This window comes from Mastigoproctus giganteus, chromosome 8 (assembly GCF_048544385.1).
Source record: "Mastigoproctus giganteus isolate SK-2022 chromosome 8, ASM4854438v1, whole genome shotgun sequence".
Taxonomy (NCBI): Eukaryota; Metazoa; Arthropoda; class Arachnida; order Uropygi; family Thelyphonidae; genus Mastigoproctus; species Mastigoproctus giganteus.
Genome location: NC_143582.1, coordinates 120,006,266 through 120,078,354, shown reverse-complemented (window position 1 = coordinate 120,078,354; position 72,089 = coordinate 120,006,266). Strand labels below are relative to the sequence as shown.

Sequence of the window (72,089 nt, the reverse complement as noted above, 5' to 3'; positions counted from 1 at the left end):
TAAACCAATCATAATACACTAATGGTATTACTTTTTATTTAATTTTGGATTAATTGGACTATATATATATATATATATATATATATATATATATATATTAGTAGTAGTAGTAGTATGCATAATAGGTTAGATTTTAGCTTATAGTTTAATGAATACTTATGTGCATACCCCCCCCCCCCCAGATAAAAATAAGATAAAAGTAATAGAAAATATCACCTAGTAAGAGCTGTATATTAGAGGCTATGGTATATAGCCATACCATAGGACATATACACGCTGTTATGCCTTAGAAAAGCGTTACCGGCGCAGTCCGAGGTAAGGCAAAAACAAATGTACAAATAACTGTAAAAATATATGTAAATACAAAGGTACATGTAAATACAATTTGTTCATCATGGGTTGCTCTACCAAATAGCCAAAGGAAGAGCAGTTACTTGTGCAGGTTTCACCACTGACCCAGCAAATAATAGAAACGCTGAAAAGAAGAGACTTAATGAACATCTAACAGACACCTGGCAAGAAAGATGGCAGACATCAACTAAAGGCGCTGTCACCAAAAGATTCCTCCCTGATGTCAGGGCCTCCTACCCCCTCACACCTGTCTGGTTTTCACCAGGACTCTATGCTACCTACCTCCTCACTGGACATGGCTCCTTCCAGAAAAAACTACATGACTTCAGAATTTCAGACTCACCCCGCTGCCACTGTGGAGAGGATCAGACGTGGGAGCACCTTGCCCACAGCTGTGAAATCTACGAGGACTTCAGGAGGATCCTAATAACGAAACTACGCTTCAACTACCAAAATCAAGAACACCTCACCATACAGAATGAAGAAACTTACCGAGCTCTGACTCAATTTGCAATGGACCTATTTACCAGGCAGAAAGCGCTACCACCACCTTAGTATCCGAATCAATAGGTCATAACAACCATGACTGCCAATTGTTGCTACGCATCATTGAGCCATGGATGCTAACGCCCTGGACCAACTTGCACAAGACTTGACCAGCAGTGCAATCAAAGACAGGGTCCACACATACCTTGACAAATTCCTCATCACTGATTCCTGGACAAACTTCTCTCGACCAGACGTGACACATCTCATCAAGAAGAGGCCTAGCATCGATCCCTGGACTTGACCATCAATCTTGGACTCCCGGTTTTGACCACCCCCACTGTTCGTTATGATGGACTACTGGACCAGCCTTCAGTCTGGATGCGACACAGACTCACCAAATGGAGTCCCAATGACAACACCTGGACTAGACCTTACTGAACATGACCCATCCACCATAGCAGCACTCACACTGCTGGATTTCCAGCAAGTTGTCAGCTCCAACTGACTGGCCGTGCTAGCTGTACCTACCCTGAACTTGCAGGGTATATCTCTCTCTCATTTTTATTTTATTTTATTTTATTTATTTATTTATTTTTATTTATTTATTTTCGGCTTCTTTTTTCTGTTTCCTGCCATCCGTTCTTTTACTCTCCCCCCTATCTTTCTCTTACAGAATGATTTTTTTTTTTTTTTTTTTTTGGGGAGGCGATTTTCGTCCACCCGCCACCCCACTCTTCTCTCTGGTGAGGCACTGGGCATGCCACACTGTCATCAGGGGCCATCTTCCCTATTGGCCCCTTTCTTCTTTTTTCCTACCCTCCAGTCTTCTGCCTTCCTCCCTTACTTTTCTCTTGCACAACGTTTTTTTTTTTTTTTTTTTAGTTTATATATATATATATATAAACACACACACACACACATATATATATATATATATATATATATATATACACACACACACATATATATATATATATATGTGTGTGTGTGTGTGTGTGTGTGTGTGTGTGTGTGTGTACATATATATTTATATATATACACACACACACACATGCCCCACAGGTCTAAATCTAAAAACATCAAAATTACTGCCCGACCTATTTGGCCCTAGAACAAGTTATCAGCGAACAACCCTACGTTCTGTTAAAATTACAACTGAAGCTCAAGAAACAGCGATCATCTCATTCTCAAATCTGGTCCTAGCCACTGAAATCCCAGGAAAGTAGGTGGCAGGACCCGCCAGAGTACTCTAGCTACAGTGGTACACCCGGTCAGCCTCCCCGTGGCATGGTGTGGTAACGTCGGGTCCCACTAGGGGATCGGCGGCTAATAGACCGGAGGAACAAAGGGCACAACACAATATACAGCACATGACCCCCACACACTTCAAATCTCTGGCCCCGATACAATGTACACCCGCGGAGATGGGAGAAATCCCAGGAGCCGTTAGACACTAACATACCTTATACCTTATAATCCCATTGTAGGCATATTCCATAAGGAATTAACAGAAAACCAACCACCCAACAACCAAATAAACTCCCCGCAAACACAGCAGACATTATCATAGGATGTCGGGGCCTGATGCTAATGCACCAACACGACACAGTATAAAGTAAGTGCAACTGCGCAGTAAAATGTTTCACCACCTATATAACAATTAGAAGGCGGGAAATAAACCCCTTTCTAAACTGCAACTTCCTCAGGACAGTAACAGTAGGTAGGAGCATTCACAATATCGGATACTTACCCGTTGGGCTTTGTGTCCCCTATCACAGTTTGCTGTAGAGCAAACGATTATAAAAATTAAACTAAAATAAAAATAAGTAAAAGAGATATTTAAAATGTATATTTGAAAATATTAAATTTAAAATGTAAAATTTGAAATTTGTAAATTTGTAATGTAAATTTGGAAATAAGTTTAAAATGTAAAATTGGAAATTTTAAATTTTAAATGTAAAAACTGAAAGTTAAATTAATATAACAAAAAGGCAAAACTGGTATAGGGACAACAGAAACTGGTAGGTATGAGACATTACATCAGATGGGCTGTCAATCCACTCAAAGCCCCCGAAGAAGTAGGGGATTGACGGCCACGTGATGTAATGTACTATATTATAATATGTGTAAGTAAATGTATTGATGTTTAAAATTAGTATTGAATTAAACATAATATTAGCTGAAGGTAATGAAAATTCATTATCACATATTAATATACTTCATAAAATTAATAGCATAGGCCATGCTGGATTAGTTAGCCTAGTTGGGCTAACTTGATTACCAGATTTGGAAGCACAATAATACTTATATGTCAAAGCGCCATTAAAATGGAAGGGAGAAAAAAAAAAAACCGATCTTCACTGATTCTCTATTGCTTTTCATGTCACAGCCAGTATTATGACAGAAATACAGTATTCGTTTTAATCAAAGAAAATGGGCTTGCAATGAGGGCTAAGTTTGCACGTTGCCTTGTGAAACATGTGGCGTCATCTCTTGATCTGAATAGCAAGCACTTCCTCAAACATATATTTTTTAAAAAATCATTCAATCTTCTGAAAGGTAATTAGGCTTCACAATTAGTTCCAGTATGTTTTAATATTTTGATTGAATTACTGCTCTCTGATTTCTTTACTTTTTTTTTTTCATTTCTTTTCGTTTTCGTTTTACCTGTTGTTTCGAAATGAAACTACCCTCGTGGTAACTGCAGTTGAAACTGTAGCTGCTTTGACACGTACTGTGTTAAACAGGTCTAGATGGTTTCACTCTCGGTCAATAACTTGAATTTAATACAGGCGCTTTCCAAATTTGTGTGAAAGCAACAACAGCTTTTTCCATTAAATAATCAGATGGGGCAATTATTATTTTTTTCCTATGGACATTGAGAAATGCAGCCAATTTGGAAATTCTGTGGCGCTTTGCACACAAAATATAAGTTTAACCGTAGTCAAGTTAGACATTCTCGAGTCAGAATTGCACAATTTTCTTTTCTACCAAAAATTCAAATGTTTCAAAAAAAGGATACCACACCACAGAATACACAAAATTCACAGATAAGACTGACGGTTCATTGCTATAATAGCTTCGGTACAAACTTTAAATAATTTAACACGACATATAAAAAAAGATTTTCTCTCTCTCATGCAGTGCTCCCAAACGTTTACAAGTCTAGATACACGCCAAAAATAATCGGACTCCCATTTAGATTTTTGCAATTATTCGACACCATAACCTTTTTTTTTTTTTTTTTTTTTTTATTCCTTATATATAAGAAACAAAAAGTCACATTACACAGATTTCTTTGTTTTGATATAAACAAGAGTAAGAGAGAGGGAAGATGTGTGGTGTGTGCATAGTATTATTGGTGGTGTGTATAGAATGGTGTGTGCATACATTCAAACATGACAGAATTGAATGAAGTCTTTACCATAGCCGAATGCAAATTATGCAAATTAAACACGGAGCTATGCATTATCTGTGTTACATGCTTTTCTACCTTTTGTGGGTCATGCCTCAAAATCGACCTAAAAAAGATGAATAAGCAACGGAGACGAAATTTTTCTTGTGTTTCATGCAAGGAAATGTGTTTCATGCAAGGAAATACCTGACAACGAGGGATTAAGGGCACTTTCCCAACATGATGTGATACCCTGCACATCGACTGAAACCATATCATCTGCACAGGAAAAAAACACTATCCTACCATACCTTAGCACAAGCACCACACCTGAAACTACTGATGAACAGGTACAAATCGCCGAGGGCGACAATCAATACCCCACAGATGACGATGCTGTCTCCACTTCTCTGTTGCACTACAAGGCAATTGAATGCCACCCTGAAGAAGTTATGCATGACGTAGCTACCTCGGCCACTAAATATTGCCAAACGGCAACAACTTCGATACACGTGGAAAACTACCCCCGGATAAGTAATGATTATGTGATTCTCATAAGCAGTCAGCTGAATACTCTCATTAATGAGATTAAGCAAATTAAAGCACAAAACTCAAGCCTACTTGAAGAAGTACAACTACTAAAGGCAGAAGTAATTAGAAACAAGATCACCGTTGTGAACCAGCCTTCTGTCATAGAACAGAACCATCGAAATGTCAAAGGAGCTACATCAAATGAATACATGATACCAGCTTATCGTGATAGTCATCAAAGTATGAAGAAACCCACTAAACCTCAAACCAGCAGTACTAAAGAAAAACAATCTTTAACTAATAGGAAACACAGCGACCTGCCTACCCCCATCGAATTGAGTCAATTACCTGTATTAGAGCACCCTTGTGAACCTAGGTGTGATATCGATTATATATCTGAAGCAACCGTTTCTCACAATGAAGCGTCTCAAAATGCTCCATGCCTACACTCAAGCTTGAGTGGTGTCACCAATAAAAAACCCACTTATGCACATATTGTCTCCCAGCAGTTATCCGTCAAACGATCGCGACCTAATTCCCCTTCGGAAGTGTCATTAACGATCAATAATCCTACTTCTCACCAAGATAGGTCTGTAAATAGATTGGTAGCCCAGGGATCCGGTCCCACTCAAGAAACATCACCAGCATACCCCAACAAAACCACACCAGTCAACCAATCCAACGTACTGGAGAAAATGTACAATATAACATCTGTCCAAACAAAATCGAAAATCTTCATTTCGAGACTTGGACCGTCCACAACCGATGCAAATATATCTAAATTCTTTGAGGAACAAATAGGGATCAAGGTGGCTGTGAGACCTGTGAAAACAAGATATCCCTCCTATTCTTCATTCACAATTACTTGTGAAAAACAGGATGAACTAAAAGTGCTAGATACCAGCACCTGGCCGCCAGGAACTCTAGTAAAAATGTACAAAGAACGGATATCTTCCGCATCCTACCGCACAAGATCGACAATAATACAGGGATAGCAACCAATGTCAGCCTCATGCCAACCTGTCTCAATAACTCCCCTTAAATGCTTCTACCAAAATGTACGCAGTATCAGCAATAAACTACACCCCCTACAAACCATCATGTTACTAGCTGAATATCAGTTCATCTGCTTGACAGAAACCTGGTTATCTCACGGAAGGCAACTGGATATCATAGGTCAGCCTCTTGATTACCTCAGCCTCCATAATTCCAGGGATAGCAGACGCGGTGGAGGTGTTGCGTTACTGTACTCATCCAGTTTCAAGCAGTCCAGATTTCAGGTGACCAAATCAGATAAATTCGAAGCCCTATGTGCCACATTAAGAAAGGATGCCATACAACTACAAATTTGTCTTGTATATCTACCCCCTGACCACACAGAAGATTCACGAAATGAACTGACAGCATGGATAGCAGCCAACTTAGTCCCCAACATCCCCACCTTCATTATAGGCGATTTCAACATGCCTACGCCTAGACATGATGAGGCCACTGAGGATCTCATATCAGCCATTGGCACGTTTGGCTTATTTCACCAAACCACACCTCCTACCAGGGGAAACCAGATGCTGGATCTATTATTCCACAATCTTCCACACCTAGGTCTGACCACTGAACACCACAGCTTCCCCTCCGATCACTCTCCCATCACGTTTGAATTTAACGTCACTGTAAACTCAAACACTGATGAAACTCTCAGGAACCAGAAGATTACCAAAACAGTATTCTCCATCAAATATTTAAACCCAGAGATGATCATCCTTGCACGTCTCATAGAAATAAACTGGAAGGATCTACAGCAGGAATCAATAGGCACTGCTATATCTAACCTGGCTAACCAGCTGCTTGAAATTGCCTCCCAAGGAGCTTCCAAACAATTAAAACTCTCTGATAGATCCAATACATGGTTCAATGCCGAAGTCCAAGTAGCATTCAAGAGGAAACAAAAAGCATTCAGAATATGGAAAAAGTACCATAACTCAGCTGACTACCAGATGTACAAGAAAGAGCGGGCAACCTTCCTCAAATGTAAACGAAATGCAATCCGGCAGCTGGCACTCAACAGAATAAACCGCTCGAAAAGTATTACATCCAAATGCAACAAAGATTTCCATATCGATGAGAAGATATTTCAGGAATGGGTATCTTCGACTTTCAACGAGTTACCATTAGACCCAAAAACCCCAAACCTAAGTGATTTCATCATGCACTCCAGACAGCCCCTTTCAACTATAACGCTAACAAAACAACAACTTATAAATACCATCAATAGACTTCCTAATAAATCTACAATTGGTCCTGACGGCTTCCCTCTCTTCATGGTTAAAGTGTGTAGTGCCTTCATTGTGGAGCCCCTTCTTGTAATCTTTAACCGCATATTGAAGTCCGGATCAATCCCGACAATGTGGAATCACTACAGGGTACAACCCATACCCAAAAGAAGAAACCCAAAGGAACCTAAGGACTTGAGACCGATCTCAGTGGGTTGCTCTCTATTAAAAGTGTTTGAGAAAGCTATCTTATCAGCACTGATCGCCCAATGCTTCTCTCATAGACCGAAACATCTGCACACCGTGATCCCCAAAAAGATCTACATATACAAACCTACTGGATACCCTATTTAAAATTCAAACTGCTCTCAACAGTAAATCTCAGCTAGACGTCATCTTCCTGGATATTTCATCTGCTTATGATAAGCTCTCAATTCCCGCTCTCATCAACATTCTGGAAAAGTACTTTGGCATTACTGGAAGCCTGCTAAAAACCATCAACCGCATCCTTACAACAAGACAACTCATCATCAGCTATAAATCCTTCCAACAGGAGTGCAGTATAACGAGAGGAGTACCACAGGGAGGTGTCCTATCCTGTGTACTGTTCGCCGCTGCCCTTGAACCCTTCCTCGCAAGGTATACTGATTTCTCATCGTATGCAGATGACCTCAAATTATACATAACGTCTAAAGAAGCTGAACAAACTCACCTGACTAATCAGCGAGTCTCCGTCCTGATCGACAGCCTTGTAGCATATCTACTGCAGATAGGTCTGGAAATAAATGCATCAAAGTCAGCTCAACTTACCTTTACAAAAAAGAGAATAAAAAATGATATCACAGCCTATCACAACGGAGTGCAGATAAGGAAAGTGAAGTCTCACACCGACCTCGGCTTGACGTGGGACGAGGGCCTCACTTTTCAGACCCACTTCTCGACCATGAAAACTAAGACTTTCTCGGCGATGTGGGCAATTCGACAAGAGCTGACGGGGTTACTGAACGTAGATATAGTCGGAGGATACGTCCAGCGGTGCCTACAACCTATCGCATTGTATGCATCACCAATCTGGTCTTCTGCCCCGACGTTGTACATAATAGATTCCTCGCAGTCGAGTACTGGGTAATGCGATGGATGAACAGGGTCACGGGCAATGCTTTCACCATCTCCAGGGCTGTTTTATACACCAACTTAAACATCACTCCCTGGAGAGTTCACATTGCATCCAGGAATATTCTTCTTCTTTCTCAGATGCTTACCGGTGTGATTGACGCCCCCAGTCTTCGAGGACTTATATCTACTCCACGTGCTGGACGCAGTAATGACAGTCCCTACTTACCTTTGGATTCTAAACTATCCAACCTGTGCTGTCTGAAAAACTTCTTCCTAAACAACGCAGTGAACCTTTTCAACTCATTGACAATAGACCCTGTGAAATACTCCGAAAGCAAGCAGTACAGAGTGAAGAGCATCTCAGAAGCGCACTGCTTACTTCAACTATAATCTTGACAATGAGTGAACTTGTAAACAATATTGTAAATATACGCACTTGTGTAAATATTGTAAATAATTGTATTCGTACTTTTTTGTACACTCTTCTTATATTGTAAATACTGTAAATAATTGTATTTTTTGCTTTTTGTACACCCTTCTTATATTGTATATAATTGCAATTCTTGCATTTTGTACACCCTTCTAGCCGGTCGGCTGTGTATAAGGGGTGAAAGCAAACACTTGCTATTTTTTAATAAACGGATTTTAATAATAATAATAATAATAATAATAATAATAATATTAGGGTCAGGCTGTGGTTTCCCACATCTGCGCCATATGTTCGCTGTGAAGGAATACAGTACTAGTGTAAATGCCAGAAAAGTGTTGTGTGTTGTATATGACATATTGCGTTAGGTTCTGTTGTGTGTCCTGGCATTTGGCCGCAGGGCCCCTGGTGGGACTCCACACTGCCCGCACACACCATTAGGAGGAAGCCAGGCTGCCCATTATTTTCTGATTTGTCTCCGCCAGGGTCGCCAGAGCTTCCTGGACGGAGACAAAAAAAAAAAAAAAAAAAAGGTTGAGTCGAGGAAGTACAGAGTGTACGCAAGAAAGGAGGGTATAGCTAGAAATATGGAGGATGAAGGCGAAGACATCCTCCAGGTTATCAATGGAGCAATAAGCGCCATCAGATGAAAGGGGAACCCGGGAAGGACGATAAATAAGACACAGCAAGAGAGCTGCGTGTAAGTTGCCACTGAGGAATCAGGTGGCCCATACGCCAGTTGATCCTATACAGGTTAAGATCGGTTGGCCAGTTAGGTAAGGTTCAGATGTTTGGGTTGTTCCTATTTTGTGTTGGCAATAGGTGCTCCGTTTCGTGAAGAGGGCTTGTGCAAACTTCGTAAACTCATAGTAGTAGTTTTCTTCTGTGATGAACAAGTGTTCATTTCCTTGAGGGTTATCTTGTATACGAGTAAACAGGATGCTGCGGAGGTCCTCATAGTGTTGACAGGTATATACTAGATGGTTCCAGTCTTCTATTTCACCACATGCACAGTAGGGGTTGTCAATGATTCCCATGGATGTTAGTTTATGGTTTATTGATCCATGTTCGGTAATGAGGTAGGTGGTAGAAAGACCAGGAGAGAACCAATTTGGAGATTTGGGAAATACGGCATTCACATAAGGTATAAATTTCTTGGTGATTGGGCCCTTGTCGGTAGCAGTCCATCTGTTCTGTCAAGTCTGAAGTAGTAGGATGGCAATTTGTTTCTTTTCCTTCTGGATTTCATTCAGGTTATTGATGGAGTGTCCAAGGATAGTTGCTGGTATACTCCTGGATAGACAGTAGTGGAGGCCCCTTCAAATAACCTCCAGATCAAGCGGAAGGACGCCCGCAAGAACCTGACTGGCTGAGTTGCTAACTGTGTAGCATGCCCTTGTAATAGTAAGAAGGATGATGCGATGGATGGTTCCCAGTTTACGTTTGTTGTTGTGAAGAGTTGCCCTGCGAAACCAGACCCCAGATCCATACGTTATGAAGGGAAGGAAGATTGATTTGTACAGAATCTTAAGGGTGCGTCGGTTCAATCCCCAATCACGACGAATCACCCGTGCAATGAGAGCAGTGTAGTTTCTCACTTTCGCATGGAGGTGTGCAAGATGCGGAGAGAAAGTGAGCTTAGAGTCAAGTACTATTCCCAGTAGTTTTAACGTAGAGGCTAGCTTGATGGTTTGGCCTTGAAGTTTGATAGTGGGGTTTCTAGTAGGCTGCAGTGATTCCTTCAGGAGAATGGATGTGTCTTGTGGGGTGAGAGTCTTAGTTTGTGTAGGGCTGCCCAGTTCTGAAGGATCAGAAATGCCTGGTTTCCTCTGGATTCCAGAGAAGCTCTGCTGTCAGCCTCAATCGAGATGGTCACATCATCAGCAAAGGCTTGTATAGCTACAGGACCTAGGTCCAGTCCAAGGAGCGTTTGGATTTCGACCGGGGCGTTGCATAGAAGATGTGTGGTACTAAACAAAAATTAACTTTGGCTATCTGAAATACTGTGAGCTTTAAAAGAGAGAGAACGCTCAAAGCTATCCGGCAGCCGAATATGAAGAACGTGATAAAATAGGTATTACAATTTTTTAATGTATTAATCAAAATTTGTATTTTACAGTTGGACAGACAACTTGAAAAGTCTCGACCACTCAAGTTGTCTGTCCAACTGTCTAATAAAGTTTCGAGACTTCAGGAGCTCCACATATTTTTATACTCTCTGTCGTAGATCCAAATTGTATTTTAATGAATCAATTACATCAATAGTAGCTAAAAGGAAATCGTAGTGAAAGCAATGCTGATATGATGCCAAAATTATGAGACACCTTTTGGAACACGATGCGACAACCCAAAAAGTGGAATAGAGTTCGAATGGCATTTTTATCTTTAATAACAGATAGCAGCTAACAGCACACACCTTGTCTTACTCATCTCATATCACGGCCACTTCACATAATTACCAAGCCAGCCATTGTACTTTCAAAACAAATCAATTTTTTGATGAAGTATTAAGAAAACTCCTTAGAAACAAGAAATAAATGAAGAAAAAAAAAAAAAGTACCGTCCCAATGCTTTCAGCGAAGCAAAATAGAAACAGTTGCAAAGGGAAGAATACAATGTTTATTTTAATTTTAATTTAACAGTACCGACATTCTCAAATGTATAATCTATTTATATCTGATATACAATTAAAATAAATCAAGAAAAAAAAGGATGATAATAATAAGACATTTGATTGTGAAGTGATGCGCTGCATTTATACCAATTTACTCTATGCACACAAAACATAAACACATAAGGTTTATGATCTGCATTAAGTTGGAAGAAAGCAAAGAGAACTAAAATTTATTTAAATTTCATAAGAAAAGAAAATTCCAACAACTTGAACAAGGTAAAGAACAAAAGGTCAAAAAAGAACGATTGTAACAAAAAATTCCCGAAGAAGCCATGAAAACTGCGCTTTCATCTGTTACGTAACTGGGTCTTACTGCTCTGAAAAAAAGAATATCAGAAAGAGGTAGCAGATACTGAATGGTGGGATTTCCTTCGTGTGTAAAGAAGAAGAAAGCTATGATTGCGGATTAGATTCAGATAAATATATGGATAAAAAAATTTAAAGGAACAACAAATCTAGTTGAGCATCCATCACAGTTAAGAGCACCAATCGATCCCATATAACTTGTCTTTCAACCGAAATATATTTAATAGAAAAAGAGAGTAACAACAGTGAAGAAGAGAGGTTTGGAAAAAAAGAAAAGAAAATATTATTCGTTTGGGGGCTTATTATTACCCACAAATGTATTATTATTACCCACAACCAGAACCCACAAAGTTCGAATTTTAAATTTAATGAGAGCTCTACACACACAAAAGTTCAAGATCCTTCAAATATTTAAGCGAACAAACAGTTTAAAAAGGTTCACATGGCTTTTTGCTGTGAAAAGATATCTGCAGCTAACTGGACTGTTATTAAGGATAAAATATCATTCCAATGATATTTTTATCTTTAGTCCCTTTTTATCGTTGTTCCCGATGATAACCTCCGTTTATCATATCCGTCGATGATAACCTCTGTTGTACCCGATGATAACCTCCGTTTATCATCGGGTACAACTTTCTCATCAAGAAAAAAAAGGGACTTCTTAGGCAAATTTTGAAATTAAAAAGAAATATATAATCCTAATTGTAACTTGTAGACAAACGCTAAAGATCCTTATATTTTCAGAAATACACCACTAGTGATTAAAACAGTGGATGTGATAAATTTCAGTAACCCAAAATATGCATATACTGTATATATATTTAAATTACAAATAAAATTTTCCTATAAATATTTTACAGTGATATAAAGTCATCGAAACATTGTACTTACTTTCATGAATCATTTATTAATTTAATTTACCTTTTTAAGTAAATTGACAAATCTCAGAAAGATTTACATTTCATTACACATTTACCTTACAATCTCCGACAGTTTTACTTTCTAAACCTCACGAATCATGAGCAGAAATGCTCTATGTAAATAAAGAAGCCACTTCATAACCTAAGTAATCATTATTTTTAGTCTACATATTGCACGGTACAACTCCATTCAAGATTCAATTCGATTCAACTATTTCAGGATAATGCCAATCAAAATGCGATTCAGATATTTCAAGATGATTCGATTCAAAACGCGATTAGTGAAACAATTTTAGATTTTCAGGGTCCTAACTCACTTTCAACTTCGACATAATTGATTCGTATAATAATATTCAACAAAAGACTTTTAGAATTCCATTGAGTACTTATTTTTCTTGAAAGCTCAGAATTTATGAACTTTTGGACATCAGTATATTTCCTAGTTTTATCATTTCAACAATTTCATGAGAAAACATAATAGCTGAAAGACATGTTGGTATACGTTTTTATTATTATTATTATTATTATTATTATTATTGGATAATGCATATAACAAACTTGTACAAAAAAATGAGATTTTATGTGTACTTTTTCTACTACATTAAGAATAAGTTAAATCTTAGAACAAAAGTAACCTTATATTATGCATTAGTGGACTCCCAACTCAATTATTTAGTAAATATATGGGCACGAGCAAATAAAACAGAAATAAGGGCAATAGACAACTTAATGAATAGGATTCTGAAACTTTTAATGGGGACAAACTCTTGGAATGACCTGAATAAGAGAAGGCAATTTTTGTTGAAACGTAAAATATTGTATCCAGTTCAAAAACTAAAGTTAAATCTATTCTTAAAAAATCTTAACACTATTTTTGAAGAGTCGAATCTGCAAAGAAATGTCTCACATAATTTAAGGAACCCAAAAGCAATTACTTTGCCTCACCCTAGGATACTAAATAGATTTGGAGATAGGCACACAATGAATGCAATAAACAACTTGTTGGCTAGCATTGATTTCAGGCTCAGGAGAAGTTATCCCATCTCCAAATTAAAATTCCTAATAAGAAAATTCTTGATACTCAATGACACAGTAGATTAGAATTGATATGCAGATAAACTACCTCTGTTTACAGTGTGGAATATACTATGTGTAGTGACTTCATAGTCTTTTCTGTAAGATAACAAATTTGTACAAAACTTGTAAAGGAAGAACTACAACTTGTTGTCAAGAAATTTACTTTTCTTAACAAGTTCATTTATTGTAAACGAATTCTCTTGATAAATAAAATTGTATTGTATTGTATTGTATTGTATTGTTGCTCTTATATTATTTCTCCCTGATTGGGGATTGCACTCCGTGACGAGTACTGGGTGGTTGTAATGTCTGGTGTTACACGGGGTGGTTGTAATGTCTGGTGTTACTTTTGGTCGAGGAACTCTCTGACTATCCTACAGGTCTTCAGGATTGCGACTTTCTGGAATTCCTTCTAGGTGTTTTCTGGGAGACCTATTGCTGCTAGGCTGCTATGTAGGGTCTTTGGCACCATACCGGTGGTTGACACGATGATCGGGATGGTCGTTACTTCTTGCATATGCCACATCTCCTTGACCTCATGTCTTAGGTTCGTGTACTTCCTAATTTTTTCCTCATGGGTTTTCTGGACATTGCTAGTTTTGGTCAATCAAGTAGGTAGCCTTTTCCATCATGTTCACAAGGGATATGTCCGGTCTGTTGTGCGGGATGGTCTTATCCGTTATTATGGACCGGTCCCAGTACAGCTTGTGAGTTGGGATCTCTAGTACTGCCTGGGGGTCGTACTTGTAGTATGGTACACTTTCTTTGGTCAACTGGTATTTCCTCGCTAGCTTCTGATGGTCTGCCTGGTCGTGTCTATGAGTGTACTCAGTCTGGGTGATCACCTTGCATCCCCCTGTGATGTGTCGGATCGTTTCTGAGGCCAGGTGGCATCGTCGACATGAGTCATCTGACATTTCGGGCTCCTTTGCGATGTATTTTCCGTAGTTTTTAGTGTTGATTACCTGGTCTTGGATGGCCAGCATGAATCCTTCAGTCTCAGGGAAGAGCGTCCCGCTTGTGAGCCATGCATTGGAAGCAATGTTATCGATGTGATCATTATTATTATTATTTTTTTTTTATTTTATTTATTTATTATTTATTATTATTTTTTTTTATGCAACCAGCCCCTTTAGTGCCATGTTAACAGTTTAAAAATAACAAATTCTTGATCGCCATTTTAAATAAACGCGCAGTCTAATTTCTAATTATTTTATTAAACGAAATAACGAATTAATAGTTTCTCCTCTACATGGTTTCTTTTATGGTTCATCCTACAGCTTCTTTAACAAAGTTCCAGGAAAGGATGGAGGCTCTCTTTTCTAGTGAATTAACTGACAGAAGCACCAGCCCAGATGTCATTTTATTCGTGATGTCCTTGGATGATTTCTAGCTTAGTACCTGCATTCATAAGAAAAACGATGAAGGTGTGTTGTTCACTTATGCAATTTCCATTGTTTTCCTTCCACATGTAATGTAAAGGTAGACTGAAATTCAAAGAATTTGAAACAAGACAGTGTTATCATAAGAAAGTCTCACATCCTCTAACTGCGCATCCGGGAAGCTCATTATCTCGCCTTTTTCACTGTCATTTAAGATAAGAAAAATAAGAAACTCAGCTATTCAGATTTTTGATACGTAGAGGAACACATCAACAGTGCGAAGAATACGACATCTAAGGAAGATGAAGAACTTGAACCTTTTTTTCTTCTTAACGGTGCTGACTGTGATCAGTGTTGTGTACGCTCAACCATTCCTCTCACCAGGTAAAAAGTAATTTTCGTATACTCGTATATACTTTATTTAATGCAAGTGTTTTCGTTCTATTCCATTGCAGCGGAATAAATGCTTTCAGCAAAGACCATTCATTCCATAGTTTCTAAAAATGTATTCTGTAAAGCTATACTCTTACAAAGAATGTAATGAGTTCGTGTCTGACATGCAATATTAAGGATACACACTTATGTTATCGTTAGCGGTTTGCGCACTATTAGAGCATATAATAGTTGACAGAATGCCTGCTAGACACAACAACCTTAAACTTCAGCTGAATAATGTCACATATATATCTACTTTTTAAAATTTTAAAAATACACTTTAGTCTAATTATTAAAAAAGCAGTCGAGAAGTTGGAGAATTGACAACCCAGGTAAGCGGGTAGCAGAGCAGATGAATTTATCTCTAGGAAATTTATCTCATCTTTCACGGGATTTTCGAACCTGGCCTTTTCCACCCGGTGTGAGGAGAATAGTGATAATAACAATTGTGCTACCAGAGCTGACACTGTTGCCGCAATAGCCTTAGTTCCTTTGGCGGTTAGCACTCACTCGTTTGACAACCTTCGCAAGATTAGTGTCTAAAAGTTAAACTTTATATCACACCGTTATCAGTAGATGAGCATAAATCACTTCTCAAAGCAGAGTTCTATCCTAACAGTCGGTACTGAAAGCTCTCTATGTATTGACAAATTAAGGTTGCGCTTACTTTTTTTTTTTTTTTAATTACAATTACTGTTACCATTTTTTATAAGGAAATTTTAGCATCCTTGTTATTTAATGTACGCTGAGTACCTAGCCAAACAATTTAGCTTCATTATTTTTATTTTTAGATTTTTATTGCAAATATCTGTTTAGGTATTTTGAGTAATTCCGTGTGGCTTCTTTGTTCAAAATGTTTGGAATACTGAGATGGAGTACATACTTGAGTGGACTGAGGTGTTTTGGTGCCCAAAGCAAGAAAAGCAACTGAAACTGAATTCCTGTTTATTTTAGAAGCAGAAGATTAACTTGAAATGACACTTCACAGTGTTTTCGGAACTGTAATTATAACACCGAACGGAAAATGCCTGCGTTCGAATCCCGTCAATGACACGAGGAACTTTTATGAACTTTTTTCACTCCGTGGTTGAGTTAGTTTCAGGGCAAGGGGATCAAGGTTTTATCTTTAAAGACTCAGGTTTTTTTGTCCAGAAAAAACGGGCAAATCATAAAATCTACCATCTTTTAAAATCATGCAAACATTTTCCACACTTTACCATGTAATTCTTAGAACCCACTAAACTTAATTATCGGTTTTGTTTCAATACTCAGGCCTATACATTTTTATTTGATTTTTTTAAAATTCCATTTTAAGAGTCCTAACTTTTGTTCAAGACTAACACAATTATACTCAAAGAAATATACTTACCACAGTTGGTACAGTATGTGTGTTGTGTACTCTAAGCCCCAGAGCAACAAGTTTGCAAGTCGTCAGTAAATTTTGTATACTTTTGGCTGTTTGCTGGAACAATTAAAAAAAAAAAAAAAAAACGAGTAGCCGAGAGAAAATCCACTCAATTTTCGTCTGAGACCGACTAACTGAGCCACGTTGCGAAAAAAGTCCATAAAATTCGTTGACGGTATTTGAACCCGGGTCTTTTCCAGCTGGTGTGAGTAGGAAGGTTATTACATTCGTGCTACACGCGAAAGCGGCACACTTCGCACCCAACATATTTATTTTTCACTTACATACAGAATATTAAATTTCAGTCCATTTCTCCAGGTGTTCACGAGCCGTTTTATACATATCAAATGTTTAATTTTTCAGTGATATCATTTATTTATCCAGAATTTGTTATCAGTTAAAATAATGCAAGCTTTTAGGGAACACATTTTTGTTCAATGTGTAATTTAAATACTGTATTGGGATTGCCTGATACAGGTAACTGTGACTTCCATCATACAATTTTCGGAACTTTAATTTTTAAAATATGCCAAATAAATTTACATAACACGGAAGTACGCTTCATTGATGGTCATTCAAAATATTTTAATATTTTACAATAAATTTCGGCGACTTTTCTTCCGAAAGCAAAAATGCGTTCGATACTTCGAAAGTTTTTATTGCTTAACTGATCGATTGGTATAATGTTAACCAGAGAGATTTAATTGTTTCAATAACTTATGAATCCTTACATCGCCCAATGAACAAAAGTGCATAAATCCAAGTTCGTCGAACTAGTAATGAAAATAGCATCATCCTTAATCAAGATCAATGACGATTGCAAGACAGAGTGTACGTCCACTGTCAACGTGTTCTACCTTCTGCGCGACTAAGACGGCTTATAGTTAATAAAGAAGAAAGAGAGATACACGTATGGCTGTCACCCTTATTTTCTTACGATCAGCGCCCTTGTTGAACTTATCGACATAAGTGGTTTTCCTGCACTAGAAATGCGAATGCCAAAATTTCATAAAGTCATATTTGGTAGAGTTAGTCTCTGAAACTGAAAATCAAAACCGTGAAAACCAGGGCATTTATTGGCTCCGAAAATACTTTCTGGAAATCGAGACGTCTAGGCAACCTATCTTACAGAGAACTGTAATGAAATTAAAAATTCAAAAGAAAGCTTTCAATTACACAGTTATTGAAGCCGGTTACTACCCTCACTGTATCAAGCTCAGCTCTGTCTCCTTCATATGAATCCAACTTCCTTCACCAAATGACTTTATTTCCGATTGCAACAAGCCCCATATATGGTCCTTTTTTTTTTTTTTTTTTTTTTTTTTTTTGATATCTAGTACGTTAAACACATACGTGTAATTTACATTACGATGTTTGCCTGTTTCCACTGCTTAAAACTGCGTTTTTAAGCGCGTTAGCATACACACTGCAGTGCAAAAGTTTGGAATCACAGCGTATGACAACAGTTTTCGTTAATTTTTCTGAAATTATCTATGACAATGTAAGATTTAATATATATAAATAAAAAAAACACTACAAAGTATTTTAAGATTTTAAGCTTTGAAAAATTTACAGCAAAAAATATTGAAATGATTAATATTGACAACTATACTGGTTTTTCATCAAAATATCCTCCAAGAGATTTTATCACATTCTCGCCTTTATCACATTTTGATTCTACCTGGTTACAGGTGTGCGAAGTATACCCAAATCACAGACCCGGTCACATTTAGGAACCGGGACACGTTCCCTAAAACGATGGTTACCCACTCAATAAATACCCTCTCCTGTTGACTGATCACCTGCCAAGCTCTAGCGGATAGTTCCACTGTCCAGTTAACCACTGTTCCTGAATTGGTCTTAGTGTTATACTTAGGAATAAGATTCGAGTCAATGGCTTCTTCTGCCATGTGTGAGCTATGTTCTTATAATATAGTTCCTTTTGGAGTTCTGAGGGCATGATGCTCTTGTCCAAGAGCAACAATTCAATAGAGGGTTATCTGCGTTTGGGAGACGCTGCCTTTAGTCCTATGAAAGCGATGTCAGGGTTCTGCAGGATTAAAAGAGCCTCTTCCCTAATGTCCGTCTCGATGATGAGACCAGGTGTCCTCGATTTCAATTGTCTTTTATTTTTAATTTCTTCATTTGGTCTTTCAAGTTAATGGTGAGGACCTCCTTGACATACCTCCGTGGATATCGCTTCATTAATATTCTAAATGACATACCTTGGTTATTGTATGTCATTTAGGGTATGGGGAAGCGATCTGTAGAAGAAAAAAAATTTGTTCAAATTTCCGCCACCAGTGGGAACAGCGGCGCTGCACATAGGTAAGAATTGTCATTTATTTCAAGATACGCACGCTGCTTACGCAAATGACATCCTGTTAGATAAAAACAGAAAGGCCAACGCCACCGTCAATAACCATTATGGCTCTCACAAAAAAAGAACGGCTCTTTTAGTAAAACTGTTCTACCAGAATAATAGTAACGCTAATGCAACACTACATGATTATCGGAAACAAAAGTTTGAGTAAAGGACCTCTGATGTCAGTGGGGCTTCGAAAACTAATAAAGAAATGTGAAGCGACCGGGCAGGGAGTTAGGTGTAATTCCAGGCAGGAGACGACCACGCATCGGAACGGAGATAGTGGATGAAGTGGCGGTTGCAATAGTCAGAATGCTGAACATTACCAGTCAGTAGTGCCAGAGGTGTGTCAAGAGACTTGAACCTTCCTTGGTCTACTGTACGTAAAGTGCTTTGAATAATTTTACACTGGTTCCCGTACAAGATTCACGTAGTGCTAGAACTAATGTCTTGTGATCAGCAAGAATTAATGTCTTGTGATCAGCAACAACGAATACGATTTCTGGCTCGTATGGAACTTGACGATACATGGGCTCGAATGATCATGTAGTCTGATGAGGTACATTTCACTCTTCTTGGGGCTATAAATGCACAAAACTGCCGAATAGTCTTGTCCATCTGCTGTACATGAAAGACCACTACAAAGTCCATACGTTACAGTATGGTGTGGATTCACAGCAGAGTTTATATGTTGTTGTTGTTTGTTTGGTTTTTAGGAGCATTAGCAACTAAGGCCATATTGCTCCGGGACATGCGGTGGTCATTCCCTGACCTTTCCGCATCCTCCGTATTTGGTGATGACGGGCTCGAACCCCGGTCTAATTAAGAAGCGTGTGCTACGCACTGCTGCTCCTTCCCACCTGACTACGGAGGCGCCGCAGAGTTTATAATCGGACCATTTTTCTTTGAAGAGTCTACACCTCATGCTCCCCCCCCCCAAGTAAGGTGTACGGTAACTAGTGCAAGGTACTGTGCTCTTCTAAGAGATCACATTATTCCCGCCCTGCAAGAAAGGCAATGCTTGGAGATCCTAGTATTCATGCAAGATGGTGGCCCTCCCCGCGTTGGTCAACAAGTGAAGGAACTGCTCCGTTCAATATTCGGAAATCATTTGTAGAGACTTTCCGCAGTTCTGGCAGCCCGATCACAGATCTCAATCCCTGTGATTACTGGTTATGGGGATACCTGAAAGATAGAGTTTACCGTGACGGCATACAGACAATAGAAAGGGTGCAAGAATGTTTGCTGATGCTATCGAGGCAATGTTAGGTGGGTCGGAAAACTGCTAGATTGGGGGGATACAAGGACTAATAGATTAACAGTAGCCACTGGCAGAGGTGAAAGTGATTCTTGCACTGCTTCTATTGGAATGAGCCGCAGCCTGGAAAATAAGATGCAGGATATTTCAGAGACTGCTGGGAATCATTGGGGTACAAGTAAACACATGGGTTGTGTTAGGGTAGCTAAGAAAAAGAACAGGTGCATGTATACTTGTGTGTACACCAATGCTAGGAGTTTAGTAAATAAATTTGATGAATTTGAGGTATTGCTCAAAACATCAAAGGCAGATATTGTGGGGATTTCAGAGACGTGGTGTCACACAGATATAAGAAATGCAGAACTGGAATTTGGGGAGTACAATGTCTACAGAAAGGATAGACAGGATAGGAAGGGAGGAGGGGTTATGCTATTAGTTAAAAAACACATAAAATCCAAGGAAGTGAAGCCAGTCGACATCGCTGGACAGTGCAGTGTCGAGTCAGTTTGGTGTGACATAAGCATTGGGAGATCAAAATTGAGAGTAGGAGTGTGCTATAGGCCTAATGACTCTGATGAGTATAATAAGAAACTGTTCGGAGAAATAGAGTGGGCCAGTAAATCAGAGAGTCTTATAATGGGGGATTTTAATTTCCCAGATATTGACTGGAATTTGGGGGCTGGTCACTCACACAGTAGCAAGGCTTTTGTGGATTTATTGGATGATTGTTTTCTACATCAGCATGTTCGGGAGGCAACTAGAGGGAGTAATACTCTTGATTTGATTATCAATAGTGATTCTTCATGCATTAAGAATCTGCAGATAAATGAACCACTTGGTGGCAGTGATCACAGTGTGCTGAAGTGGGAGTTACTCAAAGAGGTAACTACCATTAGGGGTAAAGGGAAGGGGTATTGCTTTCGTAAAGGCGACTACAATGGACTGAGACAGTATTTAAATTCTATACAGTGGGATCAACTGATGATATTGCCAACAGCAAATTCAAACTGGGAAGCATTCAAAGAACTTATCGTGGAAGCTACTAGGCTTTACATACCAACTAAGAAATATTGTTCAAGGTTTAGGCCTAAATGGTTGTCAGATGAACTAATGAGGCATATGGCAGAGAAGAAAAATGCATGGGATACATACAAATTAACACGTGACACGGACGCCTATGATAGATACAAGTTGATCTGTAACCAAGTTACAAAGGAGGTTAGGCAGGCGAAGGCAGATTACGAGAGATCCTTGGCAAGGGATGCGAAGAAAAACAGCAAAGAGTTCTTTACTTATGTAAACTCTAGAAGGAAGGGGATGAATCAGATTGGTCCACTTGAGATCGATGGGTCAACTGTTGATGACCCTGCTCGGGTAGCTAACAAACTAAATGAATATTTTGCATCGACATTCACACATGAGGAGTTATTCAGCGAGGGGAATGCCAGAGGTGTATTCAACTCTAGCAGTAAGCTAGAGAATCTTGTAATAACTGAGAGCAAAGTGGAGGAGAAATTGTTGAAGAGAAACACAAGAAAGGCACCTGGGGTGGATGGGATCTATCCAGTTATATTAAAGGAGGCAGCAAAGGAGGTAAGCAAACCCTTAGCCATAATTATGATAGCTTCCTTGGACTCAGGGGAGGTACCCATTGACTGGAGATGTGCAAATGTGACCCCAATTCACAAAGGGGGATCAAAGGCTGACACAAGTAATTATAGACCTGTGAGTTTAACTTCTGTTCCCGGAAAATTAATGGAGGCACTGGTGAAAGAAGCACTGCAGGATCATCTAGACAAGACTTCAGTTATAGCTAGGACACAGCATGGTTTTGTTAAGGGGAAGTCTTGCCTGACCAATTTGATTGGATACTATGATGCAGTCACAAAAGAACTGGATGCAGGGAATAACTTTGATATTATATACTTGGATCTTAGAAAGGCTTTTGATACTGTTGCACATGGAAGACTGCTGCACAAATTGGAGCAGTGTGGCATTGGAGGCAAGTTGCTGCTATGGATAAAGGGGTGGTTGAGGGGGAGAAGACAGAGAGTGGTAATCAATGGACACTGCTCATCGTGGACTAATGTTATTAGTGGAGTCCCTCAGGGTTCAGTATTGGGGCCTTTATTGTTTTCTGTATTTATAAATGATATTGATGATGGTATATCAGGCTTAATGTCCAAGTTTGCAGACGATACGAAGGTTGGCAGGGTTGTCAAGGACACTACTGACACTATGCTGCTGCAACAGGATTTGGAAAGGTTGAGCAGATGGGCTTCGAGGTGGCAAATGAAGTTTAACATTGACAAATGTAAAGTACTACATATGGGAAACAGCAACCCCAGAGCAACGTATCAACTCTGTGGTACTACACTGACATTGGTAGAGAATGAAAGGGACCTGGGGGTGGTGGTGCAGGCAGATATGAAGTTCTCTGAGCAGTGCAGACGAGCTGCAGGAGTAGCTCATGGTGTATTGTCAATGATATATAGGAATTTTTCTAGCAGGGATAAGGAGGTGATTATTCCCTTGTATAAGGCAATGGTCAGGCCACACCTAGAGTACTGTATACAGGCCTGGAGGCCTCATTTCAGGAAGGATGTAGAGCTGCTGGAACGAGTACAGAGAAGGGCAACTAGATTGGTGAATGGGACAAAGGGGTTCTCTTACGAAGAAAGGCTTAAGTTTTGCAAATTACAGTGTCTGGAAACTAGGCACCAGCGGGGTGAACTGATAGAGGTGTACAAAGCCTTGAATGGTTTGAGCATGCTCAATGCTGATGGGATTCTTCCTCTAGCTCAGAAAAATCACCTGAGAGGGCATAAATTCAAATTGAGGAAAGACAGATGTAGGATAGATGTGCGGAAATTTGCCTTTAGCCAGCGGGTGGTTGGTGGGTGGAACAGACTTCCATCCCTTGTCGTGGAAGTTGATAGCCTAAATAAGTTTAAGGCTCAGCTGGACAGGTATTTCGAACGAACAGAGGGGTGAAGTGGAAGTGGTTATTTTTATTTATTTATGTTACTTTTTTTTTTTTTTTTTTTTTTTTTTGGCTGATGCTGCATAAGCTTGCTTTCTTGCATCAAATGCCTCTACTAATGCTAATGCTAATGCTAAATTGTCGATTTGAAAGCAAGCGTTAAACAGCAAGTAGCCAACATCCCCAATGAGATGCTACGCGAAATTGTGTCACGCAGTCCTCCGTGTTCAGAATGTCATCTCAAGTGAAGGAAAGCACAATATCTGTAGATTTCTAAGTTCGGATATTAAAATCTAATCCTAAGTTAAGTATTCCATCTCATGTTTACAGTGCCAATTTCTCCCCTGGTGGCGGAAATTTTAACTAATTTTTTTTTTCATCTACAAATCGCTTCCTCATACCCTAAATGACATACCCACTGATTTTCACAGCGCTATCTGTAACCTATCTGTCTTGGACTTCAGCAACAATAAAATTCTGGTTGAGTCTCAGGCAGCTTTTAATGCTATGAATGTGTTTGCTTCTCGTGCATTTAAAAGAAGAACCGAAATTAGGTCCTAGTTTTACTGTTCCTGCGATTTCTTGGATCCTTTATTGGATTAGGAAAGAAATATCTCTCATTTTTTGATTGGATTCTATATTTGCAACTGATTAGTATCATTAAGTGCTACACTATACTTTCCTGGATTTTATAATAGACTTGTTCTTGATGTGGAACTGTTTTCAGCAGAATAAGTATTTACTGTATAAGGAATTTTGCTCTACTCATCGAGATACTATTTGGCCATTAGCGTTTCATAGTTTTTGGAATTAATATTTCTTTGTGAGTGAATACCACACACAAATTGTATTTAGGCAAGAACTTTTTAAAACATAATTTTGAACCCTGCCTAATGTGATCTCATCTAAGATTTGGACATGCATATTACTTTTGCGTTAACCCCGAAACATTTTATTTATTGGGCCAGGTTATGGCATTACCCTGGCATTACATTGGACGAATCTGTACATAGTGTATATTCTGCTGTGTTCCTGAAGAAGAGGATATTGTACATTTTGCACATAGTGTCTTTCTGTGGAGCTTTTCAGAATTCGTGGAATTTGCTTTCACTGTGTTTTTTGTTAGAAGATCAATTATTTCTTCAACAACTGAAGACGTTCTGCCTACAAGGGGTTAGGCAAACTGTAAATTAAGATGTTTTGCTGATTCTAGTTCCTAGGATGGGATTTTCCATGAGATAGGTCTCCATGGTTAGAGAAGTTAGTCCACTTCTCCACTTCTTCCTACTTTATTCTTGCTTACCTTCTTCTTACTTCTAACTATTGGAGAGTCCCTCTGTTGATTCTCTTCTATTCTATCCATTTACCTCCCCAGATCCCAAACTTCTCCCTCTGTATTCCTCTTTTTCCACTTCACTCTCTTTTTCGGGCACTCTCAGGTGTTATTCCCTGGGCTTGCCCAGCAGGAGATAATTGATCCTGGCCGCCTCCACGTGGCGGGGATGGGGGGGTGAGACGTAGTGACCAGGTGTTACTGCTTCTTACCTGCTAAGAGGCAGGCACCGGCCGATAACATAACAACAGAACACATCATTACACTTACACGTCCAACACACTACATACAATTGGCCGGTTTTGGCATAAACTTCAACACAAGAAGTACAATAGCGGCTTATGGGGGAAACCCTGGGATCCGCCACAACAACACATGAATATCCCTGAATATCCCCTATAACCTATCTGTATCCTAAGGACCACCAGAACAAATCAAACCCGCAGGGATCCGACTTCATAACAGGAAGAACAAAATGAAATCGCAAATGCACATCCAAGCTGACTGGACTAAATAACCTCGGATGGGATCTTAACCAATGAATGGCTACAAAATAAACTGGACTTTGTAAACCCCGGATGGGACAATGTCCCAAAAATGACATTCCACCGACTGAAGAAACTGCAGAGCCTCTCTGCACACTAGCCTTATTGGCGATCTGACCTGGCGCCCTTGCCTGGTCCACTTTTCTTCCCTTTCCCTGGCCGGGGGGGGGAGGTGATGGTCCCTCTGTCTCCTTCCCTCCTTGCCACCCACACTTTCCCTTCTGGTGGGGCATGGGCATGCCCCACCAAATCTTGGAGTCACCCTCCCTATCGACTCCATTCTTCTGTCTATCGCCCCCCAGCCTTCAGTCTCCCTCCCACTCTACCTGCACGCAAGCGAAAGCCCCACACATCCAAACTTAATTACAGCCAAATTTGATTCGCCCACAATATTCGGCCTCACAATTCTAGCACAACCACCACACGATAACCTCTCAATTTTTTTTTTTTACTTAGTTATTTTTATTTTTTATTTATTTATTTTTTTTTTAATTTATTTATTTTATTTTATTTTATTTATTTTATTTTTTTTTTATTTTTATTTTTTTTAGGTCCTAGCCACTGAAATCTCACGAAACTAGGTGGCAGGACCTGCCAGAGTACTTTTTTAAAATATTGGTGTACCTGGTCTGCCTCCACGGGGCAAAGTGTGGGCAACGTCTGGCCTCAGCAGAGGCCTGGCGGCTAAATGGCCAGAAGAACAATGGTACACAACACTAATCATGTACAATATCCATACACTTTTAAATCTCTGGCCTTTACAGCATACTGTATCACACGACAATGTAAACTACGCGGAGATGGGGGAAACCCCTGGTGCCGTTTGACTCCAAACACACTTTACACACTTTACTGTAACCGTTTTGGAGCTAAGGTCTCCTGAATAAGGAAACTTATTTTATAACCACCCGGTATACAGTGTATATATATAGGGTTGTTAAAATTAAAGTATCCCTATGTAGAGGGCTCTGGAGCGAGTTATAAGGCTCGTACTGCAAAGAAATTTGGACAACAGGTACAATAAAGAATGCGTTTGCCATTTATTGGGAAAAACATTAGTTACAAAATTTGTCACTGTATGGCGCTGTGACAATACAAATAATTTGAACAGTGCTACAATTGTTCAATGTGTCCTCCATTTTCGTCAACAACAGTTTCCATTCGAAGAACAGCATTTTCTACAGCAGAACGTAACATGTCAACTGGAATAGCCAGCACATGATGTCTAACGCTGTCCTTCAGATCTGCCAGAGTTTGACATCCTTCCCGATACACCTGGTTCTTCAAAAAACCCCACAACCAGAAGTCGCATGGGGTGAGGTCCGGTGATCGGGGTGGCCAAGATATCTGGAAACAACGGCTGATGACCCGTTGTCTGTAAAGTGTTGCCTTAGCAATCTTTGGACACAACGGTAGATGTGAGGTGGCGTACCATCTTGCATGAATATGGTATCCTGAAGGCACCCCACGTTATTGCAGTTCTGGTATTGCCAAATTTTCCAACATTTCATAATATCGCTGTCCAGTGACGGAACAGGTGTGGGGTCCAGTCGGTGTTACCTGTACAAAAAAAATATGGTCCAATCATGAATATGGCCGTAAATCCACACCAAACTGTCACTTTTGGAGAATGCAACGGGACGTCTTGGATAACTCGAGGGTTTTCTGTTGCCCAAATGCGACAGTTGTGCGTATTCACTTGTCCATTTAAGCAGAAGTGAGCTTCATCACTCCAAAGGATGTTCCATGACCAAGTGATATCCACTGTCATTCGTACCAGAAACTGAAGTTCGTATGTGAAAGGAATATCTGCATGATTGCATCACCATGCTTTAGCTGCTGTAGCATATGCATCTTATAAGGATAGTACCGCAACATCTGACGCGTTACTAGCCTTACAGTGGAATACGGCATGTCCACTTCACGAGAAATAGTTGGCACACTTGCGCTACCACATGGACATTGACTTGATAAATCCACAACAGCCATAGCCATATCTTCAACACGAGAAGAGTCCACTCGTTTTCGAACTCTACCTCGTTGAACATTAAGGTGTCCTGTCGCTTCAAATTTCGCAATCATTTTGCGGACAGCACAAACAGTCATAAGTCCACGCCTCACGCAGGAATTCTCTGATAGCCGCAGCTGCATTGTTGCTGTTCTGATAGTACAGCTTCACTAACAGCGCCTTTTCCTGCAACGTTGTTGGCATTGCTGCTGTAGTGCAGACAAACATCTACTGTATGATTTTGAAGAGACTGCTATGCTTTTATACAGTACAGTAAAGCTGAGTAGTGGGGCTGTGGCAATAACTTATGTTATTTGCATAATCGTAACTAAGATAGTTACGCGCCATACAGTGACAAATTTTGTAACTAATTTTATTTTCCAATAAATGGCGAGGGCATTCTTTATTGTACCTGTTATCCAAATTTCTCTTCAGGACGAGCCTTAGAACTCGCTCCAGAATCCTCTACATAGGGATACTTCAATTTTAACAACCTTGTATATATATATATATATAAAAGGGGGTGAACACTAGAATTTGGAAAGGCCGAAAGAGTTTACGAGAAAGCGGTTGAATTTAGACGTTGATTAGAATTTGGAGGCATTGTCAGAGGCGTACTCGGTCGGTTTAGTTAGAGTGGGGAAGGAGACTGAAGACTGGGGGGAAACAGATAGAAGGATCGGGATGATAGAGGGCAATTCAGGTGATTCAGGCGGTTTGGTCGGGTTTTTGATTATTATCTTGATGTTAGCCGTTTTCCAAGTTGTAGGAAACACGCCGACCTAGAGGCAGCAGTTGGATAGCCTTAGAAGGAGATCTTTCCCTCTGGAGAGTTTGTTGGTGGTAATTCTGTATACCACTCTGCAGGGGTCGGTGTTTTCTATGATTGTGACAAGTGCTTCTTTCTTGTTCTTCCTGATCAGTGCTGTATAATTATTTCTCGCCTCCCTATACTGTTGTCCAACTTCCACCTCCTGTGAAGGCCACGATCTGTGGGCTCTCTAAAACTGTTTACACTTGGGCTGGACCTGTCTTCCAGTCTTTGGAGAGTCCGGTTCCACCAAAGGACTGCACCAGGGACATGGTTTTTCCTCTTCACTGATGCATTGCAGGCGGATTCTATGATTGACGTCGTTTTCTGGTATAGAATATTGGGGTCATCTGCTTCTTGGAGCCCCTCGAGCTGTTGTTCCTTGGAGATGGTAAGTGTGGCTCGAAAGAGTTCCCAGTCAGCTTTCTTGACTGCATATCTATGTAAGACCTGTTTTGTTACCGGGAGTCTGGTCAAGGATCTGGCGAGTTGGATGGTCATGGCCCGGACCGATGTCGTCCACACATCATGGACCCTCCAGCCTGTAATACAATTTGCAATGTTTCTAGTTGCCAGGGAGAGGTCGATGGTTTCTTCCAAGTGTGTATGGCAAAATGTTGGGTTGATTGAGTATGTCTGTTGATGAGTTGCACAGGAACTAATCGAACCTTTATCCATTCCTTGTTCCCAGCCTATCCGGAGTGTGGCTGTACCATGCTGTCAATCTGCAATTGACGTCTTCCCCTGTAATGATTTTCTGATTTGAGAGGGTGTTCAGGACGGTACTAAAGTAAGTGTAAAGTGTTAGCTGTCTGACGGCACCAGTGGTTTTCCCCCATCGCCACGTTGTGTACTCTGTGCAGGCCAGAGATTTAAAAGCGTGTGGGTAGTGAGATTGGACAGCAAGCGTCCACCCCAAAGAAGATGGAAAATGTCTTCTCTGAGGTGGCAGTACAGTGGAATGTCGTAGAATGTCCAATAGAGGAGATAATGTGGGAGCAGGCAGCCCAATCTGTACAGAGATGGGTTATTTTTGTAACTGTGTTATCCGGGTTTCTTACAGCAACTGCAGCACATGGGGTGTTCCCTTCAGCTTGTATTATTTTGTATGCGAGGGGATAACCCTGCACAAGCTTCAAATGAGAATACTGTTCTTGAATGAGGATGGAGTGTGTTGTCCTCATCCGCTTTTATTCTGATGTGATTGGCCACTGCTCGGGCCCTCTGTGCCTTTATTTGTAGGAATTTTACTTCTCTGATGTTAAACGTTTTGGGGCCTAGTACCCAGAATTAATCCTGGTTTGGCGTGTCCTCTTGGCTTTTATATAGATTGGACATTTAATGTCCCTAATTGAGTGTACGGAGTCCATCTTGTCACTTTTGAAGTTTGCTCAGACGGAATCCGCAGCTTATTTTTTTCCGCAGCTGTAGTCGTGGCCCCTTTCCGAGCAGTGACCGCACGTTGGCACAGCCTAGGTACAAGTGTGCGAAGTGTGCCCAAACCTGCAACATTTGTAGAATTTTGGCACAGCCACGTGCTGCCAGAAGCGGTGACTGCCCCCAGATGACAAAAATCGTGTTTTGATGGTTTAGACCTGCCAGGCCGCTGGTGTGAGTTCTACCATACAGTTGTGGTATTTCCCGTCTCTAGATTTGGTGGAATACTTCGGGGTTATGAGGTTTTGTTTGTTTGCCCTGGTCTGGTAGAGAGGTTTGAAGATTTCTTTGGTAGATCTCTTCAGAGAGTTGATCTGGGGATATATTCTTGTCAAGATCGATGATAATAATAGGTAGTCCCTTCATCTTGGGAGGTGCCGCAGTAAGTCCAAAGGTCGGGATTATAGAGTTACTCATAATGCGTTGTGCTTCTTCACTTGTTTCCGTTTCAATTACTACCTCTACATTCCTAGTCTTGTCTTTCGTATGGCTTTTATTCTTGTTGACTTTAGTTCTTCGTTTAAATTTGCCATGACTTGTGGACCAGCTGCTCGCTGGTCCGAATTTCCTCAGGAGTGATCGGTCTAAGTACAACCAGGTTTCGCCGTTGGAGTAAAGTTTTCTTTTTAGCTTGCTGGGTCTTGCCAGTTGAGGTGTGTCTGGTGTCTTTGTCCTCAGTGCATCTGCGTATGACGTGGTGTGCTGTAGCATTTGTTTGCCACCATCTTGTATTAGGGCTTCCAGTTTGGCCTCTGCCTTTTGGTATTAGTATTAGTAATGGCCCCATGGTGCAAGAAAGCCTATGGCTTATGCTGCACCAGCCAAAAAAAAAACAAAAACAAAAATGGGTATTGAGGAGGATTGTCTCTAGCTTTGTCCAAAGTGAGAATATGTCAGCTCGGAGAGCGATAGTAATTCTGCTACTGGGGGTACTCTATTAGGTTCTCCAGTTCAGTACATAATGTCAGGGTCTGCTCCAGAACCATGCCCTTAGGAAGGCTGGGTCCAGGAAGTAGACTCAGTCTGTTTTTGTGGTTCCTCAACAGATCCTGCAGGGGCAGCCATATTTTCCTGTGAGTACTTTGGTTTGCTGGTGCTCCTCATCTCTCTGGCAGATTTCAGCACTGTCAGCGTATTTTTTCTTTTTTGATGCAGGGGCAGGTTTGGTGACATATCGTCACCTATATCGTCTTGTGTGAACACGATTGGGTCGCTAGGAGGTTGACTCTCGGCGGCTTTCTGGTGACATTTTCACTGGTTCCGAATTAGCGGGATTACCTCGGATGATCGAGTCCGCGTCATCTCTTATTAAAGGAGTTAGCCGTTGCTGGCATTTGGTACCAATCTCGAATCTGAGTTGTAATTTGAGGGTTTACAGCACTTCGAAGAAGTTTTGGGTTAAAACCCTGTGGCACAATAGATTAAATTAAAAATTCAAATTATTTTACTAGTCACCTGAAAATATTCTACAGTATATATACATTTGTGTGATGTGTCTGTAAATTGCACCTATTCTGTGGTCGATTTGCCTGTTTTGCTGGACGAAAAAATCCCAGTTTCAGGGGAAAAAATATCTTGCTATCTACGCCTAAGACCGACTAACTCAGCCACGGAGTGAAAAAAAGCCCATTAAAGTTCCTCGCGTCATTGACGGAATTCGAATCCGGGCCTTTCCCACCCGGTTTGGGGAAGACGGTGACGATACCACTGTGCTACCGCGAACACGGCACAATAGATCATTATTTTTTAATTTTTTCATTCATTTATTTATACCACACACAAATTTTATGTACATTCTCAATATATATATATATGCACAATTAATTTATATACAAGATTTCTATACAATTTTATATACATACTCAATTATTTTTATCCTAGGAGTGTACATGCGTGTGTGCAGTGGCAGATCCAGAAAAAAAATGACAGGAGGGGCACCATTTTGTGCACTAGAATGGCGATCACATTAGCATCTGTGTTGCCAACTGTAGTCAGTTGAAAATAGTTGAGCCTTTGAGCCACAATGGAAGAATAGATAAAATCCTATGTTAACAATAAAAAATTAAAAAAAAACTTTTTTGTAGCTAAGGGAATTTAAACGATTGGTGTATATTTTCAGAAAAACGACAGGGGGTCACGTTCCCCGGTGCCCCTACCCTGAATCCGCCACTATGTGTGTGTGCGTGTGCGTGCGTGCGTGCGTGCGTGCGTGCGTGCGTGAGTGTGCGTGCGTGCGTGCGTGAGTGTGCGTGCGTGCGTGCGTGTGCGTGCGTGTGTTGGGGTGGCTCCTAGGCAAATGCCCATCTCCACGTTTGTCCTCTGTGATTGTACAGAAACTCTGTATAGCGAGCCTAAAAAAAGTGTTAGTGTTTGATATTATGAGTAGTGTGTTCTGTTGTTATCATCTGTATGTGCTTTTCTGCACATATCCCGCACCCACCGGAGGTAGTGCAATACCGGTGGGTACCAGTAATCCTGCTCTCAGGTTGCCCATACCTGTAGCCAGCAAAATTAAAAATAAAAAAATAATAATAAAATTTAAAAAAAGGTACAAGAGAGCAGGGAATCGTGTGGAAAGTTAAATTAGGGTAAGAAAGAAAGAAAAGTTTTTAGCATTCTTCTGGGCAAAATTAGTTAATTTTAGCGATCGCCGCGTCTCCCGTGGCTTGAAAATAGGTCGTCGGGCTAGAGGTAGCAGTGAGAAAAACGCTTAGTAGCAGGAGAACAATAGCCCAGTTGGATGAGTAATCGCCTTTAGGCAATCAACGGTCAGCATTGTTTGTGTCTTTGTCTGACAGTAGGCAGTTAGAGAAGTGATTATTATTATGATTACGTGTATTATCAATTTATTTCTCTGTTGAGGAGACACCCCTGGGACAACCATTGGCTAGAAGGGTGCGGGTTACATTGTAAGGTGTGAAGCGGAGCTTCACACCTTACAACTAAACTATACTTAACTATACCCATGAGCAAAAGGTTACAAAAGTCCATGGGACGTTCACTCTGAAAGGCTGAATACAAAATTTTGAAATACATATGTAATTATGATTTTATATTAGAATTTAACATCATAGGTTTATATTTAGAATAATGAGAAGATAAAGTTAAAAGGGATCAAAATTAAACGCAGTTTTGAGCCGAGTGGCTGTGTACTAAAGTTGCACGAGACGATAGGAGTCGGCCAGTACTTGCAACCTGTGAGCGTTGTCGTTACAGAGCTTTCCGGTTCAATTCTTAGTTGATTGAAGAGTTCTATCGTGCTTGCTGGAAAAAAAGCGACTTAGGCTGTCCAGGTTTTTTAAGTTGCTTTGAAGAGGATGTCTTGTTTCAGCATTCCTAGGGCCTTTTCGATGAGAGTGAAACAAACCATCAATACTGAGAGCGTCTAATCTTCCTGTTAGCAGTTGGGCTAATGAAAGTGTTTCTTGTGTTAATTACCTGATTCATTGAATATCGCTGTGTGTACGAAAGTTATACTAAAATTTTTAAATAAATGTAATTAGCACTTTTAAATAAATGTAATGTCTTGATTCCGTTGTCATCTCGATATCTCTTCTCAAGATTTTGGACAGCTGCTGTGATGTATTAATAGGTTGGCAGGTTCCAGTAAACCACTGTTTTAGGCAATAAAACACAGAGAACAAAAATCGTACAACTAACTGGACTGGCCCTCTCAAACAATTACACTGGCAGGATTATTATGTACAGGCCAGTAAACCCGACCTATAGTGTGGTTTTTTTAGACTTTCATTTTCGGCTAGTGAAAAACAAGTTAAGTTAATTTATGCCATTAATTCGTGGCAGATGCAAGCGAAAAACGGTGTCTGTAATATACACTTTCATACTCGATTAGTGAAAAAAAGGTCACGTTAGTTCATGACACTAATTCGGGACGGATTCAATGGGGGTCCGTAATGTTTTAGTGTAAGGTGTTGTGCACGGTCACAGTTTTTTGCTTGAATCCCTCCCGAATTAAATAAATATTCTGTTTATACTCCGGGACGACCAAACGGTCAGAGGAGTTTACAAGATACACAGAATACAAGAAACAGCACCGTATTCAGCAGTCACCGGCTTGAACCCCGGTCACTCGAGGCACGTGTACTTATGCACCCGTACGCCTGACCACTAGCCTACGGCGGCCTTTGTAACATAACCTTTTTTTGACTTAAACGAAAATGAAATCTCTCTCCTGAGGGTTCACACGCTTCTTTTACTTAACTATACCAAAATATATCACTCCGTGGCTAAGTTAGTTGGTCTCAGGCGTAGATAGCAAGGTTTTTCTCCCCAGTAACTGGGGTTTTTTCGTCCAGCAAAACAGGCAAATCAACCATAAAACATACGCAATTTACAGACACAAATACGGGTATTTAATTACGGGCAACCCTAAAATAATAATTTGATTTTTTATACCAAAATATAGTGGCTGAGTTAGTCGGTCTCAGGCGTAGATAGCAAGGTTTTTTCCCTCAGAAACGGGTTTTTTTTCGTCCAGCAAAACAGGCAAATCGACCAGAGAACACACGCAATTTACAGACACGAATACGGGTTAAGGTAATCATTTACGGGTAACCCTAATATAGTAATTTTTTTTATACCAAAATATATCACTCCGTGGCTGAGTTATTGGTCTCAGGCGTAGATAGCAAGGTTTTTCTCCCTAGTAACTGGGGTTTTTTCGTCCAGCAAAACAGGCAAATCAACCATAAAACATACGCAATTTACAGACACAAATACGGGTATTTAATTATGGGCAACCCTAAAATAATAATTTGATTTTTTATACCAAAATATAGTGGCTGAGTTAGTCGGTCTCAGGCGTAGATAGCAAGGTTTTCTCCCTCAGAAACTGGGGTTTTTTTTCGTCCAGCAAAACAGGCAAATCGACCAGAGAACACACGCAATTTACAGACACGAATACGGGTTAATGTAATCATTTACGGGTAATCCTAATATAGTAATTTTTTTTATACCAAAATATATCACTCCGTGGCTGAGTTAGTTGGTCTCAGGCGTAGATAGCAAGGTTTTTCTCCCCAGAAACTGGGGTTTTTTCGTCCAGCAAAACAGGCAAATCAACCATAAAACATACGCAATCTACAAACACAAATACGGGTTAATGTATTTAATTACGGGCAACCCTAAAATAATAATAATAATATACCAAAATATAAATATCCATTCAGTTTACGTTTCTTAAATAACATATGAACAACTAAAAGAGCAGTAACTAATAGCGAATAAAATACATTTCAAACCAAATGCGAGGCCTGACGTAGCTGAGTGGTTAGGGGCGACGTGTTCGGCACGCCTTCCTTTAGTGAACCGCGGTTCAAACCCGTTCCTACTAGATACGATAAATATTTGTTTTGACGATTTATTGTAAGCTCTACTAACTTGGTTGTTGTGCCGGAGTACAAATGAATTTTTTTTTTTTTTTTTTTTATTAATTAATAATCTATAAAATACATTCTAACGCAAAAAGAAAACGGCAAATTATAGCGAATTAAACGCATTCAACGAAAAAAGCGGAAGCTTACTACTCACTTGCGCCTCATAATCTAAGGATTAACCATAAGATTTTTGCCAAATTATTTCTTATTTTCTCTAAATTCACTTCAGTTTTTATTAGCAAAGTAGTCTATGAAACTAAATGAATTAGAATACACTTCAGAAAAGTTTATATCTATGTAAAGGTTAAAGCACAATTTCATTGAAGGGAGTATACTAATTGAACTCAGGTATCTCTTCCGATCATTATCTATACCAACGGTGGGCAAATGCGGCTCTCAGAGCCGCATGCGGCTCTTCGTTGAGTTAAGTGCGGCTCCCATTAAATCTTTTTTTTTTTTTATTATTTCAGAACTTTTTTCACTGAATCTTGTTAAATTAACTAAGTAATATTTTGTTATACGGATTTTATGTTGTGTTTATTTTTTTTTTATGTCTAGATATTTTGCTATTTTTTATTTTGATTATAAATAAATCCGCGCGCATTTACACTGCTGGCGCCATCAGCGGACTTGTGCAACACTATGTGACCAAACCTCCCATAAGAGTTTCAATTCCAGACTTTGGAATTAAATTTATTTAAATTTTTTGATTTTTTGATAACATGACCTCTTTGATAAAATATCAAAAAACGAAAATACGAACAAGAAAATAGAATCTTTCAAGAAGAATTGGGTAGAAAATTTTGCTTTTATTGACAATAATGGAAAGTCGTTGTGTCTTATTTGTAAAGTTACAATTGCAAACTACAAAGTAAGCAATTTACGTCGACATTACGAAGTAAGTCATCCCCGCTTTTCAACTCAATATCCACTCAATTCAAAATTGCGAAAGAGAAACTTAAGTCCTTGCAATCTGGTCTTCATAAGCAACAAGGACTCTTGTCTTCTTTTAGTCGCGAAGATGACAGAGCAAACGAAGCTAGTTTTTTGATAGCTTGGAATATTGCTCGTGCCAAACGTCCATATGGAGAAGGAGAATTTATTAAAAGAAACTTGGAAGAAGTGGTTAAAGTTTTGGATCCAGATAATACAAAACTACAAAAATTGATCGCACAGGTTCCTATCACGCCGTACAACTGAGCGTCGTATTGGTGCAATTAGTAAAAATGTTGAAAATAGTTTGATGTGTGATTTGAAAAATTGTACAGCATTTAGTTTAGCTCTCGACGAGTCTACAGACATTCAGAATGTTCCACAATTGGCCGTTTTTGTCCGCTTTGTATGTATCTGCAGACGTAAATGTGAAGGAAGAAATGTTAGACCTAGTAGCTCTTATCGAAACAACTGGCGGTATCGATGTTAGAAATGCGCTTGATGAAGTAATGAACAGGTTTGAATTGCCTCGTGATAAACTTGTAAGTGTTGCGACCGACGGAGCGCCTGCAATGATAGGGAAAAACCAAGGTCTCATTGGTCTTTTAAACAACGATCCTAAAATTCCACTTTTCTTACCTCTTCACTGCATAATTCACCGCGAGCATCTCATAGCAAAACAATCTTCCACACATTTTCAAATAGGAAAATGTGTGGAAGATTGTTTTGCAGATTGTGAATTTAATTAGAACAAATGCCAAAACACATCGTCAATTTAAGAACTTTTTAGAAGAGTTGCGAATGAATGACGAAACAGATGAATTGCCCAATGATTTATCCCTGTGGTGTGTTGTAAGATGGCTGTCAACTTACAATGTTTTGAGCCGTTTTGTGGAACTCCTAAATCCTATCATAACATTTACAAAAGAAAAAGGAAAAAAAATACTCAGAATTAGAAAATGAAACTTGGCTTTCTGACTTAACGTTCCTTACAGACATTATAGAACATTTGCAAACACTTAATTTGGCTTTACAAGGAAAGAAAAAAATTATTATTGATTTGTCACAAACTGGATTTAGTTTTGAAGCTAAACTTCGGCTTTTTGTGTTGGATCTTAAGAACAAAATATTTAATCATTTTCCACGAGTAAAAGCAAATATAATTAATATCAAAGAAGAAAAGTTAGACGAATACAAAGAAAAATTGGAAGAATTGCAAACAGATTTCAAACATAGGTTTGAAGATTTGAAAAGTTTTGAAATCTGCATTTGCATATTTTGTGAACCCATTTATTTGTGATATTATTGAAGATGGATTTCCAATTTCTGAAATAATATTTGTTGAAAAAGCGGCTGGCGAATTGGAGTTATTAGAGATGAAAGAGGATCAGGCATTGCAAATGCAGCACAAATCTACTTCTATAATTGAATTTTGGAAACTCGTGCCAGAATCAAAATATCCACATTTAAAGAAAGCTGCTTGCCGTCTAATTTCAATTTTTGGTACAACATATTGCTGTGAATCTTTGTATTCCACAATGAAGTTCTTGAAGTCGAAATATCGTTCACAGTTGACCAATCATCATTACACTGAATTGCTGCGAACGGCTTTAACAAAATTTACGCCAAATTTCAAAGATTTAACGAAGACCAAAGATCTTCATTAAATCTTTGAAATAATTATTTTGTATTTTCTTTCTCTTAATTATATTTTCTTATATATGCATACTTTACATAGCACTTAAGACTTGTGTAGAATATGTAATCATATTAATTTAATTAAATTAAATTAAATTTGAATTTTTGTATTTAATACTATGTAACTATGGTGTGGCTCTTTATAATATATGAAAAACCGGAATGCGGCTCTCATTGACCTCATGCGTGCCCACCCCTGATCTATACAATGGTATTAACACCCACATGCAAATAAGGAGACAAATATTCTTAGTCAAAAAATTCATCTGGTTGTGATGCTTTCAGCATTGCATTGTTTTGTCTGTAAACTGATATCATGCAACCATTAAACATTTTCTAGTTACGCTGAATGTAAAAGATTCTCCGGACATAAAGTTATAAACAGGGGCGGCTTGTCGATAGGCACTGCGGAACTGCAGCACCTCCAGCTTTTCAAATCTAAATGTACAATCAACGGAGTTACATGAAGAGCAATGCAATGCAATGAATATTTTTATTAACATGTCCCGCATATAGTATACTCATCCTCTATTTCCAATAATCAAAAAAAAAAAAAAAATTAAATAAATAAAATAAAATAAAAAATAAATAATTTCTTTATTTAATACAAGTATTAAATGGAGCCCGAGCTATCCAGGCCCAATCATAGCCTAAGGCCTTTGATTCATGGGAAAGCAACTATTTTCAATAATCATTTCAATAAACGAATAGAAAAATACGAAATCATTTTCAACTTTGAAGTTTAACCATTGATGGAACTGTGCGCTAGACAGTGCCACATTTTGCTCTCAGTTGGTGAAAAAGCTATTAATCTATTTTCAACAAATAAAAAACCAAAGAATGGATTTTATTTTAAAATAAAATTTCAAGATTACCCAGTCCGTTAATGGTAAGTGTCCAGTATTTTTAACTTGCGTATTATTATTACTATCTATGGATACATGTCTTGTAACCTTGTAATGTAACTTTAAGAATCAGCACCTCCATACATTATAGTCACGAGCTACCACTGGTCATAATGAAGTTCATTTTTAGCAAAATGCATGAAATGCGTTTCGTATCCGTTTTCCACCGTTTTTATAAAATCCTTTAACTAGTTTGTTAATGTCCAGTTTATTGTAGCGTGACGATTACAGAAACACGCACCAACCAAGACCATCTTTTGCGTGAGTACAATGAATAACATGCGAACAGGTGCTCGTTCACTTGAAATTGGCGTGCAACGCGTCAATTGATGTACCGAAGTAACGCGCTGCTCTAAATATGAACAGAGTCAACTTTAACATCAGGGAATAAGAATTTATTAAATATGGTTGCCGAAATAGCTACAAAGTTTTAGTTTCTAGATTATCAACAGCTTTTAATTTTTTCCAACGCAAGTTCTTATCGGAAAAGGTATTCAGAAATAAAATGAAACTTGTAATGATATTTTTAAATGCAGTATCGAATTTAATACGAATACACAGCAGATTTCTAAACGACAATGCATGAAGGCAGAGAAGATTACATAAATACGGATGCGTTCACAGGTAACGTAGTTAAATAAAAGTGGAAAAGCGATTGCCAAGCTTTGTTTGCGCGAGAATATGACTAATCTGCTTCTTAGATAAGACCCATTGTTAGAACTACTACAAACACATTTCGATAATGATTTTTCACTTAAGTACATTAAATGTACTTATATTAGCCGATATATTAGAATCACGTTAACAATGGGTTGTATATTTTTTATGGAGGCGAATGGATTTTTAATAAGGAATGGATTATAAAATAAGCTGTAAATTGTAAGCAACCAATCAAAAAAGGTAACGAACTTTGCATCCTTGCCATTACTACTACAGCAAGCTTTATTTATTACAACCTGGAAAACTAATTTCGTATACCGCATGGCAGCTCACGTCGAACAACTTATTTACAATCGTAGGACCAATTAGGCTTGACATAAGCTGTAATAGTGTCTCATCTTTTAAATAAATGGACAATTTATTTACATTTTGGCTAGTTGAAAAGGAGTTCAATACCAGGACAATTCGTTGCAAAGGCAAGTTTGTTCTTTTATGAAAATTAAGACAAATCCATTATTTATGTATTTTAAATCCTGCTGGTAGCAAAAATAGACTCAAGGACAAGACAGGCCTGCAAGCATCTTATAAAGAAAGAAATAACATTTTCTGCAAGAATTCTTTAAAAAAATGCAATCGCTGACACGAGAGCGCCGGATCTTTCTTACCATTTTCACACTATAAAATGTTAATTGGAAAATGTGCCAAATTTTAAAGAATGCTGAATTATAAAGTGCCGCATTTTACAGTTTACTGTACGTTGAAATGTTAACGTACAGCAAATTTTCAGAGTATTGTGCTTAGGGATATAGATTGCCGTTGTTAAGATAGTGTACTGCTATAATACATCAGTGGGGTTCAAGATAGTGTACTGCTATAATACATCAGTGGGGTTCAAGATAAGTAACTAATCCAATTTCACATTATCACTTTAAAAAATTGGAATTAAGGAGGGAGTCTGTGAAGTTATAGGTTGTAAAGTGAAGGATAGTCTTTATTACGCGTAGTAGGCACTATGTGCCTTCAAGATGTTTCGCTTAAATGAGAAATACCCTGGCTATAGAAGTTATGAATTATAATTCTCGTTAATTTTCAAGATAACGAGTCAAAATCGATATCAAGTTTACAGGTAGGATATTACGATTTCTTACTTTAAAATTTGTCTAATTAAAATCAATCACTTTCGTCAATGAGAAAGTTTATTTTTTTATTTGAATCAGTCCGAGGTATACACCTCACCCCAGAAACGTCCTAAATTTGAGATGGGGGTTCTTTTATTAATAGAATGCATGCAGAGAGAGAGGATTACGTTACATGAATTACCTCAGTTATACAGCAGATTTTGCTAAAATTAAATAATTTACAATAAGAAATATAAACATTAAGTAAATGCACAGATAATAATATTAATTATAATTTAAAAAATAAAATGTGCATGCTACTTAAGAGGCAGCCCCTTTCTTTTTGACCACTGTCAATCTGGTAGCTGCTGGGTAGAGGTATATATAATCAATATACCATCACAAAACTGGTAAGTCTTTTATCTGAAATATCATTAAAGTCTATGTCAAGGGCGAGGAACATTTCAATAGTGTTGGAAAGAAACATTCTCATCGTTCTTTATCATCTTCCTGGATGGCTGCAATAGTCGTTTCATTATGGCGAGGGGGGGGTCTGCTGGTGGTTGGGTGGTGGAGAGCAATCTCAGTGAGATGGTATTTCTATCTAGTCTGTGAATATCTTCGACAGGATAGAAATCTTCAGTATGCTTATGGTTTGATGGCAGGGGATCCAATTCAGGTTAGCGTGAAGAATACTTCTATAGCTGGTAAAAGCTTTCCGAAGTAGCAGTTTTGCCACCTCAGAATTCAACATTCCACAGACAGAAATCTCCTAAGGTTGTGGGAGCAGGGGGGCCCAGACAGGGAGGGTATATAGGGCGACTGGGGGATACACATCCCACTACTTAGGGCGTAGCGAGATTAGAACAGAGTATCCCAGTTAGTTCTTGCCTAACACGTCACAATGCCCCACGAATTTCCTTTTTTGGATTTGTAAAGTGAAAAGGAAATTTGAGGTTTTCGTTCTATACCATACCTAGATCCTTGTCGAACTCTGTAAAAGAGATGCTCATTTAAGGGATAATTATGACAAACATCCGCTGGTAATGTCTGCTAAATTTTGAAAGTTGTAACACAGCAAATGATATTTGGTCTTATAGAAATGACACTGGTTGGCATCGGTTTCCTTCCTGAAATAATTTCAACGGATTCTCATAGGAAATATGTTCAAAAACTCAGATATGTGCTTAAAAAGTTCTCATCACCCTGAGTTTTCAAATATCGTAGGTTAATGATCGAAAACCAAGACTTGTAGTTGGTTTAATCATCTTTTCCATATATTTTATCTATTTATTTTTTATATATTTTAGAGAACATTCGAGAGATTACTAGAGCATTCGGGAGATTCCTAGATCATTCGAGAAGAACGTTCTAGAACAGCGTCTCCCAAACGGAGGTCCGCGGACCCTCCAGTTCCAGAGGGTCCGCGAAACGTTCATATTACTATCAAGTAATATGTATTTATTTAAATTTATACAAAAAATACACATAAATATGAAAATATTTAGCTAAAGTGTTATTGTACTTTTTATGTAAGTAATCTATTTTATTTTTTCTTATTTTTTTACTTTTAATTGTATACATATTTCAAATTATTCGTTCTGTGTATACCAAATTGATGGTAAATAAAGTTATTATTATATATCTAGGTAAAAATACGAATAAAGTTGAGTTGTTTCACACATAAAACGGAAGTTTCTTTTCAGAAAACCCAGTTTTGTACAACGACCATCCAGTCGTTTGTACACAAACTCGTGAATTTCATCTGTCCATCTCCGTTGTTGTCTTCCAGGTTTTCTTTTAGCTCCTCTTGGGTAACAATCTGTTATTTTCTTAGTCCATCTGTCATCATGTCTTGGAGCTATGTGTTCTGTCCAAGTCCATTTCAATTCTTTAGTTTTGATAAGAATGTCCTTACTTCAGTTTGCTGCCTAATCCATGTGTTTCCCTTCTTATATAACAGTCTGATTCCTAATATAATTCGTTCCATTGTTCGCTGTGTCGTTTTCAACTTCTCTTCCATTCTTTTGGAGGCGCTTCAGTAGCCAGGTAGCCATGAGCAGCAGTGCGTAGCATACGCTTCTTGATTAGACCGGGGTTCGAGCCCGTAACCACCAAATACGGAGGATGCGGAAAGATCATGGAATGACCACCGCATATGCCGGAGCAATATGGCCTTAGTTGCTAATGCTCCTAAAAACCAAACAACAACAACATTCTTTTGGAGAGTGCCCAAGTTTCCCTTCCATAAGTTACGGTGGGTAGTATACATTGGTTCATTATTTTACGTTTCACACAAACTGGGATATTGCTCTTCAGTATGTGACTATATTTCCTAAATGTTATCCATCCAAAATTTATTCTTCTCTTGACTTCCAGCCATTTATCATTATTACGGCTAATGACTTTTCCCAGATAAGTATATGAATCTACCTTTTCAATTGCTGCTCCTTCAATGATTATATCCCTTTCTGTGGCATACTTGTTCATCATTACTTTTGTTTTATCCATATTCATCTTTATTCCAAAATCCTTACTAACTCTGCATAACAGATTGAGATTTTCCTCTAATTCTTTGGGATCGTGGCTTATGATCACAACGTCGTCTGCAAATCGTAAATGGTTTAGGTACTCTCCCTTCACATTGACTCCTTTCTGCGACCAGTCTAATCTTCTGAAAGCTTCCTCAAGGGGAGCAGTAAACAACTTCGGAGATATTGTGAATCCTTGTCGAACTCCTTTCTCCATTTTAAATTCGCTACTGTCTTTGTCCAGTCTAAAACAGGAGGTAGCGTTCTCATATATTTTATTCAAAATCATAATATATGGGGTATCTATGCCTTGTCTTTCCAGTGCCCGAAACATTGCCTTATGCTGTATGGATTCAAATGCCTTTTCATGATCCACAAACGGTAGGCATAATGGTGTTTTATATTCATTTGCTTTTCCATTAGCTGTGATAATACGTGAAGGTGATCCATAGTTGAGAATACTGTCCTAAAACCAGCTTGCTCTTTCGGTTGATTCTCATCAAGTATTCTTTCTAAACTGTTAGTAATGACCCTTGTGAACTACTTGTCGATGTGGGACAGCAAGCTAATTGGTCTGTAATTTCCAATTTATCTCCTTATGCAGCAAAATCATAATTGCATTATTCCATTCCTTTCCTAATGTATTTTGTGAAGAATATTGCCAGTTTTTGTGTAATGTCTCTTCCTCCCAATTTTAACAACTCTACAATAACTTTACAATATATAATATAGTTGTACAAATGTGTATACAACGATATGTATGAAACTTCTTTAAGATGTTGCGTTTCCAACAGAAATGAAGATGACTTTCCAATAAAAATGTTTTAATGAAATTAGATAAAAAGAGATAACAAATTCGAAATACAATTGTTCATTTATTTTTGATAACTGAATTATTTATCTTGATGCTGTTAACTACTTAGGTTGTTTTCTTCCTAGGTTGCGGAGAGGGCGAGGAGTTTAGTACCTGTGCATCTTGCCCTAAAACGTGTGACAACTGGCATTCTCCATACAATATCTGTCAACTTCCATGCACTCCAGGCTGTATGTGCAAACCGAATTTGTACAAAACTCGAGATGGCAAGTGCGTGACAGCTGATAAGTGTCCTCCCTGAAATCTACTGCTGTTAACTTGAGTCAAGAGCAGAGATGCTCTTAATATAACTATGTAAACTCTTACAGCAATGTAACATTCTAACTCGTAATTTTTTGACATTTTAGCACTCAGCTGCTGTATTTTTTCTAGAATAAAAATAAAATTAAACAATACTATTGAGTGGTTCTTAATTCCGTGGACAAATAATCAGAAACTTTCTGTATTTCCAACCGTCCTTCATCTCCTAGTGAAATCTAATGAAACTGATTTTAGTTTTACGCATAATGAATCTCATGGTACAATACATTTAGTGTAAACCGAGAAGAAACGATGGAAGAGTTTGAGGTATTAAATAATTGAGTCAACTTAATGATAATTGCATTCTAACTTTTACTTAGACAATGCGCACAGATGAGATGAGGTGGTAGTGGTGTGTTTTTTTTTTTTTTTTTTTTTTTTTGGCTGATGCTGTATGAGCTTGCTTCCTCACATCATTTGCCACAACCACCACCTCCACTACTACTACTACCCCTAATAATAAAAAAAATAATAAAAATGAAGTACAGTAAGTATAATAAATACTAATAAACATTGCGAAAGTCGCTTCAGCGGACCTACCCGCAAGATCGAAATGACGGATGAGGTAGACAGTGGTGCCATCTGGACAAAACAGGCCCACCTCCATAGAGTGATGATGTCGAAAAGAAGTAACAATCACACTACGTCAAAAGGGGAGAGTGCGGGATAAAGTCACTCGCGTTCAGGCAGAGGGTCATATATAGACTCCAGAGGAACACAGTGGAGAAAGTGGCACTGTTCCCCCATATGGATACCACAACATCATCATCAGCCATTTTCAATCCACTGCAGGATGAAGGCCTCTCCAGCAACTTTCCAGTTCCTTCTGTTTTGAGCACTGGCCATCCATTTACTACCCACAAACTCATGAATTTCATCCATCCATCTCTGTATTTGTCTTCCAGGGTTTCTTCTAGCTCCTCTTGGATACCATTCTGTTATTTTCTTAGTCCATCTGTCATCATGTCTTCGAGCTATGTGTCCTGCCCAAGACCATTTTAGTTCTTTAGTTTTGATAAGAATGTCCTTTACTTGAGTTTGCTGCCTAATCCATGTGTTTCTCTTCTTATATAACAGTCTGATTCCCAATATAATTCGTTCCATTCTTCGCTGTGTAATTCTCAGCTTCTCTTCCATTCTTTTTGTGAGTGCCCAAGTTTCACTTCCATAAGTCATGGTGGGGAGTATACAATGGTTCATTATTTTACGTTTCAGACAAACTGGGATATTGCTCTTCAGTATGTGACTATATTTCCTGAATGCTATCCATCCAAACTTTCTCCTTCTCTTGACTTCCAGCCATTTATCATAATTACAGCTAATAACTTGTCCCAGATAAGTATTTGAATCTACCTTTTCAATTACTGCTCCTTCAATCATTATTTCCCTTTCTGTGGCATACTTGTTCATCATAATTTTTGTTTTAGCCATATTTATCTTTAGTCCAAAATCCTTACTAACTGTGCATAACTGATTAAGATTTTCCTCTAATTCTTTGGGATCGTGGCTTATGACCACAATGTCATCTGCAAATCGTAAATGGTTTAGGTACTCTCCGTGCACACTGACTCCTTTCTGCGACCAGTCTAATCCTCTGAAAGCTTCCTCAAGGGCAGCAGTAAACAGCTTCGGAGATATTGTGACTCCTTGTCGAACTCCTTTCTCAATTTTAAATTTCCTACTGTCTTTGTCTAGTCTAATAAAGGAGGTAGCACTCTCATATCTTTTCTTCAAAATCATAAAATATGTGGTATCTATGCCTTGTCTTTCCAGTTTCCGAAACATTACCTTATGCTGTATGGAGTCAAATGCCTTTTCATAATCCACAAATGTCAGGCATAACAGTGTTTTATATTCATTGGCTTTCTCCATTAGCTGTGATATTACGTGAAGGTGATCCATAGTTCAGAATCCTGTCTTAAAGCCAGCTTGCTCTTTCGGTTGATTCTCATCAAGTATTCTTTCTAAACTGTTAGTAATGACCCTTGTGAACAACTTGTAGATGTGGGATAACACGCTAATTGGTCTATAATTTCCAATTTCTGATTTATCTCCTTTCTTATGCAGCAAAACTATGATTGCATTATTCCACTGCTTAGGCGATACACCTTTTCTAATGCACTTTGTGAAGAGCCTTGCCAGTTTTTGTGTTATGTCTCTTCCTCCCAATTTAACAACTCTACAGTAACTTCATCTTCCCCCCGGGGCTTTCTGATTCTTCATTTTCTTCAATGCATGTTCTAACTCATCAGGAAGAATATCGGGTATGTCGTATGTGTTGCTACTTTGCAATCCATCTTCCGGACTGCTGGCATCATTCCCGTGCTCCTTGTATAATTCTCTATAGTAGTCTTCTGCTATTTGAATTATGCCTTCTCTGCTGTTTATAAGTACACCATAGCTATTCTTCAGTTTGAGTATCATTTGTCTTTCTGTATTACTGCTCATGGCTGCTGATTTAAATCCTTTGTTTGCCCTTAATGCTTGTTCTACTTTTCTTGTGTTAAATCTTCTTATATCTTCTCTGAGTCTCTTTCTAATGGCTTTGCATAACTCAGTATACTCAATTTTCTCCCTGTCAGTGTTTTTCTTGCTCTTCATTTGTCGTCTTCGGTTCATCATGACAAATGTTTCTTGACTAATTTTTTCTTCTTTGGATTTCTTTTTCCCTATAGGTTTTTTGGGCTTTATCACTTTCAGAAAGTTGTAATATTCCTCGTCGATATCTTAGTCCTAAGCAGTCTGCAGAAGCTCAAACTTGTTAAGTTCCAGTACATACTGCTTTTTCTCCTCTTCTGTTATCTCACAGACCTTTGTATTATTTACTCGAGTTAGTTTTTTCCTTTCCTTTCCTACATCTATATCAAGTGTACATCTTACCATTCTGTGATCACTTCTAACATTTACCTTATTCAGGACGGTAACATCATTCACAATATATCTTCTGTTAGTGAGGATGAAGTCAATTTCATTAGTAGTTAATCCATTTGGACTCTTCCATGTCCACTTTCTGTTCACCCTTTTCTTGAAAAAAGTGTTCATTACTGACAATCCTTGAGATTCTGCAAATTCCACAAGTCTTTCACCAATTCCAAAATTTCCTATAGTTCCTCTTTCTGCGCTGTTTTGTCTCTTTCCAACCTTAGCATTGAATTCCCCCATAATAATAGTGTAGTGGTTTTCTGCTCATCTAGAAGACTCTCAATTTCGGTGTCCATTTCTTCAACCTCTTCATAATCATGGCTCGATGTTGATGCATAAATCATTATAATCTTTAGCTTGTACCTCTTAGAAATCTTGAGTATTAGTCTTGACACCCTTGGTGATGTACTTTTGAATTTTAAAATCTTTATCTCCTTGGATACCACAAGGGAAGGGCAAGTCCATCCAGTCCAACCAAATTCAAATGCTTTCTGCGTAAATGTGCTAGTGACCACCCAGGAAAGAAGAAAACGCCAACGCATGAAATGGAGCATCGAAATGAATACGTTCATTATGCGAACATACTATAAAATAACCAAGCTAGAGACCGATATGACAATGTATAGGTCGAACGATTAATGAATATTCATGTCACCGGAGAGGGAACCAGAGAAGAACCATCGTCTTGAAGAACCTGACAGCACCTCCAATCTTTGAAAAAAATCAAGCAGAATGTGAGCGATAAACTACAACCAACAAAGTATATGAACAACTTGGAACCAGAGGAGGAAGAGCAACAACACAACCCCAAAGCAACTGATGTGAAAAGGACGCGGTCATTCCTGGTTAAGTGGAAGAATACAGAATAGAAAACGAGTGAAAAAAGGCCATAACAGAATTCAAAGGAATGGACCCCACAATGACTCACGTGATACCGAAGCACAATAGAATCTATGGAGAGTCACAGACAGCCTCAATCGGCAAATGATACCATATTACCTCAACAACAAAAGTGCAACAATGGAGGCCATTCACACAACTGTATACTGTGCTGCCATTGCAGCCACTAGGATTAACGAAAGAGAAACGAGAGACCAGCAGCAGCAGAAGAACTGAAAAAACAAGGAATCGCCAGCTGAGGAAAGAAGACTTCAGCAGAAGATAGAAGAATTAAGATTCAAGATAGAGCAACTGATGAGTACCAAACGGGTAATAGGAGTAACAAATTGATTGAAAACGTGAAGAGCATCCTAAAGAGACCCCGTCCACAATAAAAAAAACACAGACCAAAAACCTGAGAATAGGAGAATACGTAGACACACCGAAGCAGAACCTCCTCGCACTCAGCAAGAGCTATGCCGATACAAAGAGAGCTCCTAGAAGAAAAGAAAACAACAGAATCTTCGATGGATTCTGTTCCATCGAGCCTTTACGGGAGTATCGGACAAGACGGGGGAAGTCGGAAGCGGACCACACGAGCAGAAGCCGATCGAGGAGTTATGGGGCTACATATGGATCAGCGAAGTGAGACATAACAGCCGAACTGAGTGAACAGAACTAGAAGGGAAGAAAACCAAGTATGTACAGGAGATGACAGAATGGCAGATTCAGGAAGAATAAGTACAACAATCGATTAGAAAGTCCCACAACTAGTGAACCCCCCTCCATCCCAACAGGAACAGATAACGTCCACAACTACTGGTACAAGAAGCTCACTTGAACAAACAAGCACCTGTCAATCAGTTTACCAGATTGACAAGTCATTCCTGGTTAAGTGGAAGAATACAGAGAGTGGTTATCAATAGGCACTGCTCTTTGTGGACTAATGTTATTAGTGGAGTTCTCCAGGGTTCTGTGCTGGGTCCATTGTTGTTTCAATATTTATGAATGATATTGATAAAGGTATATCAGGCTTAATGTCTAATTTTGCAGATGGTACAAAGGTTGGAGGAGCCGTTAATGACAGCCATTAGGGCCAGCTACTGCTGCAAGATCTAGGAAAAGTGCAGACATGCTGTGCAGTGGCACCAACTGACGATGCTACCAATAGCAAATTCTAAACGGGAAGTATTGGAGTTTTGTCAATGATATACAGAAACTGTGCTAGCAGCAATCAGGAGGTGATTATCCCTTTGTATAAGGTCATGGTTAGACCCCCCATCTTGAGTATGGTATACAGGTCCAGAGTCCTCACTTTGATAAGGATGTAGATCTGCTGGAATGGGTTCAGAGAAGGACAACCAGATTGGTGAAGGGAACAAAAGGGGGTTCTTACCTAGAGAGGCTTTAGTTCTGCAAGTTGCAGCGTCTCGAGACCAAGCACCTGCTGGGAAATCTAACTGAGGTGTTTAAAGCCTTGAATGGATTGAGTAAGCTGAATATTAATGGTATTCTTCTACTTGCTGAGACTACACACATGAGGGAGCATAAATTCAAGTTGAGGAAAGATGTGACTGTAGGAAAAGGCTTCCATCTGTTGTTATGGAAGCGGATGGGTTGAATAAATTCAAGGGACAACTACACAAATTCTTGGAGGATACGGATGGGTGAACTGTTTTTTTTTTTTTTTTTTTTTTGGTGAAGCTATATAAGCTGGCTTTCTTGCATCATTTGTCTTTACTACTACTATAAAAAGATTTAACTAAGATCACCTGGAAAGATCGTGACTGATTTGATGTTTTAATAACATTTTAATTGTTGCAAATAGTACTATGTACTATTTACAACAATTCCGAAAAATATTTCAACTTTTCGGGCTCTCAGATATTGAAGAACCTGTGTGATAGTGGCCTATCAGTAAGGTAGCATGTATGTGTGTATCAATATCATGGTGGTTCTGGAGCGTCAGATAGTAGCAGCCTTGTATCCGTATTGAAACATTGCTGCCAAGCCAGTCACGTATATAGTGTTTGTAATGCGTGTATAATTTAATGTTCCGATGAAGTGTTGTCTACGTGAGCGCACAAATTGCTTAGTGGCAAACATTTTTATGACGATAAGAAGGCTAAAAATGATATACCGCACGCATCTAGTTTGACACGAGGTCCGGATGATATCCTACTGTTTTATGGAAAAAAAATGTGCAACTACAGTGGTAAAGCCACTCCTTCACTTAATAATTTATTTTGTTTTTTTAAGAGCATTAGCAACTAAGGCCATATTGCTCCGGGGATATGCGGTGGTCATACCCTAACCTTTCCGCATCCGGGGATGCGGAAAGTCTAATCAAGAAGCGTGTACTAAACACTGCTGCTCTTGCCCACATGGCTACGGCGGCGCTACGCATCTAGTTCGACAGCAGCCGATATCTCACACAGCGGGCTTTCAGAATATCATACAGCGAAGGATAAATGCGTAAATATTTTTCGTGGTGTGCTCAGAAAGTTCTGGGACGGCTTTTGCATCCTGAAATTGTGGCACTGTAGTAGCGAATTGCGACTTGTCGCAACATGTTCGTTGACTCGGCTAGATGTATAATGCAGGAATCAACCCTTGATCTGCAGCCAACCTGAATTATCACACGTTGAATAGAAGGTATTTAGGCGTTTCATTGCATATTCCGGAATTCCATAAAAATTTCTACAAGTAAGGAGGTCGCAAGAACTATTGCAAATAGTACTGTTATTTTAAAAACTGGATTCTCGCATTAAGGATTAATGTGAGAATCCAGCGATTAATGTGGCAATTATCACATTAAGGATTACAAAATAATTACTGCATCTTCAATTATGACTTTAAAAAAAGTTTCTTGATTTATAAGTTTCAAAATCTTTATCTCATTGGTCAAGTAATAAGCTTATCAAGATTAAATTTTGATTTAACGTTAGTTAATAAAAATATCATTATTTCAGTTAACAATACGGATCGGAAATCTTGCAAAATCTTGTTTGATCCTATTCCCGAGGAAGTGCCAACCATAAAAATAAAATATCAGACCACTTACAAATACTGTACTACAAAAATCAACATCTAACAAACCACATAATCGTTAAATGTTAACGATTCTATGAAATCATTAATTTCTTGTCTAATGATGCTAGTTATAATAAATCTTCAAACTGGTTCCCCCAGTATTTTACAAAATCAAGTTGATAAAAAAATATTAATAACACCACGCACGCTTTAATATTCGATGGCTTCTTTCCCCTTCTCAAATTAGCCATTCTTGACAACACAGTCGTCAGTTGTACAGTCGACGGCTTAAAAGCACATCAGAAAATAACGCCACTTACTCGCAAATAATCCAATTACCATCACACCATTGGGAAAAAAAAAAATCATTTAAATCCAACTAGCTAAAAAGTATATCTGAAGAAAATAATTTAATTAACCTGCAAAAAAATCAATTAAAATTAAAATCAATCCCACCAAAATTTAAGATTCGTTTCTGGCATGTGGATCCTGCAGCAACAGGGGATCAAATCTCAAGTTATTTTTTAATTATTTCTTTAATATTCACGTGCAAGCCTTTAAACTGAAAACCAAGTATCCAAACTATCGTTCTTTTAATATACAATATAAAATAAAAATAAATTTTCTGCTTATACTACGGGACGACCAAACGAGTTTACAAGATACACAGAATACAAGAAACAGCACCGTATTCAGCAGTCACGGGCTTGAACCCCGTGTACTTATGCACCCGCGCGCCTGACCACTAGGCTACGGCGGCCTATATAATTGTGATCGTTAAATGTTATTCAGTAAACTGAGAAACTGGCCTCCAGTATACTGCTTAATAAATCTAAAGAGGTGTTCAAAATAGTATTTTCAATATCCCCTTCCGTTTCATCAGGCTCATCAATCTACACTCTCCCCAAACCTCTACACCAATGGTCCCCAACCGATGTGCCGCGACACTTTTCAAGTACGCCAGAAGATTAGGAAATATTCCATTGAGTTTGATGGCAATCACTATTTCGGTGCGCCGTTAATATTCGTCTTTTAACTTGAAGTGTGACTTGAGTGACAAAAGATTGGGAACCACTGCGAGTGTACACTTTTATTTACAAACTGTCTGAATGTGGTCAGTGAAATTCCAACTGCAACAAGTTAGTTAATATACGTAATGAGTTGCAATCCAGTCGCATTAGCAAACAGTACAATAAGTACATGACGAGTAAAAACAAATGCCTTCATTTTGTTTTTACTCGTCCACCGTACTACCCATTCATTCCTCCAATCGGTACACGGCAACAAATATAATAACCAGGGCTACAATATACGGTATATAATACAGCTACAATATACGGTATATAATACAGCCTATGGCCCAGGGGGTTACTAAACTTTCTCGGTTCACAGCGCCCTTAGTTTCTCAGTAATTTGTTCACGGCGCCCCTAGGCCAAAAGAAATACCTAACAGTTCCGTTTATTAAGTAGTTAGATCCACACAACTTTATAAGTAATCTTGAAACTGTGAACTACCTCGAGCTAGTAGTTCTTGCAGTGTCCAACAGATGTCGAGTATCGTTGTGTTTCTTTGGAAAATTTAAAGTATATCTGACTGGGTCGCCGCGGCGCACAGTTTGGGAACCGCTGCATTAGGAGTCCGTTATTGCATGAGGACGGATTCACAGGGTGAAGAAAAATAGGCACTTTACGCATATATGCAAACGCATCTACTGCATAAAATACTTTCAATTAAGTTACTAGATATTATAATTTCAGTTAAATTATGCACCTACTGCATAAGTTCGAAAAAAAGCCGGATATACCTAATTCTACTAGAAAAAAGAAAATATTAGACTGTGTTTTCGCCTATTACATTCAAAACTAATGCTGGAGATTACTTATTTATATTTGATCATAAGGCTATTACATTTAAACCGTAGCCGATAAAAACAATACATATATACCAACCACGTCTCCAAAAACTTTCAAAAAAGCTTATTAACTAAATTTAAACCAAGAGTTATCCCAGGTTTACTGGAATCTTGCTTGCAGTAATAATGCAATAAATGAAGCAGTTGAAAAATTTTAACACAATTTATATCAGTATAAATGCAAATATCCCTAAATATCGTTTCGCAAACAAAAAATTCCCATACGGTTTTCTTCGGATCTGAAACATGTCACCAAACAAAAAGAAAAAAGAGAAAAAAAAAGTTAAAAAAAAACTAGATTGCTCTAACTCTATCCACGACAGAGAAAATTTTAATTCATTAAGAAGAAAAGTCAATCAACTTTTGCTTATATATAATATTTTTTATATAATATCAGAACAAAAGCAGATCAGACAAATATCAAGAAACATGCAAATGAACAAAAATACATATAGTTAAAATAAGAATAGCAGATTTTAAATGGAAATACTAAATAGATAAAAAAGATAAAATAATACAGAAAAATTAAATAAGGCCTAGTAGGGCTGTATAGTAGGCCAAAATACTCTTAAAATTTTTGTTATTTATTATTTATTTTTTTATTTCTCCGACGCTGTATTTTATTTCCTTTTTATGTCAAATACACGTCCACTCTGAAAATGCACATCTCTACTTCACCATATTCCAATGCTCTACATAAGCCCAACATGCAATCTGCGAGCTATACGAGGCCCATCTGAGATTTATACTGTACAGTATTTTAACCGTATTTCTAAGGTGCCTGCAGTTGTGGAAAACAAGCTATATCGACAAAATTAGTAGCCTACCGGTAATAATATACAAATAATAATATATACCGGTAATAATATACAAATAATAATATATACCGGTAATAATATACAAATAATAATATATACCGGTAATAATATACAAATAATAATATATACCGGTAATAATAATACAAATCTACTTTCACTATTGACTAACTTCCAATAATATTATCAAAACAAGTGCATGAAGCCTGCTAGACCTCCTGCTTTCTTCTTTCCTCAGATAAATATAATGGAAATGTGTTGCAAAATACATACCTTTCATTTAATTATTTAATATATAGTTTTCATTTAATTATTTATTTATTGCGGTACTATACTATTAAAAAAGTAAATTGAAATTATAATAAATTCTTACCTTGAAATGAGAATAGTAAATATTATAACCACATATCAGATTAAAGTTTTTGTATTGGAACAGACGTGACACACGATAACAGCCATGTTCGATGGGCTGCTTTCTGAAAATATTTGCTACACAATTGCAGTTAGTGAAGAAGCATTTTCGGAAACCACCAATTTCAAAGAGTCTTAAATAATTACATAACATAAGAAACACCAACGTTTTTCATCCTCTTATATTTAAATATGATGAGAGAACAACTCTGTTTTCAAAAATTTTTAAATTATTCTGGACAAGTCGAGTTCACATAAACTTTTATCACCATTAAGACCTGATCTTCACTTTTGTTTACAGCGCATGTCAAGCAATATATCATCTGCTCGTAACTGCATAGAGACAAAAGTTGGAAGATTGGTGCATACATTTTACTAATTAGAGCATAAGAATAATATGAGAATTTAGACAATTAGGCACATTAAACCTAATATTTATTTTTTATGTTATTTGTGCTTTCAAAAAAAAGTTAATTAAAAATTTACTCAATTTCAATTCTATTTATTTTTCCACAAATGTTAACCATTACTAGACATGCAGCTTAGAAACACGAAATATTTACATAAGTGATTTAAAAAAAAATTAATATCTGCTGTCCCACTTATGGCCTCCAATAAAGCAGAGAGCCTGAGGCAAATTCTCCACTAATTTTTGGCAAGATTTAATCAAAGACTATGTTGCTATTCCTCATATAGGAACTCAATCCTTCAACGCACCCATTCACCTCCATGGTAGACTTCGCACACGCCTAATAAGTTCTTCTCGCATATATTCAATAATAATGACATGCATCGCCAGTCATTCCATAATATTCTCATCATCAAACCGAATCATTCTACTTTGCATTTAATGGCAAGGAGCATTTTTCCTGCTATAATGTATTGAACCTTCACTGTAAAATTCCCTATGTACAGGAAGTAGAACATTGTACGAATATCACGGTAGGACAATCCATTTGTGGGGGGGGGGATATAAATGTTTATACTTATATTTTTTTTTTCTTATTTATATTATTATATCTTTTGTAATAAACCCCTCCCCACTTGCGCATCTGACTATTATTTTTCAGAAAATTCCAAGTTCAAGGGGAAAGCTCCTTAATGTGTTTAATTCCCTTTGGATAGACTTTTACTCAGAACAACAAAGAAACCACACAAATGTTGTATATACAAATCAGTTTATTAAACATATTTACATGAGCATAATGAAAACCAAATATTAATTGAATTTATACACATGACAACATGATTAGGTCTCACCTACATGTGTATATATATATATCATGTTCATACATTAGTAAAAATCATTTACAAGCTAATATCAATCCCATTCCATTCTAGAAATACTTAATGCTGCCTCAATTAAACAAGAAATATCATAATCCTTTCCATTCCTTCCTACATATACTTAATACTGCATTCTTTAAACACTATTAACAAGGGTTATCAATTCCATTTGCCTTTCATCCTACATATATTTAATACTGCATCAATTAAACAAGAAATATCAATTCTATTCCATTCCTTCTTACCTATATTTGATACTGCATCAATTAAACAAGAAATATCAATTCCATTCCATTCACTCCTTTCATATACTAATAACTCTTTTAGGAAATTTTGTTAATGTTACACCTTCAATACCAATCATTCTTACTCTGAAGATCAATTTGAGTGTCTATACTCGTATCCTCTGATTTATATAATACTTTCTTCTTGCCTAGAGATATAATTGACAGACTTTCTCTAATCAAAGTTAACTTATACAATTGAAATTATCTTTCAAACTAGCGTTTGTCCATTTGGTCATAACAACAACAACGTTAGGTCATTAAACTCTTACTGGACCCTTACATTACAACAGGGCCTACATACAGTAATATAATTATTCCTAATGTCTCTCCTATTCTTCCCTTCCAAAATTTCTTTAATTATACATCATCTAAAACAATACGATTATCATACAAAATTTGTATATCTATCTATTCCCTTTTGTTTAACGTCTTCCAACACTAATTCTTCACTAACCTATCCTTACATTATGTACTTTGTATATTTCTCACATTATCTTTCTTAAATTTCTTTTAATTCATTATCAGTGTCCTTACAGTCCTTTATATATGTATGAGGGTACTAATATAATCTAGCCACTTACTTATTGAACTCGGCGTGACGTTGCCCTATGTCTTTCCGTCTTTCCCGTCAGGTTCTGCTTATCTTTTTCTATCAGGGGCGACGTCTTACTTTTCTTGAAGAATTAGGCACTGGTAATTGTGCTGCGAGGTGGTTCCAGCTCCATTTTATTCGGCCCGCTTGATGCTCCTCTCCTGTTTCGGAATGGCTTTATCTCCTTACTCTTCCTAACACTCAGAAACTCAGGTGCTGCTACACATAATTTCCAAGACGACGTAACCCTCAATTTTTAACTGTTGCTCACTTCTTTTATTTACCCTGACCAAAATCTTAACTGCTGTGTCCGCTGACTATTTCCATTTCTAAAAAAACATCACAAAAACAACCCACACAACCACATAGCTCCACACAGGTCTCTCCTCGTCCTTCTCCTTTTTCCCAACACTAATCTTTACTACAACTCCTCAACTTACTCACACTGACTCACTATCTCATCTTCAACTGGTCAGCACTTGCTCAACTCTGACCGACTAAAACATTTCTCCCCTTCTTCCTCACACCGACAAAATTTTTACTTTTTCTTAGACCATTTTAGTTCACACCGCCAAAACTCAACTTAGTGTCTTAAACCATGTTTTCTCACCCCACAAAAAAATCTCAACTTTTTGTCTCTTGCCACACTTTCACTGCCTTTTTCCTACATCTTAGTGCCGATTTCGTCACGCCCATTTCCTAGTGACTTCACCAATCTAACATTTACTTTCGCTTTCATCTCATTTCATTTGTTGAAAAAACCCCTTATTCCGCCGGCCCAGTAGCACGTGATTCACAATACCCCTCTCCTTTTTTATTTCTTTGTTGACATCCGTTGAGCTCTTTCATGTAGGCCGAATGTATCAAAACAACTCCTCCTGTGTCATCACAGCTTGTCTCTATAGCACTTCAGAAAAACCACAAAATGTGACACTGCGTCTATTTTTAGAAACTACTGTGTGCGTTTTGCCGAATGCGTTTCCGGTGCGTGACCTCTCATAAACCTAAGTTGATTGTCGCACCGTACCCCCTGCTGGGTATTGCCATAGTATTTTCTGACAGTTCTCAGTTTTAACGGATGTAAAGCTAATTTTGCTGTTTACATTCCTACTACCTTTTAATTTTACAATTCTTAATGAATAATTCTTGTTATTGAAACTGATGCTATTACCATATTATTCTACCAACGGCAAGAATCCAAAAAGGAAAACTGACTTCCAAGGTCTAAAAAAATATTTTATTTTTGTAAGATTTTCAGATCTTACACATTCATTGTATTGTTTACAGAAATCAGCGGCTCGCCACCAGTTGTGACTGAAGGGTGCCCAGTGCTAGTGATTCCATTGAAACCACTATTTCGCTTTATAAGATGGCTTTTGTTGTAATAGAGAAAAGAAATATTTAATGTTTTTATTTTAAAATAAATTTAAATAGAAATACATCGTGGAAATAAATATTTATTCGATAATAAAATATACTTTTATTAATTAAATTATAATTATTTGAAAATAATTATATTTAGTAGTAAAATACGGAATCAATCATTCCCTTTCAACCAGGAGACAAGACAGCAGAAGACGAAGAAATAAAAAAGAAAATAGCATAAAGAGGGGAAAAAGTGTAGTATGACAAAGGTAACTGCTCGACGATGTCTTTACCCAGTGCTGTCCAAAGTAGTCCGCAAAGAGAAAAAGTCTTCACTCAAACAGCAGCAGTGAAGGTATCCAAAAACAAGATCAGTAACGCAGAAACAAGTTCCAGATGTAAATATGTTAATCTAGAGCGGCATCAGAAGTCACTGGTTTATGACGGTATTACTGCGCAGAGGAAGGATTGAGTTGCGGAGAGTCTTGATAAAGGATGAGCCGGAAAAATGAAACATCTGTTAAAACCTTCGACGCGTGCACTTGAAAAACTAGCAATTTTTTTTCATGACTTCATCGGGATGAAGACGAGGCAAAAGGTTGTATTTTCGATTTGAATCAATGTTAATGAAACCAATCAATGCTTGCATTAACATTGCGGTTAAAAGTCTTCCTACGATTAAAAGCAGTATCCCTGAAGGTTTCAAGGACCTGGAAAGTAATGATAGATATGAGTAGCTTCTCATATCCAGGAGACAAGTTTGGAACTATTTACCTTAAAAGCCAATCTTAGGTCCTCTTAAATAGAGCATTCAAAAAGTACGTCAGAAGGGTTTTCTGGTAAACGACATCGACAGGAGGCTGTATTAGAAAGTCTAAATTGGTAAAGTTTTGCGTTAAAAGACTCATGTCCAGTTAGTATGTCGGAGGTAAACAGTGAGGGTGAAAACCATTTTCTGGTGGATGGTGGCAGTAGCTTAAATACACCAGGAACGAATTTTTTGGCAATGGCTCCTTCTCTGTAGACTTCCATCTATTCTGCCAAATGTTGAGTAATAAATTCCAGCATTGCGCTCGTTCAGTTTTGGATCAGCCTGAGGATTAGATCGAATCCCTGAGATTCAGTAGAAATGCATCAATGGATGTAAAAACAAAGACCTCTAAATACGACATGCAGGTCAAGTGGTATAGTGCCCACAAGAGTCGGTAGAGCTGGAGTTGGATATAGTTCAGCAAATGATTGTGGCAACTATGGGTTGCGGGATACAGGTTTATTATTATTTTATTATTATTATTTTTTTTTTTAGCTGGTACCGAGGTACGGGATATTGCAACTTATAAGTTTTTTTTTTTTTTTTGCTGGTAACCAGTGGCTTGTGCCATATCAGTGGATGCCAGCAATCCCGTATTCAGGTGTGGGCGACCTGATGATGGGGTTTCTAGCATCTGCTGTATGGCACACCCACTGGTGGCTGCAGGATTTGGTCCGTTACACACAGGCTACTGATACAGGCTCCGCTCCAGGTGCCGAGGGACAAGCACCAGGAATCAACTACATAGGTGCTAGCTGCTCTCTGGTGGCAAAGTGGCCTGACATAAAAAAACAAATCATACTACAGTACATCCACTAACGCACATGCAAATACACACTAATACTATTTCAGGCTTATTTTGAAGAGATTCTATATTCCATCACAGAGACATTATTTGGAGATAGGCATACGCTTAGAAGCCACCATTCAGTTTGGCAAAAGTGTGTCTGCGCCAGCACAGGGGTATCGTCACCGACCTATCAACACTGGGTTGAAAGGGCCCGGATTCGGTTCTGGCCGATAAGGCTGGGAACTTTTATCTGCTTTTTTCGGAGCGTGGCTGGGTTAGTCGGTCTCAGGTGTATACAGCGAGGTTTTCTTACCCTCTCCGGAAAAAACTCGGCTTTTTCGTCCAGCAAAGCAGTCAAATCGACTAGAGAACACACGCAATTTACAGATACAATACACATGGGTAGTTGAAGTGACTTTCTAGTTGACCCTAATATAATAGTTTAGTTCAGCCAACGTGAAGGAAATCAAGAAGAAAACAACGTTGAATAGCGGATAACAGTAGTTTGTACAGTTTTAAGTGCAGTACGTCTAAACCAAAGACTGGCAACAAAGGTTTTAAGTGGGATTTGGCAGCATTATAAAATAAATGTAGGGTTTTGGTGTTCAACCTCCAGTCTTGTCTGGTAGTTCAGAACAGCATTGCGCTAAAACTCTTTATTTTTACGGACAGGTGTTGAAAAATGTGTAGTATAGGAAAAGCGGTCGTCGATGATGACTCCTAAAATTTTGATGCTTCTGACAAGTGGAAGTTATTTCTTGTCAAGTTTTACAAGTGTTGTCTGCTGCGTGGAGGGGTAAATAAATAAAGTTATTATTTAACTAGGATTTGAATTCTACTGAAATCACAAACAGCCCTACATTACGCAAATCTGACTGTAATTCACAGAAAACTCTAGATTCTATGGTATGTAAAGCGGGTGTTAGCAGAACATTAAAGACACACATTTATTTACAAAAAAATTACAACCTTTAATGAACATTATATACAGCATTTCCATACACAAATAATTTCATACAAGCATACCAATTTCCATATATTTGAACCTTACTACAGTACACTACACTATCTCTCTCTCTCATCAACTATTCTCAATTTACAAATTATTAACACTAGTTTGTATCAGTTGTATCTTACTAAATATGAATTCTCGATGATTACTCAATCATTCTCTTACATTACCAATTTTTTCTCTTACATTACCAATTTTTTCTCTTACATCAGTAACTCATTTCAGCTCTTATTACTCTTTTAGAATATTTGTTTCTAGATTTTAACAAATGAAATGTGTTTCAACTGGTATCTTCTTACCTCAATAATGTTCACTATAAATCGCTCATTCTACCTTAGTTACTCTCTAGTTAACATCTTAGTCATCCCTCTTTATCCCTAAGATTTCTCTATTAATGAAATTTCTTTCTCTTTACACCTCATCTGGTGTGTTATCTTCTGTTGGCACCTGACCTAAATTAATGATATAGGTTAACATATTCTTACAATATGTTAACATGTTCTACCCCTATAAATATAATTTCTTTACTAATTACGTTATATTATCACTTTCTTTTTATTACACCTGTACCACCCTCACATTATTTCATAATCAATAACATTCATAACAAATTATCTCAAACTTAGTAAATAATTTGCCTAATACAATATGAATGTTCCCTTTTTAAAAGCACTATCACTCAATTCCTTACAGAGCTAGCATATGAGTCCTTGAGTTCAAGATTCAAGAAAAAAAAAAGGAATTTCCTTGCTTTCAGGCTTCCTTTGGGACAGACAGGCTTTCTTCCACTTCTTGGGCACACTATATCCGATGCCGGACCAGGCTTTCTTCCATTTCTTGGGCACACTGCCTTCCAATGCCGGACCAGACTTTCTTTCTGTTCTTGGCTCAGTTATCTGCACAACTGGCCATTATCACTGCCTTCCGATGCCGGACCAGGCTTTCTTTCTTGCACGTTTACCTTAACCTTAAACTTTAACACTGCCTTCACTGCCTATCACTGCCTTACAATGCCAGACAAGACTTTCTTTCTCTCATGTTTTTTTCTTCTTTTTCTTCTTCATCCTGCTACCACGAGATGTGAACTCTGAACACCAAAAAATCTACTTCTACTTCAACCCGCAACTTACGACCCCTTTTGGCCACAGAGAAGTAAGATGCAGAACGTACACTATCTCATATTACTTCCCCCGAACTTTACTCTTTCCCTCAAGTTTGGGACGCCTTCCCCAAGGACTCCAACCAATCCCCATAGTGTTTAATTTTTTTAATTTCTTCCTATTTGCTAAACATCTCACCCCAGCTGTCTTTCTAGCGCACAGACCAACCCTTCTCTAGAAATTTCTTATTTTTTTCACATGGCAGTATGACCCTTTCGTGTTGCCAGTCACCTCCAAAACACTCATTTTCGTGTTCACACTTTTCTCTGCTAAATATGGCCAACTTCCGAAATATCAGTCACCCTGATACTGTTTCTTTTTGATGCGAATACTGTACGACCACTCATTTCCTGTTTACTTCCTAATGGTGGCTTAGATCAAGAGATGCTTTGTAATCCTGTTTCATGGTGCTATTATTCTTTCCCTGAGCAACCCTTTCACACCTGTTCTCGAATGGCACCTCTTTCTTAGTCAATGCGCTGTCGCTGTTTGTTCTCTTGTATTATTTAAATTACTTGTTTACCTTTAGCGGCTATTTTAATTCACACGTCTAAAACTGTCCATTCCTAAATCCAGTGTTTCTTCAAACTTTAACCTTATTTACATTAAAACTAAATATCCAATCTTAATATTTACTATCTTTAACTTAATAAACGGGCATTAATGCTAATTCTCACTTTCCATTGCCCTTCCTGGATTTATTTTAGCAAAAGAAATATTTCTATTTTAATTTGTAAGAACTACATCTTACACTGCCATAGTCTAATTTGTGTTTAAAAATCATAATCTTGGATTTGGTTGGGGATAATTTCAATTTGTTCTTGAAAGACTAAAACGTTAGTTCAAGAAGTACTTCATTGGTGTACAGTTTTAAATCAGATCTCGAGTTTCCAATAACCAAAATGACAACGTCATCTGCATATGCAATTTGTTGCACATTTTGAAATTCAGTTGTCCTAAGCAGACAATCATCAAGAACTAGGTTCCACACCAAGGGACCCAAAATTGATCCTTGGGGGCAACCACAGGAGACAGATCTGTGAATCTTCATGCTTTTGGTGATGATCGGGACAGTGCGATCATCAGAAAAATAATTACTAACAAGTTTATAAAGCTGAAGAGAGGAATGATTGGAATTAAGTCTACTGAGGACACTCTCCCACCATAAGGTATCAAAAACGCCTTCAAAGTCAAAAAAGTTAGCCAAAACCTACTTGGAAATGGAGCTATCAATAAGTTAGTGAAGTTATAATAAGGCGTCTTCGCATCCAAGCCCTTGCCTAAAACCGTATTGAAGGGAGGATGTGGAGCTTGTAGCTCCCTGCAGTGTGGTAATTTTAGTAGCGATTAGTCAATCTAACACTTTGCCAAGGTGAGCAAGAATATGGGGCAGTAGGATTTGACATTGTCTCGAGGTTTATCAGGTTTATGTAGTATCTTAAGAATGGCGTGTTTCCATGGTTTGGGAAATTATATTCATCTGGTTACTCTGCCAATAATTCATTTCAAGTTTTAACTTCAACTGTGTTTTCATCTCTAAATTTAATCGATTGCTAATATAAAATCTGGAAATAAATCTCATGATGGGTGTTTGTATTTCTGTTTTATGATAGAAACAAAGATTATTTATTTATACCATTAAAAACAGTTTAATCCATATTTTCATTCATTCCTAAAGAAATGCTGTCTCCTGAAATTTAGTCATGAAAGTTACCCTAGTTATATTAATTCATTTCATAACATTAAATTTACAGTTTTCAAATTTAATTGGAGTCCAAAATACGACTCGGTACTCTTGCTGGTAGAAAGTGATATCACACGATAGAAGAACGTGTGTCACATGCCTTGTGTTGTGCGTGCGCCACACATGAGTATCGTGTAATGTGAACAATGGTGAAACCACAATACCGCCCAATCCGCTACTGCAGAGAAGCCGGTTTGGTTAGTCTGCTATTGTCGCTAAAGAGAGAGTCGAGGTGACGGGGATCTTGTTCGTGATTCTCACGGGAACACGAATTTGCAGTTTCACTACGTAATCGGGAATAAATTTTTCAATATATAAAATATAGCGAACTTATTGATATATATAAGAGATCAAGCCATCCTGCAAGCTTCACGCCCATTGTCAAGGTATCCTGCGTACTAAAATTACTTGAGGGACCATTGCTCCCTATCTCCACAGTTTTTACCCAATAAACCCTCATAAATTTACTATGACATAAAAAGGCTGTCCCCAATCTGGTAACATTTCCTGTACAGTTCACAAAGCCTTGAAGATAATTCTGTGATAACATTGTTCACCTAGACCTGAAGTCAGCATTTGATACAGTTAGCGTTGAAGCCTCCTCCATCTCCACCAGGAACATTTTCACCTCGTGGGAGACATACTTCTTTTCTCTAGTCTCTGCTTACCTCCAGAACAAACTGTCTAAAAGTAAGCTCCAAGGTTCTTACCCGAGATGTTCATGAATGCGTTCCTCAAGGAAGAATGTTGCCTTGCCTCCTTTTCACCGTTGTGCTCTACCCAGTTGCCACTTCAGTTCCTCATATTATCCTATGAAGATGACATAAAAGCTCTTCATTACAAAAGCTAGCCTTGTCAGGTGAATGCTATCCTCTAAGAAATGTCGCAATATATGTCTCGCTTTGGTCTTAGATTGAATTTTAAAAATACAACATGATGATACCTTTCCTCTCAAGAAAAGCCCCACCTGCCTTCAATTAGCCATATTAGGACCAACTAAGTTTTTTCTCACACTGACCTGGGAATTGTCTTTGATCTCAAGTTGATCTTTCATGTTTATGTGAGTCGTCTACATACAAAGATGTCCACAATGAAACGGTGAGCGAAGCAACACTTGGTTAATGTCTCTGATTTGAAGACCACTATTAGATATGTCAATTCAATTGTCCATTCCACAATCCTGTATGCAGTGGAAATTTAAGCATCCACTGTTCCCACAACCATCAGCAAAACTTCGAGGACGAATAGCGGTTCTCGAAGCGGATTGCACAAGATTTTACAATTGCGCACGCAATACAAAATTTTTCAACATTAAAAACAGTATCCATTCAGAATTTTGTACACAGCTTGCAACACGTGTGGTGTACATAATTTAGCTCTTGACCTCTTGACTATCAGAGGTTAAATGCCACAATGGATAATAGACAGCTGGTAGCAATTATCAGTGTTCATAGGTGATCTGAATCCTCCTTACACTTGCGAAACCATTGCAAAACCATGCGAAACCATGAGTGGAAAATACCACAACCAGCTCTCCGATGGAAACATACCCTTCATGCCAGCAAGCAATGCCTTCAACTTACCACAACATTTTGTCCTACGCAAATACCACCCGGAGAAGAAGTTTTTGATGTTTAACTTCATACATTCTCAAGGGATGAAGTTTGCATGCAAGAAATGTTAATAGTTCGCAATTCAGATTACCTTAATTAAATGATGAAAATTTCCCGTATCCGTATAAGTTAATCCTTCATTTGTTTACATATTATTCTTGGTACGTTTTGTACACCTATCCGATATCTGGTGCATAATAACGAGACCACCACTGCATTCTACCAAGGGCAGACCTCAATGTTGACCTTTGTCTTTAATTTTTCTTGTTTTTTTTTATGTTTAATTTTTAATTTTAATTATTTATTTTTAAGATTTTCCTTTTAACCTCGTCCTATATATATAACCTTCTCATTTATTATTTCTCTTTATTTGCGTTATGTCACGACGTACTCTGTGAAACTTCTAGTCTACGGCTCAGCTGAGATCACAGAGTAGTAGAGTATCTATTACTCTGTGGCTGAGATATTGCAATAAGGGTTTCGCAACATATGTTATCTTCAACAAAATTAACCAACACCTAAGCAAAAACAAAGATAAACAATTCTTCAACAAGAAATAATTATAACATTATAATGCGCTTGACGCCCATTGCCTATTGTAATTCTTATTTCTTCTTATTAGGTACATTTGTTCATTATTATTATCATTTCTTTTTATTCTTTTAAGAAGTTTTTTTCCCATCACGCATGTGCAACTATTTGCAGAACTGTTGACAAGTAAAATCAAAATTTTGTTTCACCACAGATTTCAATAATTCCGCTTCAAACATATTATTAGAGCCAGTCTGGTTCTTTTACATTCATTTTTTGGCATGCATTCTTTTTGAAATTGAAGCGTTTTCTCAGTCATGGCTTCATTTGAAAATGGTAGATTGAATTTGTTAATGATTCATATTAGCATTAGCATTAGTAGAGGCACATGATGCAAGAAAGAAAGCTTATACAGCATCAGCCAAAAAAAACCAAAAAACCTTCCCATTTTACTGATTCATTCATTCCAAATGGATCAGTGAAATGGGAAGGGTTTTTTTTTTTTTTTTGGTTGATGCTTGCTTTCTTGCATCATGATAAGCTTTCTTTCTTGTATCATGTGCCTCTACTAATGCTAATATGAATAATTAACAAATTCAATCTATCATTTCCAAATTTTGAAGTCATGACTGAGCAAAGCTTCAATTTCAAAAAGAACGCATGCAAAAAACATAATCTGATGATGTATTGTGAGATGTGAATCTTACAAATAGGGAGAGTTCGTTTATGGGAAATTTTTGTGAGTTGGGAATAAATTATTCTTTGACATGGTAAATCCTTGATATGGAAAGGAAAATTTTTGACATTATATGGCAAATGATATTATGATAATAAATTATATGATATATGGCAAGAATACTGGATTTAGAAATAAGCTGTTATATAAAAGTTTCTATAGAAGTGCAAATTGAATAGCACTCAAATGGAAGAGAAAGTAACATATAAATGTAAATGTGTGGGAAAAGGCGTGAACTGACAGTAAACAAAGGCAGCCGCCCATATTAACGCTTATCAGTATTCAACATTTAGGGCGGAAAATGTTATTTTGCTTACTGGCGGAACATGGAAAGCAGAGCTACTGCTTTCAACTATATTTGGTTGGCATCATTTCATATACGTCCTCGTGGGTAGCACAGTTGGTATAATAGCCATTCTCCCACGGCGCATGAAAAGAATCAGAGTTTGAATCCTGAAACCAAGGATTGAACGAGGACACCCGACCGATGAGTGAGTGGTTTTTTTTTTTTTTTTTTGTGTGTACTGTAATTAAGGTGGCATCGCAAACGAATATATTCTCATATCTGATGGTATATATATATTTTTAAAGTGCGTTTATTGAACTGCAATAAAACTATGGAAGTATCTCAGGAAGTTATTTTCTCAGATGGCTTCATTATTATTATTATTATAATTAGCTTTATGGTGCGGGGAAGTCTGAAGCTTTTTCTGCACCAGCCAAAAAACAAATTCTGAGTTATCCCAGAGAGAGAGAAGAATGATGATATCCAGCTCAGGATCCAGGGTGTGCTAAGCCCATCACCAGATGTGAGCCCTGGGGTAGTAAATGAAGAGGAAAATCAGGAACTAGTGGTCACATCTTCGTTAAAACGGTAAGCGTATTTATTCATTACTTTTGTATGGATGCATTTTAACAATCTTGTGACATTTCTTCAGGGACGGACGGACTGACCATAAGACTAACCGGAAAAACCCCTGTAGGCCTGAGACCGATGGAGGCCGGTGTGATTTTGGCCATACATAATACGACCCTAAACACTAGTACGCTAAAAGTTTTCTCCGGTAAGAATTTTTGATCCAGTCCGCCTCTGCATTTCTTTTTTTATTGGGTACACTGTCTATAACACATTATAGGCAGTGTACCCAGTTACAATGTGCAGTCTCGTTGGAAATTAAGAATGTCGTCTTATTCAAATAAATAAATAAAAATAAATAAAATAATAATAGTAATAAAAATATAAAACATGAATAAATAAAAAAATTATTAATCCTTATTTTAAAATTATAAAATTATATTTGAGCGGCGGTTATACCACAGAATATGGGTACAGCACCGGATGCGGTGGCTTCTTTTGCTTGAATCTTAGAGTGTTTATCCCCACTTTGCGCTGTTTTAAAATCGGGAACTCGTTTTACGATTTTAAAACAGCGGCAAAGACAGCCAATATTAAAATCGTGCGTTAGTCTGTACAATCTGGTACTTCTTCCGATTGATCGTTACGACTTACGAGTACAAGTGATTGACATGCTTAGCCCGCTATGGTTAGTCTTAGGGTGTTAACATAACCTAACCTTGCCACAGTTTTAAAATTTTAAAACAGCGGCAAGGTGGGGATAAACACCCTAACTAAGATTCAAGCAAAAGAAGCCACTTCCTCCGGAGGTGTACCCACAATCTGGAGAATAACATTGAGTGGCGTTATGGTCTAGCTTGTATCAATTGGGTTGGGGGGAGAAATATGTTTCTCATAAATCTTGTAAATTTATTTAAATAAAATATTTAAAATTTTAATTAGTAAATAAATTAATTTAAACTTCCAGTTTTTATAAAATAAAATCGTATAAAATGTTTTTAATCTTAAAATATAAACAATTGTTAAAACTGACATATTATTCACATAATGACTATTATTAGAGTGTAAGGAATATGTCATGATACAGCAGTATGGTTGTCAATAAAAAAAAAAAAAAAAAAAATGGTTGTGATATATAACTGAACATTGTTGGCAAACAATAGTGGTATTATGCAGAAGAGTCGCCAATCAATTTTGTTTGTACAGAAGAAATTATTTTTTATTAATATTGTAATTAGAAATAATAAGTACTGTATTTATCTGTAATTATTGGGTATACATTGTGGCTTCATCAGGCAGGAAGCCATAATAAAAATAATTGTCTGACCTTCAGAACCAAAGAGGATATTAACCATGTTATACTTATTTTTGTAATTATTTCCCATAAGTTATTCTGAGTGGACAGAAATCATGGGATACCTACAGTAATGAGTAGACCTGCCTTTCACCTGGATAAGGGCAGTCACATGGTGAGGCACTGAGTCCACTAGTTCACAAAAGCATTCCACAGGTATTTCCATCCATGCTTGCTGCACTGCTGTCCATAATTCTGTTGCATTCCTGGGTGGAAAATCCAAAGCTTGAATTCCACAGCATTCCAAATGTGCTCCACAGGGTTCGTGTTTGGTGAACGAGGAGATCATTCCATGGTCTGTGGAATGCTCTTCGAACCATGTTCTAGCCTCCACAGCTTTGTATGGAGGTGCATTATCCTGCTGGAAGAGTCAATTGACTTGCGGGTGCACAATGACCACGAAGGGATGCAAATGGTGTGCAAGGATGGAAATGTAACCTGGACCGTTCAGACATGCGTCTAGATGCACCAGAGGTCTCAACGTGGGGCAGTTGAACACTCCCCAGACTATTACCGACCACCTACCTTCTGACCCTTGTTGACACGACGGGTGCATAGCTTCGTGCAGTTTCTGCCAGATATGCATGTATCCGACGGATCGAACATATCCGCCAGATACGTACTCTTCTGTCTGCTCGAAATAGCTGGAAATGGGACTCATCGGACCAGGAGACCTGTCTCCAATCATCCAAGGTCCAGTGCCGATGTTCTTTCACACAATCGAGGCATAGAGTCCTGTGTCGTGGTGTTAGCAATGGCACTCTGGTAGGTCAGCAGCTCCCATAACATATTGCGGCTAATGATTGCCTGATGGTCTTGGTGGAGACGTTTCTGGCACCTCCCTCATTGAAGTCGGTGGTGATTTGTGCCACTGTTGCTCTCCTGTTGGCTGAAACAATGAGGGACAGACATTGACAGCCACGTTTATCCACCACCTTTCTCCACCCACAGCGCTGTCTACGGTGAGATGTTATTCCAGAAATGGTGTATTCCCAATACACTCTTCTTACTGTCGAATGGGGATAGTGCATTTTCTGTACCATCTACGCAATAGAGTAACCCATGCATCGGGCACTCACTATCATCCCTCTTTCAAAGTTGGTTAATTCATGACGTTTATCCATATTGATATCGAATTACTGTCTACGTAAAGGCAGTGATCAGTGTATCTATGTACCTGCCAACCAATGGGTTCGTCCACTAGCGAGAGGGGTGACAACGTCGCGTTGCCCAAGAACCAGATATCCCATTAATTCTGTCTTTTCAGTGTACTAATAGGCATGTAACGCAAAGCAGCAACAGGCTTTTGCTGCACTGTTGCTGGAGCCTGTGTGGTAGCACAGTAGTATTGTCCCCATCCTCCCCACACGGGGAGAAAAGGCCCAGGTTCGAATCTTTTCAATGATGCGAAGAACTTTACTGGGCTTTTTTCACTCCGTGGCTGAGTTAGAACCTTGTGAACGAGGGGTTACAATGTTGTGTTGCCCAGGAACTGGGTATCCCATGAATTCTGTCCTTTCAGTGTAATACATGGTTAGTTACAGTTGGAATTGTGATGTCATGTGGTTTATGAGTTTATAAAACTGAAGTGCAAAGTGTTGTGGTTGTTAATCCACCAGGAAAAAAAAAAATCTGTTCAGTTAATCATTCACCAATAAATAATTCCGGTACATTCACGGTTAACTGTTGTGTTGAAATTGTCAGAACTAATGAAAACTATTGGAGAGTGGTGTATAATATTCAAATGCGTTGTATGAAAATTTGGCACAAAATATATATCATTTATTATTATCTTGTCTTTGTTCACAAAAAAGCAGTGACATATCGGCTGATAATAGTTTTTCGCTTTGAATTGGTTGCTGATAGTTTTCTATAGTAATTAACTGTATCAAGATATTTTCCTGCTCCAGTAAGAAAGATTTTTCGGGTGCCCTCTTTACTAAGGATATATATATATTAGGATTAGTAAAGGCACATGATGCAGGAAAGCAAGCTTATATAGCATCAGCCAAAAAAAAAAAAAAAAAAAAACCCCTTCTCAATTTACCCATCCACTCACTCCAAATGTTTATCTAGTTCTGTCTTCAATCCATTTAAGCTATAAACTTCTCCAACAACAGATGGAAGTTTGTTTCAGCAATCAACCATCAGCTGACTAAAGGCAAACTTCCGCACATCTATCCTAAAACAATCTTTCCTCAATTTCAGTTTATGTCCTCTCAGGCGATTATTCTGAGAAAGAGGAAGAATCCCATCAGCATTGAGCATGCTCACACCATTCAAGGTTTTATACACCTCAATCAGATCACATCTCTTATCCAGACTGTAATTTGCAAAACTTAAGCCTTTCTTTGTAAGAGAAACCCTTTGTTCCATTCTCTAATTTTGTTGCCCTTCTCTGTACTCGTTACAGCAGCTCTACATCCTTGTTAAAATGAGGCCTCCAGACCTCTATACAGTACTCAAGGTCAGTACTGAAGGTGTGGCCTGACCATTGCCATATACAAGGGGATAATCACCTCCTTATCCCTGCTAGAAAAATACCTGTATATCATTGACGAGAGACCACGAGCTACTCTTGCAGACCATTTGCACTGCTCAGAAAACTTCATATCTGCCTGCACAATTACCCCTAGGTCCTTTTCATTTTCTACAGCTGTCAGTGTAGTCCCATACAGTTGATACATTACTCTGGGGATACTGCTTCCCATATGCAGTACTTTACATTGGTCAATGTTAATATTCAGTTGCCACCTCTAAGCCCATCTGCTCAAATTTTCTAGATCCTGTTGCAGCAGTGTACATTAGTGTCATTAACAACTCTGCCAACCTTTGTATCATCTGAAAACAAACTTGGACATTAAGCCTGATATACCATCATCAGTATCATTAATAAATAAAGAAAACAACAATGGACCCAGCACTGACCCCTGGAGAATCCACTAATAACATTAGTCCACAAAGAACAGTGTCCATCGATTACCACTCTCTGTCTTCTCCCTCTGAACCATCCCTTTATCCATACCAGCAATTTGCCTCCAATGCCACACTGCTCCACTTTGTGCAGCAGTCTTCCATGTGCAACAGTATTAAAAGCCTTTCTAAGATCCAAATATATGATATCAAAATGATTCTTTGCATCCAGTTCCTCTGTGACCACATCATAGTATCCAATCAAATTGATCAGACAAGACTTTCCCTTAAACACATGCTATATCCAAGCTATAACTGATATCTTGTCTAGATGATCCTGCAGTGCTTCTTTAACCAGTGCCTCCATTAATTCTGTAATTACTTGTGTCGCTCTTTGATCTTCCTTTGTGAATTGGGTTCAGATTTGCACAATGCCAGTCTATGGGTACCTCCCCATTAGTCATGGAAGCTCTCATAATAGTGGCTAAGGGTTTGCTTACTTCTTTTGCTGCCTTCTTTAATATAACTGGATAGATCCCATCGACCCCAAGTGCCATTCTTATGTTTATCTTCAACAATTTCTACTCCAGTGTGCTCCCAATTATTAAAAAACCATCTAGCTCACTGACAGAGTGTAATTCACCTCTGGCATTCCCATTCCTGAATAACTCCTCAATCCTCATGTGTGAATGTAGATGCAAAATACTCATTTAGTTTCCTAGCTACTTGAGCAAGATCATCAACATTTGAACCATTGATATCAAGTGGACCAATCTGATTCATCCGCTTCCTTCTCGAGTTAACATAAGTAAAGAACTCTTTGCTGTTTTTCTTTACATCCTTTGCCAAAGATTTCTCGTAAGCTGCCTTTCCTCGCCTAACCTCCTTTGTGACGTGTTTACAGATCAGCATGTATCTATCATAGGCTTCTGTGTCACCTGTTATGTATGTATCCCATGCATTTTTCTTCTCGGCCACATGTCTAATTAGTTCATCTCACATCCATTTAGGCCTAAACCTTGAACAGTATTTCTTAGTTGGTATGAAAATCATAGTAGCTTCCAAGATTAATTCTTTGAATTCTACCCATTTTGAATTTGCTGTTGGTAACATCATCAGTTGGTCCCACCATA

General features: G+C 38.2%; 1 protein-coding gene across 1 annotated transcript; it reads left to right on the top strand.

Moving 5' to 3' along the window:
- Positions 1 to 15,154: 15,154 nt before the first annotated feature.
- Positions 15,155 to 44,025, top strand: LOC150081786 (chymotrypsin inhibitor-like). The gene is made up of 2 exons (XM_090379661.1): positions 15,155 to 15,321; positions 43,698 to 44,025. The coding sequence occupies exons 1-2, from the start codon at positions 15,240 to 15,242 to the stop codon at positions 43,871 to 43,873; spliced, it is 258 nt and encodes an 85-aa protein (XP_090235787.1). The 5' UTR covers positions 15,155 to 15,239; the 3' UTR covers positions 43,874 to 44,025.
- Positions 44,026 to 72,089: the final 28,064 nt, after the last annotated feature.

Coding starts and splice junctions, on each gene's coding strand:
- LOC150081786 (XM_090379661.1), top strand. CDS start 15,240: ATGAAGAACTTGAACCTTTTTTTCTTCTTAACGGTGCTGACTGTGATC. Junction 15,322..43,697: donor TCAACCATTCCTCTCACCAG/GTAAAAAGTAAT, acceptor TTTTCTTCCTAG/GTTGCGGAGAGGGCGAGGAG.